This window comes from Miscanthus floridulus, chromosome 6, assembly GCF_019320115.1.
Source record: "Miscanthus floridulus cultivar M001 chromosome 6, ASM1932011v1, whole genome shotgun sequence".
NCBI lineage: Eukaryota > Viridiplantae > Streptophyta > Magnoliopsida > Poales > Poaceae > Miscanthus > Miscanthus floridulus.
In genome coordinates, this window is record NC_089585.1 from 1,293,615 (window position 1) to 1,362,316 (window position 68,702).

At 48.2% G+C, this 68,702-nt stretch overlaps 3 protein-coding genes across 3 annotated transcripts; 1 reads left to right on the forward strand and 2 right to left on the reverse strand.

Moving 5' to 3' along the window:
• The first annotated feature begins 23,492 nt into the window (after positions 1-23,492).
• Positions 23,493-33,690, forward strand: LOC136457395 (putative E3 ubiquitin-protein ligase LIN). The gene is given in 12 exon segments (XM_066457426.1): positions 23,493-24,780; positions 24,875-25,144; positions 29,390-29,475; positions 29,566-29,614; positions 29,616-30,171; positions 30,458-31,142; positions 31,240-31,633; positions 31,707-32,013; positions 32,168-32,292; positions 32,405-32,653; positions 32,770-33,414; positions 33,529-33,690. Coding segments are annotated over 12 exon segments (4,215 nt in total). The 5' UTR covers positions 23,493-23,949; the 3' UTR covers positions 33,547-33,690.
• Positions 33,691-51,553: 17,863 nt separating this feature from the next.
• LOC136461490 (uncharacterized) lies at positions 51,554-53,075 on the reverse strand. Its single transcript, XM_066460754.1, has 3 exons — positions 52,731-53,075; positions 52,498-52,638; positions 51,554-52,393 (listed from the first exon to the last, which is right to left on the reverse strand). The coding sequence occupies exons 1-3, from the start codon at positions 53,046-53,048 to the stop codon at positions 52,232-52,234; spliced, it is 621 nt and encodes a 206-aa protein (XP_066316851.1). The 5' UTR covers positions 53,049-53,075; the 3' UTR covers positions 51,554-52,231.
• A 152-nt stretch (positions 53,076-53,227) lies between these two features.
• LOC136461491 (uncharacterized) lies at positions 53,228-55,839 on the reverse strand. Its single transcript, XM_066460755.1, has 3 exons — positions 55,415-55,839; positions 55,185-55,325; positions 53,228-53,546 (listed from the first exon to the last, which is right to left on the reverse strand). The coding sequence occupies exons 1-3, from the start codon at positions 55,607-55,609 to the stop codon at positions 53,391-53,393; spliced, it is 492 nt and encodes a 163-aa protein (XP_066316852.1). The 5' UTR covers positions 55,610-55,839; the 3' UTR covers positions 53,228-53,390.
• Positions 55,840-68,702: the final 12,863 nt, after the last annotated feature.

The window sequence follows — 68,702 nt, forward strand, 5'->3', positions numbered from 1 at the left end:
GCTGTAGCACGCAGGGGCATGGCTGCGCGCGGTGACGGCCGTAGGCGAGGCCACACGGTGGCGGCGCGGTCCACGACAGCTCCCGGCTGGGGGAAACCCAAAGAGGGCGTGCAGGGAATAGAGGTTAGCGAGGCGGAGTCGGTGGCTCATGTGGTCGAGCGTGGGGAGGGATGGAGCGGTGGGAACGGCAGTGGCCGAACTTGAGCTCACGGCGGCCATGGCGGGCGACTGCACGGCGACAGCAACGCTGTAGTGGCAACAGAATGGCAGCTCCGGCCTCATCGGGCTCAGAGAGCATGTGCACGGAGATGCGGAGGCTACGGCAGACGTGCCGGTGGTGCTGGCTAAGCGTGAGGCGGTGGGAATGGCGGGGGTGACAGCTCGGGTCCTGCCATGGCGTCCGTGTGCGCAAAAAAAGAGAAAGAGGGCGGGAGAGAGAGAGAGCTCGGGCTCCTTTTAAGCGCAAAGGCAGGAGGCAGCACAGCGTGAGCATGGCATGGCGCGGGTAGAGGTGACCTCGGCGCGACATGGTGGCCTGGCGTCACCATGCACGTGACGTGGGTGCATAGAGTAGGGCGTGGCCACGAACATGGCAGGGTGTAGGCAGGGCAGCACGACTTGACCACATTGGGGCCCACAAAACATCACATTCCGTGCACATGTAGACCCGATGACTGTAACAAAAGTTCTTCACCTCAGTTCAGACTTCAACTTTGGTTAAGAGTCTAAGGTCGTTAGGGCATCGGATTAGCATGTAATTAGGGACAAAGTTAGCAGTGTCAGTGAAGACACTAAGCACTTAGAAACTTTCTGTCTCCATGAAACATCTTTTTATTCAAACTTTGGAGCATGGTGACGGCAGTTAACAATCATTATAAACCATCAATATAACATGTATAAGGGTATAAATATAATCTCCAACGAAGGTCTAGGCGTTTAAACTAACACTTTCCACGAGTTTTGGGGAATCTATATTTTCTGCAGAGTTTATCCAGAAAACCATCAAGGTGGACCAAGATGTCAGATTTAATCATGCTTATCCACAGCGAAAACAATCCTAGACTCCACACCAAAGCGGAGGGCGAGACGCCGCTAGGTGGGGACAGCCAGCCCCTAGGGCCCACCTGTCAGCCTCCCGTTGTTATATCGGTTCTCCACCGCCTCCTAGATTGCATCTATATCGTTTATTCAAATCGGTTTGACCCGAGGGCTCAGGATTGATGCTCTGGCCTTTTTATACCAGCCCCTACCCCCCTCAGGCATTGCATAAGTCATTTTGAGAAGACAGAAACCCTAATCATCCTCAGAGCTCCACCATATTCTAGGGCATAGCTAGTTAGGCTAGGTCTAGAGGGAGGCAAGCAGACTTCACTTGGATTCCTGATCTTATCAAGAGCATGCTTTGGTATAATCTTTGTACCCCTCTCTCTTTTGTATCTCTATTACTTTTATATGTTTGCTACAATTGTTATGACAACATTGGTATTCACAATACTCATGTTCTTAGTTATGATGTTCATCATCTACTTTGATTATATACTTAGTATAGCTAGTTTATCAATATGTTTATGCATAAGTTCGTATAGCGCTCGCTCTGGTGTACATGGGGTGAGTGGTCGATATTGTGTAAGCGTGGTGCTTATACGTTGTTTACCTACAGATACACCCTATATTCTGGGTCATGTGGTAGATCACGGATGTGACACTCTCGTTGAGTCCTTTGTAGTTCACTCTCCGAATATAGGTGCAAGTAGGGTCCGGTTACGAAGGAAGAACAAGCTCTGTTCTTAATCTTCCTTAGTAATATCCCTTATGTGTAGATATAAAGATGACCTTAGCCATGACTACTAGGTGTAATTGTACTAATCAATATATGCTTTGACTTATAATTAAGAATGGCTTAGGAATTATTCATCTAATATTCTACTTAACCATGTTAATGCTATAAAAAATAGTACTCTGAGTGATTTATCATTGATCCATACTTATTATATACTTAATTTATCCTGTGACTTACCCCTATTGTGAGTAGAATATTAGTTATGGTTTACTTCTCCATTAATAGTATAAGTTATCAATACATGTCCTTGCCAGACCTTTCCTGTGGTAAAAATATAAATAACGATACATGGAATACTCTCGAGTAAAGTGCTACAATGGTATATTATCTATGCGCTTGCAGATTCCTTTCATTTATATATATTCTTTCTAGTCACATAAAATATTAAAGTACTTTTTAGTGTCATTCTAGAAGTGGCACTAGGTAGTACCAACAAGCATTTCTAGCACCAACACTAGAGATAACAACTTACTAAAAGATGCTAAGGAATGTAAACAACATAAGGTGACTGCTTAAAACAAGTGACATATTAATAATTACCAACAGAGCACTAGCTAACATACCAAACATCTAAACCAGGCACAAACAAGCACTCCACTACAAATGACATAACTTATACTACGGTTTTCATAGAGGCAAATTTTTAAGTATATTAATAAATCAATTATTTATCCAGTTCTCAAAAAGCTATCAAGCTATTAAGCAAATTTAGGGTTTTGGGCATTTTTAAACATTTTCTTCATATTTTTCCAAAACAAACCTTAAACAACTTTTGTTCAAAAGTGTATTTAGAGATGTTTAATCACAACAGCAAGGTTGATTGACATCACACATATTTATTTTATTCACGAAAGTGATTCAAACAAATATGTACTTATCATTTCATGCAAGACTTCATCACCGAGCCTTGGAAAATTTATTCATTAGGTTTTATTGAGCCTTAAACTATTGTTAAATAGGTACGTAACACCGGGGGTGTTACAATTGTTTCATCTATTTTTCCAGATGTTTATTGTAAGTGTGTTTTTGGATGTTGCATATGTTTCGCACATATGTTGCAAGTGTTTTATCTTGATGTTGCGTATCTTTTATAATGGTTTTCAAGTATTTTTCATGTATTTTTGGAAGTGTTTCATATGCATGTTTCAAGTGTTTAAATTGCCTTCAGACGTATGTTGTAAGTGTTGCATCTGAATGTTTCAAAAGTAGATCAGGTATTCCATCTCCCTCCCCGCTTTTTCTACTGCCTTGCCCCGGTGTCTCCTCCTCCTCCCGGCGCCGGCTGACATCCACCGCCCCCTTCCCCTCTTATCGATGCTGGTGACGTTTGGGGCGGCGCGGGCCCCACGTGGGCGCGCGAAATGGGAAAATGGCTGCAGCCGCGGGCGTCCGGACGCCCCATCCGTCCGGACATCCAGGCGCTAGCAAGCCCGTTTTTATATTAAAAATATACTTACCCTATGCATGCCTATATGGTTAGACCGACAAATATCGAGATGGACAAAGTCACCGTATTTATCACGCGGTGAAAGGTTGTTGGATTTGAGGAAACTGCGAGACCATACATGGTCTGTGTGAATTCAACATTTTATTTGACAGTTGCAATCTTTTAGATAGATGTAAAAATAAGTGTTAATTAGATATATACCATTATAAAAACACTGTTTTTGAAGCACACCATCACAACTCACAAAACCAAGCTAGCTAGTGTCATTACAATTATGCCCGACTTTGATATACGCCATTATATATACGCATTGGCCCACTGCTTTCAGGCGTACAGACAGCTTTGTATAGCATGTTTGTGTAGACAAAAATGGCCCTCAAACTTCATCACCATCTCACTTACAAGTAGGCCCATGTGTCATCTTCTTCAACCCCTCCACCCAATCCATCTCTCGCCGCCCTCCTATTCACCGTACGCCGTGCTGTCCAACGCTCGCCGTCGCGCACCTGCGCCTGCCACCGATGCAGGAGCAGGACGACGCGTACCAGTTTGGCAACGAGGTCGTCAAAGCGCGCTCTATCGGCTCGCCGGTCGCCACCGGCGTGTATCCAAGAAGACGCCGGCAAGGTCCCCTTTATGCACTTATATTCCTTTTATTTATTCTTATTAAATATAAGTATGCATGCATACTTATTTCATTTAATTTGCAATGAATATAACGCAGTGTTTTTTTAATAAAAAGCACCAGACGCAAAGTGCTGGCGTGCTGCAGCATGCAAGCAAACATGCATATGCGTGATTGCTGGCCGCTCCAACTGAATGAGGCACGGCATGGTACGCGTGGCAGTGGCAGATCACGTCAATAGCGGAACGAACGCCTCATTAGCGAGCGGGTCTAGCTGCGCAGCGTCAACAGTATCCTAAATTTTTCTTCAAAAATTCTATGTTTTCCCACTCCTAAAAAGGTATTGGGAGAGAAAAACAAGTCCATCTCCAATAGTACCCAATATTTCACTCTAAAAAAAATTAAAATTTGGTCCTACTTGGATTTTTATAGGCCATGGGTGAATTTGACTTTGGTTTGAGTTGAATTTTTATAGGCCTATTCACTCCCCTCTAGGCATATCAGAGATCCTACAAGTGGTATCGAAGCAGGTTACCTCATGTGTGCTTCACCGTGTGAAGTATGGAGCCCGGGAGAGGATCCGGTGTTGTGAAGCCCATCAACGTCGATCTAGAGGACGTTGGGCTGCATGACACCGACAGCAATGAGCTTAGCGCCTCTACAACGAGCAACTCCACACTCCCGCAGCTAGAGGCAACCAATGCCGAAAAAGCTCAAAATGAAGAAGAAAGAAGAAGAAGAAGGGCAGCTAGAAAAGAGAAAAGAGAAGCAAGAGAGAAGAAGGAGTAGCAGCAGTTAGTAGAGAAGAAAGCAAGAAAAGAAGAAAGAAGACTCAAGAGAGAAGCTAGAAAAAAAATAAAAAAAGCAAGAAAGAAGAAGGAACAAGAAGCAAAAGCCACCATTGCATCTTCAAGTGAGCTATCTAGTAGCTCCGAAGATGGTGATGATGATGAGTCCTACCAAGTGCATAGTAAGAAGGACAAGAAAGGAAAGGGCAAGAAGAATGACGACAACAAATATGCCGCCGTATCCTTTAACTATTCTTCTATATCTATGACTAACCATGATCGCAAGTCTTTCATCAATGTGCCCGCGGGCAAGTTACCTCATTTCGATGGGACTAACTTTGCCAAGTGGAAGCACTTGATGAGGGTCTATCTTGTGTCTCTGTTACCATCTAGTTTCTGATCATGCGCACCACTACCAAACAATCAACCATCGTGAGCATACCCCTCTGTGGACTGCCGAGCATATTTAGTCAACATTTACCCTACACCACTGATGAACCAGAGATCCCTGCCAAACCTCGAGCATAGGAACTATCGGGGACCTAATACCGGGGTACCCCAGAAGGTGGAATCAATAACCATCAAACGTTAAAAACTTCTGGACGGATAAGGGCGCCGTTACGTCCCTTGTTCGAATGATAGGAGTTTGGTTCCGCCTCGCTCAACGCCTTTGAAGATAGCTCTGCCTCGCCTGAGGGCTCAAGGCTAGTCTCCGTCTCGCCCGACACCTTTGGGATGGGCTCGGTCTCGCCCGAGGGCTGCTCTGCCTCGCCCGACGCCTTTGAAGATAGCTCTGCCTTGCCCGAGGGCTCAGGGCTAGTCTCCGTCTCGCCCGACGCCTTTGGGATGGGCTCGGTCTCGCCCGAGGGCTGAGGGATAGACTCCGCCTTGCCCGACCCTGGAGGGGTAGGCTCGGTCTCGCCCAGAAGATAAGGCCTGGGCAAGACAAGATGTTCGGGTCAACCATGGCTCCGAGGACCATACCCTGCGCCCTGGCAGGAAAAGTACTGCCAGAAAACGATGGGACAGGTGCTTTAGACCCTTCCGGGCGCCACAGAGCCCGAAAGGTATTATAGGTGCGTGCTCCTCGCCCTGTAGAGTTGTGGGCACCGCCTTCAGCTCTGGGACACGGAACCCGACAGAGATATACGACAACCGCTACGCTCCAGAAAAGAATTTGTTATCCCCACGAACGATGGATTTTCCATCGCCACACTATGGACCCAAGGGAGCGGAGCCCGCTTCCCGACCCCTTAGGTCCACCAAGTCAGGACAGCTTGCCCACGGTGCTACTCTAGACCCTGACCCCGTGTCCCTCCGACAAAGACTCATAGGAACCAGAAGGCGTGCTGAGCAAGGCTGGGGAGGCTCATAAGTCAAACCATCATGCTGCAACCCATACCTTGCATAGGGCAGCATTCTGTAACCAACCTGACATTCTATAGAGGCATCGACAGTATTGTAGGCGCTTATCTTCCTTCACACTGATCAGAATGAAGAACTAGGCCGTGTAGACGTGAGCCACAAGATTAGGTAAAGCCCTCATCCTTGTAAAGCTAGCCCCTTCATCTATAAAAGGGGATGAGCTTCTCCCATCAAAGGGATGGACTTTTGACCGAACAACACAAGACACACACACACACAGTCAAGTTGCTACAAAGCTCTTGGCCTCCTTTCAACCCTTCCATTAGAGACTTAGGACCAGTCCCTCTCTCGATTATTTGTACCCCCTACTACAACCCGTTCATGGTGCTAATAACACGAGCAGCAACAAACTGGACGTAGGGACATTCGGCCCGAACCAGTATAAATCTTGTGTCCTTTAGCGCACCATCCGAGCCTAACGCGCATTACTATAAATTTACTTGCCGGTGCTTGTACGAAACACCGACAGTTGGTGCGCCAGGTAGGGGTGCTTACGCGTTCCAAATCAGGCCTCGAATGGCCACCCATGCAATCAGCTAGGCCCCGGGCACACACGTGCGTTTTGGCGACCTAGATTTCATCATCACACTAGGAGGAGAGCTGGCGCTGACTCACATAGCCGCCCCATCTCTCCCTTCCATCAACCTCAGCCGTCTTAGGCTTGAGGGCCTGCCGGGCAACTCCCTTGGACCCCAGTCATCAAGGGAGGCCTCTCACAACGTCACCCTGTGTCCGAAAGGTCCCATACGGAGCGCCCCGATAGCGTTTCCGTTCGGTCTCCGCAATGCTGCGGCGACCGCTGGCCACCTTCTGGCACTACGTATGGTTCAGTCCCCCACGGACATCGAGTTCGTGGGGCGATTGAGCATGATACGGAGACCCTCTACGGGCTCCTCAACGAGGAGCCAGGATCGTTCTCCAGCTTGGATTCCAGTAGTGGGAGCCACCACCCTTCCCGGGAATGCTTCATGATGCAGACCCCTGAGGGTCACGTCGAAAGTGTCTCCGGGGAAGAGGTCACCCCTACAAACAACCCTGATGGCAGATCTGGGGAAGTGACGACAGCCCCATCTCGCCTAAGGATAGAGCAGCTGAGGGCCCGTCATCAAGAGATCGATGAGGCTAGGCAAGGGCTCGTCCGGGAGTACGTGGACATTAATCGTGAGATTGAACGCCGCAAAGATGGGGGGCGCGTGCGCCATAGCCTGCACCGTACAGCAAAGGATCCTCACCGACGATGGGACCCTTCCTCACTTTGCCTGAGCCAGCCAGAACATCGCTGCAGCAACCGCCTTGCTGCATGGCCTTCCAGAGGCCGCGACGTCTGAGGATCGCCGCGCCCGCCAAGAAATTCGCACGTTGCTTGAGCGTGCGGCGGCGCAGCAGGAGGAAAGTTCGTTGTCCCAATGAAGCGAACCCGACACTAGCCAGCGCACGCCCTCAGTGCGTCCCACCAAGGACGCGTCCGTTCACCAAACACCGCCAGGCAGCAGGCCACCCTCCGCTGTCCTAGTGCATCAATGCCTCGGCCATGGCCGCGACGTACGCAGCATCATCGACGCTCGCAAACACGCCCACGGTGACCCAGGAGAGGCAGCACACCACGGCTACCATCCCCGACGTGGCGGACGCTACGACAGCAATGAGGACCAAAGCTCGAGCCCCGGCCTGCCAGGCCCTCAGGCCTTCGGCCGACACATCCTCAACACTACGTTCCCCCTAAGGTATCGACCGCCTACCAACATCCCTAAATATTCTGGCAAAACAAATCCTGGGCTTTGGCTCAAAGACTATCGGCTTGCATGTCAGGCCGGTGGCGCGAGTGATGATGATTTCATTATTCGCAATCTCCTGCTGTTCTTGGCCGATTTGACACGAGCATGGCTGGAGCACCTACCGTCCAATGCCATTTAGAGTTGGGCGGATCTCACGGAGATCTTCGTGGGCAACTTCCAGGGCACATACAAACGCCCTGGAAACCCATGGGACCTTAAGAACTACCGCCAGAAGGCCGATGAAACCCTTCACGGGTACATCCAACGCTTCTCTCGACAGTACAACGAGCTCCCTAACGTCACCGACGCTAACGTGATAGGAGCCTTTCTATCCGGGACAACCTGCGAATCCCTAGTCCACAAGCTAGGATGTAGGGGCCCGTGGACTACCAAGAAACTCCTGGACATTGCCACCAGTCACGCCTCTGGAGAGGAGGCGGTCGGAGCCATCTTTGATCGCTCCGACGGAAAGACAAGGTGGGACGAGGACGTCGGCGAAGGCGCCTCCAACCGTCCCGCCAAAAGGAAAAATAAGAAGCAATGGCGCGACAACTCGCTCGTGGCCGCTACCGACCGCAAAGGTGGTCAGAAGCCCACGGAGGGCACTCCGAACCACTTCGAGAAAATGCTCAAGGGGCCATGCCCAAACCACGCCTTCCCGACCAAGCATCTATACAAGGATTGCGGCCTCATGCGCAAATACTTGGCTGGGGGCCTTAACAAAGGGGAGCAGGGGAAGGAACCTATTCCCACCACAGACGACGCAGAGGAGAAGGACGATGCCTTCCCAATGCCGACCGGCGCCCTCATGATCTTCGGAGGATCAACGGCCTACGACTCTAGGCGCCACCAGAAGGTCGCGCATCGCGAGGTCTATACCGTCGGACCAGCCACGCCAGGCTTCCTCCGGTGGTCGGAATCCACCATAACCTTCGACCGGACCAACCATCCGGATGCCATCCCACACCTAGGAAGCTACCCGCTTGTCGTCGATCCGATCGTCGGTCCAAAGCGGCTCACCAAAGTACTGATAGATGGAGGCAGCGGCCTCAACATCATGTACGCCAAGACGCTCGATGAGATGGGCGTCGACCGAACGAACCTCTGTCCCATCTGAGCACCTTTCCATGGCGTCGTGCCTGGAAGGCAATCCGTGCCACTAGGGCAGATCGACCTACCCGTCACTTTTGGGGATCGGTCCAATTACCGGACGGAGACCCTCACCTTCGATGTACTAGGGTTCCCGGGGACTTTCCACGCCATCCTGGGACGACCATGCTACGTGAAGTTCATGGCTGTTCCCAATTATACATACCTTAAGCTGAAGATGCCGGGCCCCCGCGGGGTCATCACCATCGGCACCTCCTTCCAGCGCGCTTACGAGTGCGAAGTCAAATGCTGCGGACACGCATCCACAGTCATCGCCTCTGAAGAACTCGCCACCCTCAGGGAGGAGGTCATTGAAGGGGCACCCAACGTGAAGGGGTCGTCCGGATCGTTCGAATCGGCGGAAGGACCCAAGGAGGTCCTCCTGGACCCTAGCAACTCCGAGGGCAAAAAAGTCCGTATCAGGACCGCGCTCTCCTCTGAATAGGAAAGCGCGCTCATCGACTTTCTCCACGATAACAAAGACATCTTTGCGTGGAAACCCTCGGATATGCCGGGCATCCCGAGGGAGGTCACCGAGCATACCTTAAAAATTCACCCGGGCTCCAAACTGGTGAAGCAACGCCTGCGCCGCTTCGACGAGGAGAAACGTAGGGCCATCGGCGAAGAGATAGCCAAACTGCTGGCCGCAGGATTCATTAAGGAAGTATACCACCTAGAGTGGTTAGCAAATCCCATTCTTGTATGAAAAAAGAGCGGCAAATGGAGAATGTGTGTCGATTACACTGGCCTCAACAAAGTGTGTCCAAAGGACCCGTTTCCTTTGCCAAGAATAGACCAAATAGTCAACTCCACCTTAGGGTGCGAGACCCTCTACTTCCTTGACGCTTACTCTGGCTACCACCAAATCACGATGAAAGAGTCCGACCAGCTCGCGACATCTTTTATCACCCCCTTTGGATCATTTTGCTACATTTCAATGAAGTTTAGTCTGAAGAATGCTGGGGCAACATACCAGCGCTGTATGCTCAATTGCTTCGGAGACCTCATTAGGTGAACCGTTGAGGCCTATGTTGATGACATCATAGTCAAATCCAAACAAGCTAACCCCCTTGTCGCCAACCTTGAACAAACCGTTGCGAAACTCTAGGCAAACGACATCAAACTCAATCCCAAAAAATGTGTTTTCAGGGTCCCGAGGGGCATGCTGCTTGGCTTCATCGTCTCCGAGCATGGCATCAAAGCCAACCCAGAGAAAATATCAGCCATCATAAGGATGGGCCTGATCCAAAACATAAAGGGGGTTCAGCGGATCACAAGGTGCCTCGCCGCCCTCAGCCGATTCATTTCGCGCCTCGGCGAACAAGGACTTCCCCTTTATTGACTCCTAAAGAAATCTGGCTACTTCGAGTGGACAGCCGAGGATCAGGAGGCGCTTGACATGGTTAAGCAATTTTTAACTAAACCACCGGTCCTAGTTCCTCCATGCAATGAAGAATCCCTCCTACTATATATATCGGCCACCACCCAAGTGGTTAGCTCCGCCTTAGTAGTAGAGCGAGAGGAAGAGGGGCATGCCTTCAAAGTGTAGCGCCCTGTATATTTCATCAGCGAGGTGTTATCCGACTCTAAAACCCGCTACTCCCAAATCCAGAAACTCCTCTACACCGTCCTCATCACCAAAAGGAAGCTACACCACTACTTCGAGTCACACCCCATGACAGTAGTGATGTCGTTCCCCCTCGGCGAGGTCGTCCGTAGCCATGACGCTATGGGAAGAACCGCAAAGTGGGCACTCAAGCTGATGGATCAGGGCATTTCTTATGCCCCCCGAACAGCGATCAAATCTCAGGTACTGGCTGACTTCATCGCGGAGTGGACCGAGGTCTAGATGCCACCAGCAGCCGTCGATCAAGAGTATTGGACAATGTACTTCGACGGATCGCTGATGAAGGAGGGCGTCGGAGCAGGACTAGTTTATGTATCTCCCCTCGGGGTCCACATGAGGTACATGGTTTGGCTCCATTTCCCCTCATCAAACAATATTGCAGAATACGAAGCACTTGTCAACAGCCTACGAATCGCCATCGAGCTGGGCATCTGACGCCTCGACATCAGGGGCGACTCTCAGCTGGTCGTCAACCAGGTCATGAAAGAGTCATGCTGCCACGACGCCAAGATGGAGGCATACTATCAAGAAGTCCGACGGTTGGAGGACAAATTCGATGGCCTCGAACTCAATCACATCCCAAGGCGCCTCAATGAAGCAGCCGACATGCTCGCAAAAGCAGCATCCGACCGAGAGCCAGTCCCGATAGGCGTCTTTGCTAGTGATCAACACAAACCTTCGGTATGCTACGCGGGGTCAGAACAAGCCGACGATGGCCCTTCTAGTCCGACCCCAAGGGCCGATCCGCTAACTGCTCCGCCTGACCCTGAGGTCATGGAGCTTGAAGAGGACCCAGCAGTGGAGTCTGACCCCCTTGATGACTAGAGAACGCTTTACCTCGACTACCTCCTCCATGACATACTACCGACAGATAAGATGGAAGCCCGACGGCTCGCACGACGCGCCAAGTCCTTCATTCTTGTAGAGGGCGAACTCTACAAACGGAGTCACATCGGGATTCTGCAACTCTGCATCCCTAGCGAACAGGGAAAACTCCTGCTGGGCGACATCCATGGTGGAGTCTGCGGTCATCATGCCACACCAAGAACCTTGGTTGGGAATGCATTCCGACAAGGCTTCTACTGGCCCACCACAGTAGCCGATGCAGAGCAAATTGTACGCACCTACGAAGGGTGCTAGTACTACGCTTGGCAAACACACCTCCCAGCCCAGGCTCTCTAGATGATCCCCATCACGTGGCCCTTCGCGGTCTGGGGGCTTGACTTGGTTGGGCCACTCAAAAAGGTGCCCGAGGGCTTCACCCACCTGCTTGTCACCATAGACAAGTTTACAAAATGGATTGAAGCTCGACCAATACCCACGATCAAATTCGAGCAAGCTGTGCTATTCTTCCTCAACATCATCCATCGCTTTGGAGTACCGAACTCCATCATCACAGACAATGGCACGTAGTTCACCGATAGGAAATTCATTTGATTCTATGATGAACAACACATCCGGATCGATTAGACAGCCGTCGCACACCCCCAGACGAACGGGCAGGTCGAGCATGCAAACGGCATGCTCCTTCAAGGCCTCAAACCCAGAATTTTCAACCGATTGAACAAGTTTAGCGCGCGCTAGCTTGCTGAGCTCCCGACCGTGCTCTGGAGTCTAAGGACAACTCCTAGCTGGGCCACAGGCTACACACCTTTCTTCATGGTCTACGGTTCCGAGGCCGTTCTCCCAATGGACCTCGACTATGGAGCACTAAGAATCAGAGCATACAACGAACAGGGGGCCAAGGCATCTCATCAAGATGCCATGGACCAGCTAGATGAAGCCCGCGACATCACCCTCCTCCGTTCAACTAAGTACCAGCAAGCGTTACGATGGTACCACAACCGATGGGTATGGGGTCGAGCCTTCAACGTCGTGGACCTCGTCCTCCGCCTTGTGCAGAGCAACAAGGACCGCCACAAACTCTCCCTGCCCTAGGAAGGGCCCTACGTCATCGCAGAAGTACTTCGCCCAGGCGCCTACAGGTTGAAAACCATCAACAGCGAGGTCTTCACCAACGCCTGGAATATTGAGCAGCTACGTCATTTTTACCCTTAAAATAAGCGTATACTCTTCCTTATTAGCTTTTGTCATTACAAAACCTCGATCCTTAGTGACTTCCAACCCCTACAAATCGTGAGGGGTCAGACCTCACTTGAGGGCTGGCATGTGACATAACATGTGACATATGTAATACAAGTATTACGCTTGCAAAAATCTCCTGTGTTATATTTATAAACATTCTCTAAGTTTTCCATTCTTCTCATAAATAAGTCCTAAGGGCTAAGATTTTGGGAACCAATTCTGAATACAACTGGTAGGACTACGAGACACCCACGCCCCAATGGCTGCAACCTCTTTGCTCACCAGCTCAATCAGAATTAGTTCGCCCACGTTCCTAGTTTCTTATGACTTAGACCGTGAGAAGGGTCGGAAGGCACTAAAATCGTTTCTATAAAAAAGAGAAAGATAAAAAATTGCTTGCCATAAGCAAAAGATGTAAATTTGTTCATTTTTTGCACAAATTCGCCACTTACAAAGTGATTTCATTACAAAAAGGACTAATATACTTGTAAATTCAGAGGACTGTTTACTTGGGGGCTTCCCCACAAAGTTATTCAATTACAGTCTCTGCTTAACTTTACTACAAGTACTGCTGCGGTCGCCGCGCCACGCTCTCCATCGGTGATGCCCGGGGCATGTACATGGGCCAGCTTGTCTACTATGGTCGCTGTGCCACGCTCTCCATTGGTGACGCCCGGGGCGTGTACACAGGCCAGCTCGTCTTCTGCGGTCGCCGCGCCATGCTCTCCATCGACGATGCCCAGGGCGTGTACATGGGCCAGCTCATCTACTGTGGCCACCACGCCACACTCTCCATCGGCGATATCCCGCCACTTCACGGGATCCTCGAAGGCATCATCATCTGCAACGCCTCCACCGGGGCGTCCGGGGACTATGCCATCGTCGTCAACCGCAACCTCGACAGCGACGCCTCCGCCAGGGCGTCCAAGGACTACGCCATCGTCGCCAGCCACAACCCTAACAACGGTGTTAGGGCAGGAAATGCCTCCCGCCAAAGGAGGAGCATAGCGAACGACGGTGAAGTCGACGACGTACGGCGCCCACCAGCACCCCTTCTTCTTCGGCAACAGCGACTCCTCAGCAAGGGCGGCACGCACCATCTCATCTATGCTAGATAACCTCCGGCTCAACATCATGCTCCAGATTCACGAGCGAATTTGTGAGTTTTCTCTCTCTGGCATTACTCTTCCTCACTCAGGAACCGCCGCAACGAACGGACGCATTCGGCGGAAAGGAAGAAGAAGGAGAGATAGCGGCTCAGAGGCTAAAGAAGAGGTGGGTTGAGAACTCCCCTCCCCTCCCTATTTAAAGAGGAGGCGCTACAGCTAAGGAAAGGTGAAAGGTTGGACGAAAAACCCTCTCCTTTCCCCTCCTTAAATACGGAATTAATGCTGATAGGTACCTGAGGGGACGCGTCGGAACTGACAGGACGTGCCCCGGTCGACGAGGCATCCTCCCTGGTCAAACTGGACACTGCCTAGGTATGGCCCGCCACTGACCCACTCTGGACATGGCAATTAAGGCGCCCACATGGGCAGACGACCCTTCGCCTCCTCTTGCAGGGCCACGGAGCGATCCGACGATAGGACCTCTGTAAAGGGGAGCCCAATGCATCTCTGGGGTCGACCATGCAGCCCAAGAGAGATGACAAACGAACGTCCAAAGAAAGATAAGCATCTCTGCCTCCTTGCTTTACGCATTAAAATTTATTACCGAGCTTCCGACCACGTCAAGCGGCGGGGACATGAACATTACTCGGGGGCTGCCGAGGATATCTACCAGTCTAGACATCCTTCTCACCCAACCCCTCCATACGCTTGAAACCAGGGGCGCAAAATATGGGCATAAAACATTGAGTAAAACTGGACGAACTAGTAGACCCTACGCCTCGATAGCTACGGTGTTTCTATTCATCAGAAAATCATGCTCAACGCCCCTCGCATCTCCAGCTTCGACGTCTGCCTTCTCAAGAAGGGTTCGGGGGGGGGGGGGTCCGCCTATAGAATCTCCCCTAAAGGAGAAGCTGTCAGGTTGCCCAAGTTAATTAAGCGGCTCGGACCGCCACCGAGATACGAAAAACAAAGAATAGCGATTCTTATGCAGGTTACTCCAACCTCATCACAAACATCAGGGCCCGAACCCCGCACGGACACATCTGGTAGGAGCTTTCTATCACTCATACCGTCAAGGTAACGTTACCGACCCTGCCTTCATTTCGATTATATTATACATATGCAAAACATCCCAACGCTTCATGTCGCATCACGAAACGGCCGTCGCCTCATTCGATATAGGCGGCGGCAGACCGAGGTTCAAAGGCCGGCCCACGAAGGGCTCGAGGCCGCCTCGTGCCGAACAGAGCCAGGGAGAAATAACTGAGACAAGCCCCAGCGGCCCTACCCGACCCCGCTTAGAAGCGGATAGGGACGTCTCAACCTTTTCTCGTTCGATTCTAACCCCGAGCCAAACCCACAGAATCTCCATCAAGGAGAGGCCATCGGGCCGCCTGAGCCTATCGAATGGCTCGGGCATCTACCGGGAGGCGGGTTAAGAAGTTGTGGAGTACCACTAGAGGGCTCTGCCGACCCCATCAGCAAATGATGGACCTGGATTCCACATGAACATACCCGTTAGTGAGCTCGTTGAGCGTGATACTCGAGCCATCGAGGCAAGTGTTATTTACTCAGCCCCTTCGATTGCGAAAATCGAGGACGGGGTAACACACAAATTACGACCGACCCCTATCAGACCCTGACAAGGCCCGGGGGCTTGAGCCAATCAATACAGGGACACAGGTTTGAAGGCCCTACCTCGCTGAGCCCATAGAGTCCCTAGTTGGGGATTTCTGTTGGAAGACAAGGCAGGGAATATTACAATGCCATCCAAGGACTTCGTCGACCCTGTCACCAAAACCACGGTTCTGGTCTCTAGTAACCCCTGACCCCAGCAAATGCAGGGGGTCGGACCTTACTCGGGGCTGGTTCAGGTACGGCTACCTCCCTTCCTTCTTTTGAAACAATCTCCTCGCATCAAGACCAGCAGCAAGATTTGGGGGAACAGATTGGTAAGATCACAAAAATCAAACAAAACGAAATTACGAAGCAAAATCATGAAACTACGTCCAGACTCGAAAATACCGACACTTGTTCACATATTACATATAAGTTGTTCTCAAAATTATTCGACTAACTACTCCCGCGAAGGGAGAACCATCTCTTTCAGATTATCCGCCAGGATTTTCGCAAGGGGAGCAACCATCTTCTCCATTGCCTCCAGCTCATCATCCTCATAGGTGGATAGGAAACCTTCGCTCATCACCTTTAGGTTGATTTCCTTCTTGTAATGGGCATGGGCGACGGTGAAGGCCTGGGTGATCCCGGCGTGAAAAGCACTCTCCTCAAGCTAGCCCACCCGAGCCGTGATACCTGCGGCATGAGCCGCAAGCGGGCTGGTCTCCACCGGCTCCACCACCTTTAGGGCATCAAGGACCACCCTAACCATAGCTTGCAAAAGATTGTGCTCATCGCTCTCAGCCTGAAGGGCCCTTCGTGCATGAGCAAGCTCTTTTTCCAGCTTGACGGGGACGTTTTCGGTGCTCAACCTTCGGCTCACCGCATCACTGAGATCCGCCCGGAGAGAGCGGACCACCTCAACGTCCTCGTCCACCTTCTGCTGAAGGGCCGTGGCCCTACTCTCGGTCTTCCGCCCGAGGTCCCGCTCCATCTCCAGCTCCTTCAGGACCTCGCCGGCCTTCTCATTAGCTGTGGCATTCCTCCGCAGTAGCTCGTCTCGCTCCTTTCGGAGCCTGGCGATCTCCTCCCCATCTAGCTTTGACCTCGCTAACAAATCCTCAAACATCCCATGGGCCTCCTCCATGTCCTGGCACGCCTGGGCCTCTCGCTCCTAGGCGGCAGTAAGCTGTGCGGCCATATCTGCTCGTAGCTAGGCCTCCTCGGAAAGGTGACCCCACTCTGCCTTCTGCTTGCGGAGGAATCGGGATTTATTCCGACTATGAGCAACAAGAATCTAAAGAGGAAGAAGACTGGTATCAGAAATGCGAAAACACAAAAACATGCGAAGAAAGAAGAAAACCAAGCAAATACCTGAGTAGTAGGGATAACGATCTCACGGAGGGCTCCTCTGGCCTAGTCCAGGGCGTCCAGCATGGTTGAGATCCTGACGTCAAGACCCTCCCGCTCCATGCTCTCGGAATGATCGTTGAGCGAGAAAAGGGCCACCGTCGGATCCTAGGCGGCCGTCCACTGGAGTGGCGGCACCCCCCGCATGGGGGAGCAGCTGCCTCCCGACAAGGGGGCCGGGGGCGGCTCCATCCTGATCCTATGCGGCACCACCACCATGACGCCCGAGGGCCCTCCGACTGGATCCTCCTCCTAGGCCGCCTCGAGCGCCACGGGCGGATCCACCTAGGCCTCCAGTGGCGCAGATTGCACTACGCCCTTGAGCGCCATCATGGCTATGCCCGGCTGATCCTAGCTTGGCGCGGTCACGACTACCTCCACCGGCGGTATGCGGCCCTCGGCCGACTGTACCACGTCCGCCATGGAGGAAGCCGCCTGCTCGATAACCACCGCGGGCGTGGGCACCACCACAGATGCCATCGGGTCAGCCAACGCGGCTCCAACGTCGGCACCACTCCTGCCAGAAACAGGGGTGATGCCAGGCGACGCCATCCATCCCACTTAAATGGAGAGGCTCTTCTTGGGCGCCAGCCCTAGGGGGTGACCTGCCCGCAAGAACCTATACAAAGGTAATAGCCATTAGGTCAAAATAGAAATGGAAAAAGGATGAAAACATGGGAGTCAGCAGCTTACATTGACGTCCTTGGCTGATGGAAGCGTTTTGGGGACGGATCCCCAGATCCCTGTCCTGACTCATTTGGGCAGGACTGTTTTGAGCCCGCCCCCTGCTCCGGGGCAGGGGGGCTCACCTCGTGGGGCGTGGCACCAGAGCTGCTCCCCTCCATCATCTCGTGGGGCGCACGCACCAGAGCCGCTCCCCTCCATCGTCTCATGGGGTGCGACACTAAAGCCACTCCCCTCCACCATCACCTCGGGGTCGGCAGTGGTAGGCCCACTTTCATCCATCCACCGGTCCTCGGCCGGCACGCCGTGCAAAGCGGCGGACTCGCCGTCCTCCACCGACCTCACCGATTCACTTCCCTCCGCGTGGAACAGGAAGGGTCCCTACACGGACGGGTGGCCACTTGTCAGCATGTCCTCATCCTCTAGAATGCCCCAATCCACGCCGACGGCTACCTCATTATCGTCGTCATCATCGTCGTTGTCATCCTCACTGCTCACGTCCTCTCCCCGATCCCGTGCCTCCTGCTTCAGTCGTTTCACCTTCTTCATCTACTCCCTAGCTTTCTTGTCCCGCTCAGCCACGAGTCGATTCACTGCCACCATGGCCTTGTCCTTCGGCAGTGGAACCGGACTATCTTTGAAGACTAGCCCCCTCGGCTGGTCCCAACATCACAAAAGCAAGTATAAAAAAATAGAGATTCAGGAAAAAGAAAAGAGCATGGGAGAAGAGGGCTTATAAATTCAAAGAACCTAGGTTCCAGCCGCATTGGGGGATGTCCGAGCACCGGATACACAATGTTGAGGATGCTGCCTTTGGAATCCTTCGTCGGCTCCGTCGCCTCCTTAACGCGCTGCGCCACTTCCAAAAAAGGGAGCGCCTCGTCAACAAGCACCGTCCCCTCAAACGACATTCCAGGCATCATCTGATGTAGGGGAAGCACGCGCGCCATCAGCGGCGCCACCCTCCTCGCATGATAGGCTCCGATAATCCCCGTCCCCTTTACGCCCTGATCCTTCAGGGCTTGGAGGGCGAAAAGAAGGTCGGAGAGGTGTTTCTTGTCTTTGGACTGGACGCCCCAGCTCCATGACTCCGGAGCATCTTCAATAAGGCATCCAGTGTACCTCGGTAGGGTGGCACTCACATCATCCCTAACATAAAACCACTACGAGTGTCATCCCTTATTGGATGTCGCCAGACGCATGTATGGGTAACCCCTCGACCGGGTATGGCGTAGATGAATGCTGGCACATCCCATCGGCGCGTTCACATCCTTCCCCACAACCTTCCTCTTCGACAAACTAATGGTAAAGAAATACCGCCGCAGATCGAAATGGGGATCGATCCCTAGGAAACCCTCGCACAAGGCAACAAACGCTGCCATGTGTCGAACCCCATTGGGAGTTAGATGCTGTAGCTCCACCTCATAATAATCCAGCAGCCCCCAAAGGAATCTATGCGCGGGTACCGCAAATCCCTGCTCATGGAAGATGGCGAAAGAGATGACATAGCCTTCGGGCGGCACCGGCTCACCCTCGTCGCTAGGTAGCAGCCACTCCTAGACGACGGACAATGGGCGGAGAAGGCCACGGTGGACGAGGCCCTCCAAACGCCATGAGGTGATGCTAGATCTGCCCCATAACTCCATTAAAGCAATTGGGGAGAAAGGTGGGCACGAGCTCGACGGCGGCTATAGGGTAGGTGCGAGCTTGACGGCGGCCGCAACACGAACACAAGCCGGTCGACGGTGGCAATGCGGGTGCAGGAGGCTAGGGCGATTGGCGGCGGATGTTTCAGAACGCAAAGGCAGGGGAGTGAAACACGAAACCTTGGGGGTGAACCCCGTGGTTTTATAGGGGCAACAGATGCGAGAAGGGCAACCGTCCACCTCGATCTCTAGGCTTGCCACACGCACCACCGCGTCACGTCCCGAGACACGCGCCCGTAGTCCCTATCCTCTCACCCCAAAAATCACGGTGGACGGTTCACCTTCCCTAGGTGAATCCAGACTCTACCCACCAGGGAAACGCAAGCCACGAAGACCTTTTTTCTCTTTGGCCCACCTAGGGCCCAGAAGCTCAGCGGTCGGCCCAACTAAGGAAGGGTCCACGAACGATCCAAAATCAAGGGTGCAAGCACCAGTTAGGTCAGCCCTGAATGAGTTCCCCGCGAACGGGATGCCACGACCCCCTCGGAAAAACATCTAGTTGACAAAAAACTAAGTACTTCAGCCATACCCGCGAAGGGACCGATACAACCCCCCGGGCGACTCTACTCGAATCACCCGGGGGCTCGGGGGCTACACCCATCGGGTGCGCTCGCGCGCACCCTCTGGCAAAGTAACTTCGATGAAATAAAAAAAACACCCTCTAGGCGGTTCTACTCGAATCACCTAGAGACTCGGGGTTTACTATCGGGGACCTAATACCGGGGTACCCCAGAAGGTGGAACCAATAATCACCGAACGTTAAAAACTTCTGGACGGATAAGGGCACCGTTACGTCCCTTGTTCGAATGATAGGAGTTTGGTTCCGCCTCGCCCGACGCCTTTAAAGATAGCTCTGCCTCACCCGAGGGCTCAGGGCTAGTCTCCATCTCGCCCGACGCCTTTGGGACAGGCTTGGTCTCGCCCGAGGGCTGAGGGATAGACTCTGCCTCACCCGACGCCTTTGAAGATAGCTCTGCCTCGCCCGAGGGCTCAGGGCTAGTCTCCGTCTCGCCCGACGCCTTTGGGATGGGCTCGGTCTCGCTCGAGGGCTGAGGGATAGACTCTGCCTCGCCCGACCCCAGAGGGGTGGGCTCGGTCTCACCCAAAAGATAAGGCCTAGGCAAGACAAGATGTTCGGGTCAACCATGGCTCCGAGGACCATACCCTGCGCCCTGGCAGGAAAAGTACTGCTAGGAAATGATGGGACAGGTGCTTTAGACCCTTCCGGGCGCCATAAAGCCCGAAAGGTATTACAGGTACGTGCTCCTCGCCCTGTAGAGTTGTGGGCACTGCCTTCAGCTCTGGGACATGGAACCCGATAGAGATATACGACAACCGCTACGCTCTAGAAAAGAATTTGTTATCCCCACGAACGACGGATTTTCCGTCGTCATGCTATGGACCCAAGGGAGCGGAGCCCGCTTCCTGACCCCTCAGGTCCACCAAGTCAGGACAGCTTGCCCACGACGCTACTCCGGACCCCGACCCCGCGTCCCTCCGACAAAGACTCATAGGAACCAGAAGGCATGTGGAGCAAGGCTAGGGAGGCTCATAAGTCAAACCACCATGCTGCAACCCATACCCTATGCAGGTCAGCATTCTGTAACCAACCTGACATTCTACAGAGGCATCGACAGTATTGTAGGCGCTTATCTTCCTTCGCACTCATCAGAATGAAGAACCAGGCCATGTAGACGTGAGCCACAAGATTAGGTAAAGCCCTCATCCTTGTAAAGCCAGCCCCTTCATCTATAAAAGGGGATGCGCTTCTCCCATCAAAGGGACGGACTTTTGACCGAACAACACAAGACACACACACACAGTCAAGTTGCTATAAAGCTCTTGGCCTCCTTTCAACCCTTCCATCAGAGACTTGGGACCAGTCCCTCTCTCGATCGTTTGTACTCCCTACTACAAACCGTTCACGGTGCTAATAACACGAGCAGCAACAAACTGGACGTAGGGACATTCGGCCCGAACTAGTATAAATCTTGTGTCCTTTAGTGCACCATCCGAGCCTAACGCGCATTACTATAAATTTACTTACCGATGCTTGTACGAAACACCGACAAGAACCCACCGAACCTATTGATCTCATGCTACACAACCAAGTGCATAGTTGCGCCAAGTTTGATAACCATGTCGTAGAGCGCAACAGGTTCATGGAGGAACTGAAATTGGAAAGGAAAACGTAGAGAAAGGTGGATGAGGAGATTGAGATCAAGCAGCCAAGGAAGGAGCAGGTTCCTAGATCACATCTAATGCAAGACTTTTCCAAGCCATTTGTGACAACAAGGTTAGTGAAGCCTCATATAGTTCCTAGCGAGCCAAGATTTCACATTAGGTTAAATGAGGGCATCCGCTCATGCATGCACATCCCAAAGTCTGGCATCGATGATGCGCATTAGGCCATTGGGAACATGCATGCATGCATATTCTGAAGTACACCATTAGGATGTGCATCAGGCCTTTGGGATGCGTATGCATGCACGGGCGCACTCATTTAACCTTGTGTGAAATTTTGCCTCCCTCGGAACTATATGAGGCTTCATTGATGTTGTTTGCACAAATGGCCTGGAAAAGTCTGGCACAGGATGTGCTCTCGGGACCTACTCCTTCCTCATCTGCTCAATCTTAACCAAGGAACCCACCAAACCTATCAACCTTGTGCTGCATAGCCAAGTGCATGCTGCCAGTTGCTCCAAGTTCATTAGCCATGTCGCAGAGCGCATCCTACACCTACTGCTGTGGTTGGAGGCGTCGAGGATGCAGCCGACACCGGTGAAAGAAACTTGTTTCTTGCTCATCGTCGTGGCTCTGTTCTGCAACTTGGGGCCACCTACATAGCCGAAAAGCAAGAGGATTCGAAACTGTTCGAACCTATCCACCAGGTACTTGATGCGGCCCTCATAAGGCTCTGGGAGGACTAGCATTGTCTCCTCCATCTTGATCTGCACCAGCATGGTCACCATCCGCACCCGCGAGGCAAAGGCCTCGCTGCCCCATCGTTCTCCGAACGCCTTGTTGCAGGCCTTGTCGTCAAGCGCCTTGCTGTAGTCAGGCACATGTTCTTGGTGCTGGTGCAAGAATCCAACCTCCTACTGGACGGTGACCTCTTCACCGCCGTCAGTGTCTTCTTGGAAGAGACATAGGCAGGTGGCGATCTAGAGCTGCACTTGTTGGCCGCCTTGCCACCGGTGCCAACAACTGCCACCTAGGCGATCCTACGATGCTGCAACGACATCTCCACGAGCGCCAATAGCCGCCGTGGTCGTCGTCCTCTAGCTCTCGCCGCCTCAGTAGCCATCATCCCTGACCCCCGACCAGATACGGATCAACCAGGACTCCAGTAGGAAAACAAAAACTCTTGAAACGGTGAAACCGTGAGCGGAGTAGGGGTTGGGTGCATCCACGTCCGCCGCCTGCCTACGCCTCGTCCGGTTCTCGCGTGATTGATTGATCATAACACATCTTTCGCCTAGTTGCGTCCATCTATGCCCACTTATCGCTCGCCGCTCAAGACTTGGGGAGTTTTTAGTTAGAGGGGCACGTAAAGAATGTTTAATTGGCTCTCATTTACCCCCTTGGTCGTTGTTTCGGTCCTACATCATATTTATCGGCATCCCTATAGTTTTGTCTTAAAAAATTCTATTTTTTGTATTGAAATGAACCAAATATATAACTCCCACAAAGATTTATTCCAAGGCATCCCATTCTACTTTATATTAAAATGAACCAAATATAACTCCCACAAAGATTTATTCAAAGGCAGAGATATTTGATTTACTAGTAGTTGCTTGTACTTTCTAAAAAAAAGGCTCCAATTGCTATAATCTCTTTGTTTATCATAGTGTTGCACAGATGCAACTTTGTCCATTAGCTCGTTCCTTGAATTTTGTTTACATCGATGGTGGGAGAAAGAAGATTGGGCACGAATCCTCCTTTGCTACATACATCAAACTGTAAAAATGGTAATATACGTTCTAGTATCTACTTACATGTTCAATCCTACGCAAGTTAAACGTGGTGAATCCAATCTTTCTCTTATATATATATACAAATATGAATATGCTTTATTTCGGCGTCTGCAATTTACATGTCTTGAGTGTAAAAGCCTACAGTATGTCACAAATTTCTCTCTGTTAATAATGGGTCTTGGAATGGGGTGGATCGCTCTCCTTTCGCTTGGCCTTTAGCTTTTGTTTGGGAAGCTACGATCCACTCGCCATTGGCCATGCTATTTTCTCCTACATACAATATCCATTGTTGTTCTTGCACAAGGATTGAAGGATCTGTTGGACACACTCAGCGCTAGAAGATTCTCCAACCCTTTCTCAGGATCTGACTTTCCCAACACGGCCAACCAGCGCCCGTCTCTCTCCACGCGTCACTCCGCCGCGCGGCCGGCCGTCGCCGGCCGGGAACCCAGTCAGCTCCTCTCCCGCCGCCGCCATAATTTAAACGCCCACGAAGCACCAAATGCCCGCCCTGCCCCTGCTTCTCTCCACACCGACTCCGGGGCCGCGCGTGCCTGTTCCGGTCATTTCCCGCCTCACGTAACCCGCTTGCCGAGTCCACCTTCACCTCAGAACAAACCCGTCCCCGTCGCACGTCGACGTGCGCTCGCAGCCGCTGCGCACCCCCACTGCCGCTCCACCGATGGCCGGGCCGACGCCGACCTACTCCGCGATCGTGTCCCACACCGCCGCCTTCCTCGCCGAGCTCATCGCCGACCCGCTCCTGCGTCGGCACCTCCTCTCGGCGGCCGCGGCCGCGGACGGCGGCGGCGGGCAGCAGCACCCGGCGGCCACGCTCCAGGCGCTGTCCCTCGTGTCGGACGCGCTCGACACCGCCGCCTCAGGCTCGGCGTCCCCGTCGTCGCTCCGCGCCCCGGAGCGCCTGCTGCGGTCGCTGCCGGCCGCAACCCCGCTCTCCTGCCTCCTCCTCGCGCTGGCCCGCGCCGCGCGCCGCGGCGGCGGCGGTGCGGCCGCGGCCGCCGTGCTCAACCTCTTCGCGCTGGACCCCGCGCTGGCACGCCATGAGCTCGCGCCCGCCCCCTTCGAGGCGCTCTTCGCGCCGCGGCTCCTCCCCGTCATGCGCCACTTCGCCGCGCGCCGAGCCGCGGCCGCCGCCAAGGCCATGGACGAGGAGGGCGGGTCGGACGAGACCACGGCGGTGTCGGACGAGGTCATGGACGAGGAGGGCGGGTCGGACGAGGAGAGCGGGGCGCAGGCGCAGGAGATGCGAGTGCTGGAGCGTGAGTACGAGAGGGTGCTCGACGCCAACTGCAAGGCGTACGCGCTCTACCTCAAGAGGATCCTCGAGGCCGGCGAGCCATTGGCGGCGGTGTCGCCGTCGCCGTCGCCGCAGCCTCCTCCGCCGGAGCTCGTGTTCGGCGTCGGCGCCGACGAAGACAGTCGCGGCGACGAGGACGCCGCGCCGGAGAACGACGAGTCCGCTGCCAGCTCGCAGAGCGACCTACGGGACAATGTAATACCGCTACACGCTCCGTTCTCCTCACTCGCCCCCATACCCATTCTCAAGCACACGGCGTCATGACGAGATCCCGGTGACCTTTTTGCAGCCGATGTGGGCGGAGACGGAGGAGCAGCCGGGCGATCTTTACCCACGGCGGCAGAGCAGCGTCAGGGGCAGGAGGGACCTCATGAGGCCGCCGAGCCTGTACCCGCAGCGCGTGCCGCCGCACCTCATAGTGCAGCAGCAAACGCCGCCGGTGGGCAGAGCGAGCCCGGCGTCAAGGATCCGAGCGGAGCACCCGCGGTCGCGTTCGCCGGCGGCACCATCAGACGACAGCATGGAGGAGTCTTCCTCCGAGCTCTTTGCCGGCAAAGAGGTGCGTGCTCTGCAACTTGCATTGGCGTCCATCGAGACGCAAGAGCTTACTATACTACTACTAGTTAATGTGTTTAGTAGCATCTCGTTGCATGATTAGAGTTCAGAGATTCAGGGCAGTTTTTTCTTTTTTCAGTTAAGAAAAGGAAAACGAGAAGCGTGGGTGATTTCAAAAAAAAAAGTGTTGTCGGTCGTTTTGTGCTGATTTTCAATTTTTCTAAGGTAACATGGCAGCAATTTAAAGAATTGGACAAATTAATCTTAAATGTAGGTTCAGGACCCTTTGCATAACAAATGTTCAGACTTCAGAGAACATGATTAGAGGAGAGCATTGAATAATTGCAAAATATAGGGATTCGTCCAATTAGACCATTTGAGTACAGCGAGAGTACTACCCTGCATATAAACCACTCAATGCATCTATTTGAGTTGTTCCATCCAAGTGATCTAGCTTAACCAATGGATTTTTTTTATGCTTTAATAACCAATGTTTTTTTTAGTGTTACTTAAATGGGGTCGTATGTGTAGTGCTCGCAAAATATGCCTGTGAAAACGCCTTTAGCTTTTCAGAAAGTTGGAACCACCTACCGATGTAGGAAACAAAAATCGCTCCACCATGCCTTATATAAGTTCAAAAACATAACCACCGTAACGGGAAAAAAAACTTGACTTAAATAAAATTCATCAACAGTGCAGTCAGCATAAAACTACTTTTTTATTTGTTTATATGTTATCTTAGCATTTTGCCATTGAAAGAAATCTCAACGCTAATTATCAAGGTTAACAAATTACCACGTGCCATTAAGCAGAGAGGATAAAATAGAACAAGTACCTCTCTATGTGTTGATAAATTACCCACCAGTTTCATTGCACAAAAATCTACCCAGAAATAGCATTATCTCTCTCATTATTTAGTTTGTAGACATGTAAGATATATGTAAAGTTTTTTGTTCATTATTTGTAAAATCTCTTGAATTTGAGGGATTTTAAGAATATATTACATATAAAAAATTAATGGTTAAAGATACTTATCAAAGACCATGCAAAGTTAAACTCGATTAAGTATTTTTTTTTACTGGAGGTAGTATGTGGTTCTCCCTTTTCACAATATTTATTATCATTCTGGCTAACCTCACACAAAATAAGAATAAGAAACATTAAAGAGGAAAACTATAGGTACTCCCTCCATCCCCAAATAAATCAACATGAGCTATCCTAGAAGCATCTCCAAGAGTTCCCAATAAAGCATCCCAATCGATTTTTGGCGAGGATAGAAAAAAAAAACCCATCTCCAAGAGTTCCCAATCTCACCTCCCAATCTTTTGACACTTGGAAAAAAAATACCGAAAACGTGGATATATCCGTGCGTGGAAACCGCATGTATCGGTCTCCCAATCTAAGGTGCAAGGACGTGGGAAAGAATAAAGAGTAGAAAAGAGTTCCTGATGCAAATGTACAAGAGAGAATATATAAAAGTGGTTAGGATAATTTAGAAATAGTTTAGGATTCATGATGTAAAATTGTCTTCTATATTTTAGGAATGAATTATTAGAAACTGTTGGAGATAGTCTTATTTATTCATCCCAATACTTTTTTGGCGAGTTGGAAAACTCTATAGATTTGGAAAGAAATTCTTGAGAACTCTTGGAGGTGCTCTAAGTCAAACTTTTGTAACTTTGACCAACTTTATAGAAAAAAATATGAACACCTATACCACCAAGCAATGCATTATGAAACTAAGGTCCATGGTGTATCTGATGGTGCTAATTTGCATTATAAATATTGGTGTTAGTTTCTATAAATTTGATCAAAATTAAAAAAGTTTAAGACAACTCTATAAGTTGATATATTTGGGGGATGGGGACAATTCATCAGTCCTAGATGTCTTGCATCCCCATTGGCAGATACATTAGGCTAGGGAGATGTGACTGAGTGTTGCAAATACACTGAAAAAATTTAGAGACTTAAGGAAGTTTTCGAACGTGAGAATTAAAAGTAATTTAGGGGAAAAATCCCCCTAGTGCGCCTCATGTAAAAAACCTTTCTCTCTTAATACAAATACGCGTAAATCTTTTGCGTGATTGAGAAAAAAAATTAGGAGAAAAATAGATCCTAGAATGAAAAATACTATGAAGCATAAGGAGTTTAGCTTCAGTGTATGTTGAGTAAGTACAGTCCAAAAATGATACTATTTCGTGATTGGACAGAGTATATTGAGTTATTGACAGATTAGATGGTAATAAGTAAGAGATGTAAACCATCTTTAGTACCGAAGGCATATACACCGTGTCAACATTCGAGATTTTTTTATAATTTTAAATTTTAAATTTTAAAATATGTAAACTTACAACAGTATTTTAGAACCCTAAACAATTTTAATCCAAAAACTTTTCAACTACAAAGTTATAGATCCTGTCGATGGCTACAACTTTGATATAAAGTTTGTCTTAATCGAGGCTCATATGAAAAAGTTATGAATTATTTTTTTTTAAAAGTCAGTGTGCCACATCACCAAAAAAATAAAAAATAAACAGAAATATAACAAACTGACATGCGGGCCCCACATGTAGGAGCCACGCCAGCGCGCCACGTCAGCCTCTAGAGTGGGTTTGGACCTAGATGATACCCGAAGCCAAGTTCATGGGCCTGGAATTGACATTTTTAAAGTAGAGGGACCTAGATGACACCTCTTGCCAAGTTAAAGGACTGCTCGCGAATTTTCTTTTTTATTTTATATTTTACATCGAAGACCATATACACAACCATTTTTTTGAACTACATAGACAGTTGCTAAATAAGGGAGTTGTTATGTTTCAGATACCTGAATTTTTAGAAATTTCAGGCAGCAATCTTACACGATCAATCACAAGTGACATTTTCAAAGAAAAATATAACCAAACAATAAAGAAATTATATGTTATCTGAAAAATATTTTAAACAATCAAGTACCTAAGATATAGAAGTGGTTAAATAAAGTTAGAAAAAAAGTCTACTTAACCCCTCACCTTTCATACTTGGTCTACTTCACCCCCCAACTATAAAACCGTCTGTTTTACCCCCTGAACTTTCTAAAACCGTCTATTTTAACCCCTGGACGGTTTTCAGCGGCGGTTTTGCTACAGTAACAACGGGTCTACTACAGTAGCGCCGGTTTACTACAGTAAAGGCGCGTTTGAATTTCCTTTTTATTTATTTTCGGTGAATTTTTGAAAAATCATAGTGAATCATAAAAAAATCATAAAATAAAAAATCTAATTTTATTGAACTCCACATGAGTAGATCTACACAGTGAATATATAATACGGTATGCTTTAGTACAATTTTTTTTGTAGCTTTAGATTAATTGGAAAATCCAATTTTGTCTGTAATTAATTAGAATTTATCTATAACTAAGTTATACATAGTCCAATGAGTACGAAATTTTTGCTATAGTTCAAGCATACAATAATTAGCGTACCATAAAAATTTTACCACAATTGGACCATAAAAGCTGCAGCTATGAATTATTCCAATTAATTACAGACAAAATTATATTTTTCAATTAATCTAAGGCTACAGTAAAAATTTTGTACTAAAGCATACCGTATTATATATTCACTATGTAGATCTACTCATGTGGAGTCCAACAAAATTAGATTTTTTATTTTATGATTTTTCTATGATTTACTGTGATTTTTCAAAGATTCACTGAAAATAAAAAAAAAGGAAATTCGAACCACCATCACTGTAGCAAACCCGTCGTTACTGTAGTAAAACCGCTGTAAAAAAACCGCCCAGGGGTAAAATAGACGGTTTTAGAAAGTTCAGTGGGTAAAATAGACGGTTTCATAGTTGGGGGTGAAGTAGACCAAGTATGAAAGGTGAGGGGTTAAGTAGACTTTTTCCAATAAAGTTACGTGTGCACAATAGGTAAGTGGTGTACAAAGTAAAAGTAGTGGTCCTAGTACGTCTCAAACGAGCCATTTGTCTATGATTCATCGGCATCATCGCAGGGGAGTTGGCACTTGAATATTCGAGTGTGATTCGTCTTTATTTTTTCCCTCTGCTGGAAGCTGAAAGCTTTGGCATGCCAAATCTTGGAACACGCGCGCATGCCATGTGTGCCCTGAATTGGTCAATCCTAGGAACGTGCGTTGACAAGGAAATCTACTCGATCAAACCAATGCCAAAGCTTGACAGCATGCTAGCTTCCAGCGCGCGGTTTAATTTGATTTGAGTTGCCAATGCCGCCTGCCTTGTCTCGTAGGAAAAGATCGCGGCGCCGCCATTGTCCTCCTCCAAGCAGCCACGCCCACGCGCCGACGCCGGCCGGCTGTCTCCGGAGCCAGCGAGGTAAGCAAGCCGCCACCGCCGCCACCACCACAGCTGCTGAGGATGATCCCAAGGCGATTTCACTAACAAACACCTACGTTCATATACCAGCAGCAGCTCCCCAGCGCGCGGCAACGACGCCGCCGCCGTCGACACGCCGGGGGCCGCTGCCGACGCCCAAGGACTTCGTGTGCCCGATCACCAGCCAGGTGTTCGACGACCCGGTGACGCTCGAGACCGGGCAGACCTACGAGCGGCGCGCCATCCAGGAGTGGCTGGACCGGGGCAACGCCACCTGCCCCATCACCCGCCAGCGCCTCCACGGCGCGCAGCTGCCCAAGACCAACTACGTCCTCAAGCGCCTCATCGGCGCCTGGCGCGACCAGCAGCAGCCGCAGCGGCGGCCGTCCCCTTCCCCTTCCGGTTCCCCGCCGCCGGCCACGCCTCCTCCGGCGACAACCGGCATGGAGGGCGACAGCCCCGCGCCGCCGCCGTTCATTGTCCCCGTCAAGGCTGCCGCCACCTCGTCGCCGTCCCCGGAAGCCAACACCAGCGCCAGCGCGCCGTCGCCCACCAGCGTCATCGCGCAGGCCTCTCTCGAGAGCGCCGTGGCCGAGCTCCGCGCCGCCGTGTCCTGCCTCTGCACGTCCGAGGACCTGGCGCAGTCCGAGCGGTCGGTGCTCAAGATCGAGCGCCTCTGGCGGGACGCAACCGCCGGCGGTGTTGGGGTTTAGTCCCACATCGTGTAGCGATGGTGGGGGAGCACAACATATGAGGCGGGAGAAGCCCCCACCTATCAGGCTAGTCTTTTGGGTTGAGTAAGCCCAAGGCCTTATATGTTGTAGCTCCGATGGACCTGGGACCTGTGGGAGCGCAGGCTCGTGGTAACGAGCCGGGCCGGCTGTAAGCCAGCTCCAAGATCGTGAACTCGGTGGTCACCGCCGGTTCCAACAATTGGTATCGGAGCCGAGACGTCCATGGTGGTCACCGCCGGTTCCAACAGGCGGTAGCTCCGATGCCGAGCCGGCCATTCTCGCCGCGCTCGCCAGGCCCGCCGTCGTGAACGACTTAGTGGAGATCCTCTTCAACTCCGTCAGCGCGCAGGTGCTCCGGGTCGCCGTGTTCCTCCTCGCCGAGCTCGCCTCCCGGGACGACGCCGTCGTGCAGACGCTCACCAGGGTCGACTCCGACGTCGACTGCCTCGCCGCGCTCTTCAAGAAAGGACTGGCGGAGGCCGCCGTGCTCATCTGCCTGCTCGCGCCCGAGCCCGAGCAGCTCGTCGAGATGGACCTGGCGGAGGCGCTCGTCACCACCATCCGCCGCGGCGGCGACGAGGACCCGCTCAAGATGTGCGTCCGCCCCAAGGCCGCGTCGGTCATCCTCCTCGGCCAGATCCTCGTCGAGGCCGCCGGCGCGGCGGACAGCTCCACGTCTCCGGTGCCAAGGTCCGCGCTGCTGTCCGAGAGGTTCATTCGGAGCCTCGCCGCCAGCCTGGAGGCCGAGCCGGTGGAGGAGAGGCTGGCCGCCATGCGGATCCTTCTCAGGTGCATCTGGGAGGACGGACACTGCCGGAGCAGCATCGCCGAGAAGGCGTCCCTCGGCGCCGTCCTCGACGCCTTCCACGCCGTCGGCGACGCCGACAAGATCGACATCGTGCGCTTCCTCTACGAGCTGCTCAAGCTGAAAAAGTACCAATGCAACTCGATGCCGCAAAGAATGCCATTCGTTCTTGATGTACCTACCCACTACTTGATCTATCTCATCGAATGATATTTCTTCTTCCAGGCGATCGGCGCCGGAGCGTCTTCTTCGCACGATCAAGGAGGGTGGCTCCTTCAGCATGATGCACACGCTGCTCGTGTACCTGCAGTCCGCGCCGCCGGAGCACAGCCCTGTCGTGGCGGGGCTGCTCCTCCAGCTTGATCTCCTGGTGGAGCCGAGGAAGATCAGCATGTACCGCGAGGAGGCCGTGGACTGCCTCATCCAGTGCCTGAAGAACGCCGACTTCCCGCGGTGCCAGCTCCTCGCCGCCGAGACCATCATGTGCCTCCCGGGGAAGTTCTCGTCGTCAGGGAGGCCGCTCGCCCGGTCCACGCTGCTGAAGTTCGCCAGGGTCAAGGAAAGGTACCGGCAGTCGCAGGACCTGAACGCCGCTCGCGCCGATGGCGAGGACGAAATGGTAGGCCGACGCCGCTGAATTCTCGAGCGCACGACGAACCTTCGCCATGTGTGAAGAACTCTGAATCTCGCAGGAGGAAGGGAAGGCTGCGTCGGAGTGGGAGCGGAAGGCGGCGTACGCGGTAGTGAGCCACGAGTTCGGGCTGGTGTTTGAGGCCCTCTCCGAGTGCCTCAGGACCAAGAACGCGGAGCTGTTCACGACGAGCCTCGTGTGCGCCACCTGGCTCGTGTACATGCTCTCCCTCCTCCCCGACACCGGCGTCCTCGGGGCCGCCCGGGTCTGCCTGCTCCGCCAGTTCGTCGTTGTGCTCCGCTCCGCCAAGCACGGCAGCGACAGGGTCCTCGCCATGGTGGCGCTCAGGAGCTTCATGAACGACCGCGGTCGGTTTCTGTTGATCACCTACCATTTTTTCTTCTTCTTCTTCTTCAATTCCTTCTCTTGTGTGTGATGCACACAACATACATTTGCTGAACATTATCAGTGAACCTTATCTCTGAACTAAACCTCGATCGGAATGTGCAAATTTCTTTGTAGAGGGGATGCACGACATCACGACGTACATCAAGGACGTGCTCAAGACGCTGAGGGAGCTGAAGAAATCCTCCGGCCTCGCGTTCGAGATGCTCAAGCTGCTATCAGACGGCCAGGAATCGAGCGTCGTAATGCCTCTCGATCAGCTACCTGCACTACATCCCCATTTGTTCAGGCTCTATACACTACAGCCATCAGATTTACTGATGCCAAAAGATGTCTCTGAATTTCGCATTGCAGGACATGTGGAGCCACAAGGAGATCAACCAGGTCGACTGCAGCGCAAATGGCGAGGTGACGTCGGTCGTTTACCTGAAGAACTACATCTTCTCCGGCCACTCTGACGGCACCCTCAAGGTATGGGAAGGGAGCGAAAACATCCTTCGTCTTGTCCACGAGGTTCAGGAGCACACGAAAGCCATCACCAGCTTGTCAGTCCTGCATTCGGAGGAGAAGCTTTTCAGTGGGTCACTGGACAGAAGTATAAGGGTACGTACGTAGTCATGCTTCTTTTCTTGGCAAAATTCAGGAGCTGAGCTGACACTGCATGGATGGATGGGTTCACTTCAGAGTACATCTGACCTGTTCTTGTTGTGAGCAAGCAGGTGTGGCAGTTCCGGGACGGCATGCTCCGGTGCGTCGAGGTCCATGACACGAGAGACCCCGTGCAGAGCCTTGCCGTCGCCAGCGCCGTGGCCTACTTCGTGCCGCAAGGCGCAGGCGTGAAGGTGCTGAACTGGAACAGTGGCAACTCCAAGCTACTGAACCCCAACAAGTACGTGAGGTCCATGGCGCTGGTGCACGGCAAGCTCTTCTGCGGCTGCAACGACGGCAGCATCCAGGAGATCGACCTGGCGAGCGGCACGCTGGGCGTGATCCAGTCCGGCAGCAAGAGGATCCTGGGGAAAGCGAGCCCCGTCTACGTGCTGCGGGTCCACGACGGGCTGCTCTACACCGGCAGCACGCCGTCGTCGTCCGTGGACGGCTGCGCGTCCGTTAAGGTGTGGAGCTGCGCCAACTACGGCCTCGTCGGCTCAATGGCGACGGCGGCGGAGGCGCGGTCGCTGGTAGTGAGCGCCGACCTCGTCTACGTCGCCTCCGGGACCGCCGCCGTGGAGATCTGGTCCAGGGAGAAGCTCGCCAGGATCGGCACGCTGCTGGCGGGCGGCCCCGGGTGCCGCGTCCAGTGTATGGCTGTCGACGCCGATGGCGACGTCCTCGTCGTCGGGACGTCGGACGGCAGGATCCAGGTCCGGTGCACGCGGATTAATTCTTGCATTGGCACGTCTCGTGCTTAACTGAATGAAATAACCAATGCAACGTCGGTTCTCACATTGGCATTGTTTTTCTGGTTTGTGCTGCAGGCGTGGGGATTGACCTGACAAGACGAAGAATGAAGAGGCTTTTATGCGTGCGCTATTATAAAAGTCGATAATTATCTATAAATTATTAAAAAAATTGAGTTCTTATAGGCGCCACTGTCATGAACTCTTTTCATTTGAGATCATTAAGATGCTAAAAAATTAATTGCATATTTAGACCTGAGGGTATTTTTGACTTTTCACACCCGCAGTTTAACACCGTTAGAGCTAAATCTGACAGAAGTGGCATGAAGGACAAAAGAGTTCAGAGCAGTGGCACCTGTGAGAACTCAACTTTTTTAATGACTTATGGGTAATTACTAACTTTTATAATGGGACACAAGTAAAAGCCTAAAAATGATTGGGTGTTCATGAGGCGCGGAGTATAGTTGGCCAAATGGGCCGCCCGACACGGCACTGGCACGGCATGGCCAGGCACGGCACCACGTGGCATGGCATGTTAGCTGTGCCGTGCCTAATAGTGTCGCCATGCCGACTTAGCGACCCATGCACGGCACTATCACGACTTAGGCGTGCTGGCACTGGCACTATAAATGCCTAACACCTCAAAATGACCAGAATGTTAAGATCACATGATGTTATCAAAGATTCAACCTTACAAGTTTACATAAACTTGTCACAGGACGTTAAGATCACAGAAACTCACAAGATCACACAAACACATGAAGAGATAACAAAATAACAATTTATCTGGAGCTTTAGTGCAATGGTTGTCTCATTAAAAATATGTCTAGATAAAACTCACCCTTGTGAGAAACCCTAGACAGGGAAAAAGAGTACAGCCTAGCTCCATAGAAGTTCATTGTCCTTACATCAAAGTTCACAAGTCCAGAATATTACAGCCTGTTTACACCAAAATTTGAGAGAAGAACGCAGGAATTCGAAGGCTTCCAAGATCGTATCAAACAAGGAATCGATTGCATGAAGATTGATATCAGTTGATTCGAATGCAGCACTGGAATCGACTATCTTTGAATGACGTCAGCAAGTAATGATAATGGGCTATAGTTGGCATTCGAAGATGCATATCGAACTCTACAAAAAAGAAAAGACTAGGGTCTAAATTATCTTAAGATTAGGAATGCCCTCTTTTATACCAAAGATTATAATGAGTCATACTCGAATAGAATTCATGTTTAGGATCTGGTTATAAATATTGGACCCTGGCAGTTGTAAAGGATATACAATCAATCAAATACAAGTTATTTATTTTTTCGGCTTCAGCCACCTCTTAGAAGTAGGAGTAGAGTAGATCTCGGCGAGTTCATCAGCGAGCAGGGCTGCATTGGTCTGACCGACCTCCGGCTTGTATGTAAGTACCGTCATGGCTTATACTTCTATTCGTACGGCTCCATCGATCTGGTCGACCTCTACTGTGACTCTGGTATAAGCTAGTTATTGACTTTTATCTAGTTCAAGTACGACTGTATCGATCCAATCGACCTCCACTGCTCGAACTAGATTAAGGTCAAGTTATCGGCTCTATATAAGGGTGACGTTCTTCGAATAGATTTATTAAGTTACCGATATTGCTTATTGCTTTCATTATTTATTCAATTACAGCAATATCACTTCGCCCAATTAAGATTGATCTAGATCGGCTTTATATCCTGTTTAACCCATCGTTTATTAATCTAAACTGATCTAATCCGCACCCTAAACGATGAGTTATGTTTTATCGACTGTTTTATGTCAATCTTGATCGTGCATAGTGTGTGGTTAAGGCATGTCTGGTCTTGAATAGATCTATCGGCTAACAAAAACCGTTTCATGGTCCGTTATCATGACCTGTGTGATTCTACCTCACACCCCACTGTTAGCACCATGGAGTGGGGATCATTATTTGATAGATCTGTTCCTGATAGGGCATGACCTTAATTGTGCGCTATGCCTGAATCGGCTGTTTTAGCCAATATCGAGTGTTTTCATATATATAGTTCACGTCACGAGACTGTTGAAGTAAGGAAAGGTTGAAAGATATGTTAGCCCCATGATCTTATTATTGTATTACAACCTGCATGATTCTGCCTCATGCCCCACTAATATTAGTAATAAGTTAGGGTCGTTGAATTTATTGTTGTTTCTATGACCTGCATAATTCTGCCTGATGCCCCACTGGTCATAGCGATAGATGAGATCTAATATGTTTATTTGATTTATCTCTATTAAATGTTTAAATGATGATGGGCTGAACTTTCATACAAAAAAGGGATTCGGTTACTTGCAGTCATTGGCTTGGCATAAACTGATTAGTGTTGACATCCTACTGCCATTGACTAATATTTGTCTAAATAACGATATTCATCCTGAATGATAACTGATTTTTCTTCCATAACTCTATGAGCTTTAACTAATTTATTCTTATGAGTACGCTGGAATCAGCTATTTAGTCGATCTCCTTCTATATCGGCTCTCAGAGCCTCACATTCGGGACTGTCTAGCAACACCGGCATGTTCCGTCTTAAATTACTGATTAGCTTTCTTTTCTTGTCAATTGCAGGGTCAAATTGACTGGCACATCTCGGAAGGAGTGCGCAGGATCGTTAATCCCTACGTTGAAGTCAGGCGAATCTCCAGCTCCATTGAGCAGACCCTTCCGGCTTACTCGTGTGCCTCGGTACGGGATGAATTTTTGTGCCGACACATATTCTGGCACGCTTGGTGGGACCCCACAATCATTATGGCGGCTCACAACAACAACGACATCCTTATGGTGCCTTATGAAGACATACCTGATGGAGATAAAGATATCATCAGCAAAATTATAGAAGAGTTTTAGGACAAGTGTTTGTTGTTCTATACCAAAACACGTGACAATACAATTGTTCAGAAATATACACTACCAAGAGTTCTGTTGCATGGACGGATAGATGCAGATGAAGCAGAAGATAGGCGTTTCTTCATAGAAGCTGTAAACAAATCTGTTTATGATGCCATATCAAACCATAATAAAATATTCTTGAACACATTCCATAACACCATTAAAGAGGTGTTTCATGGGTTTCCAGTTGATCAGGTTAGACCGGCTTATTACAACATTCCACATCCGTCGACTCAATGGACTAATCAAACTGGTACCAGCCATCAAGAAGCAGCACCAGCTGGTAATAATGATGTCCAGACAGTTTAGGGTTCATTTGAGCAAGCCCAAGGCGCTACTACAAATCAGATACAATATAATCTTGGATCGTCAGTGCAAGGTGTGCAACAGCCGGTAGGGCAAAGTCAAAACCAGATGATTAATTTTGGCACATCAGGCCATATACCATCGTTGGCTCAAATAATAGCACTATAAATTCAAGGATCCATAGAGATATAGATCCTAATGTATATAACCAGAGACTTCAAGCAGCAACCCAGCAAAGAACCTAGTAGATAGTGATTCCACAAGGGTATCATTATGGCACAGATTATAACACCCTTCATATGATTCCGAATCCAAGGTATCAAGACACACGGGGTTTCAATCCACAGATGGGTCAGCAGGTGTAGAGAAATCCAAATTCAAATGCTGATGAGTTGTTGCTGAGAGTGACTGAGATGATGAAGAATCAGTTCGGTCTAAAGCCAAAAGGATTGACCATCTTGTATAAAAGCCCATATCCAGAATGTTACGATTTGATCGCTCTTTCTACGAATTACAGGCTCCCATTGTTTGATAAGTTTACTGGCCAAGACAGCATAGGCACAATAGAACATGTCAGTCGGTATCTTACACAATTGGGCGAGGCATCCGTTGAAGTGGCCTATCGAGTTCGTTTCTTCTCCCTGTCACTGTCAGGGCCAGCCTTCACTTGGTTTTCATCACTACCAGTCAACTCCATTGCTAATTGGGCTGATCTGGAGAAGAAATTTTATACGTATTTCTATACTGGGACTGTAGAAAAGAAGATTATCGATTTGACAACTATAAGGCAGAAAACTAATGAATCGGGCACTGAGTTTCTTCAGAGGTTCCAAGAGACTAAAAATTTGTGCTTCTCATTAAACTTGGCTGATGATTAGCTAGCTGCTTTGGCCGTTCAAGGGATGCTGCCAACATGGAAAGAAAAGCTGCTAGAACAAGAATTTGACAACTTGGATCAATTGGCTCAACGAGTGGCAGTGCTCAATAGCCAGTTCTAGAATATGGGTAGAGATACCTGATTCTAGAAAAGTACCACAATGGTCGAAGCTTATAATCCATATTCAGTCGATGACAGCTGTCGGCATTAAATTTTCATCCCGTGCCGGGGCACACGAGCAAGCCAGAAGGATCCGCTCGATGGAGCTGGAGATCCGCCTAGCTTCAACGCAGGGATTATCGATCCTGCGTACTCCTCCCAAGACGTGCTAATCAATTTGACCCTGCAATTGATAAAGAGAGAAAACAAATTAGTAATTTAGAGCGAAACATGTCGGTGTTGCTAGACAGTCCTGAATCTGCGGCTCTGAGAGCCGATGTGGAAGGAGATCGACTAAATAGCTGATTCCATCATACTCATAAGAATAAATCGGTTAAACCTTATAGAGTTATGGAAGGAAAATCGGTTATTATTCAGGATGAATATCGTTATTTAGACAAATGTTAGTCAATGGCAATAGGATGTCAACACTAATCAGTTTATGCTAAGCCAATGACTATAATTAACTGAATCCCTTTTTTATATGAAAATTCAGCCCATCATCATTTAACCATTTAATACAGATAAATCTATGAACATATTAGATCTCATTTATCGCTGTGACCAGAGGGGCATGAGGCAGAATCATGCAGGCCATAAAAACAATAGTAAATTCAACGATCCTAACTTATGACTAATATCGGTGGGGCATGAGGTAGAATCATGAGGTCGTAATACAATAATAATATAATGGGGCTAACAGGTCGAGTAGCTGCTATGCTCAGGATTTTGGTAGCGTGAGTAACCTACCGTTACTCACAAATAGGTGATAAATATGATCACTCATGATAAAATGGTGGAAAGAAAAATGGTGACCGAGTAGAGATATGGTTGGGTACTGGTGGATGTAAGAGGTTGTGTCCTGTGGCCAACAGGGCATAGCTTGGTTACACTTTTTCCCTGCCTATGTCGATTAAGGACCGGTCGTTGCATAAGTCTCGAGGCAAGTCACAGATATATTATCCTAAGCACATACTTGGGTATGGGCATAGGGAAGACTCGTTGCTCTCTTGTCGTGGATCCGGCTCTTTCTGGACCGACTGATTAGAGGCGGGGATGATGGAGGTCCTTGCACCGCACTAAGTCCGAGACTCAGGAGTGGGGGCTCAGAGTCCAAGTTTGGACGGGGACCTAGACACCTAGGACAGAAGGGTGATGGGTTAGTCCTGCTTGTGCCTAGGGTACAAGTGGGGCATGTGTTTTTGGGGTACCTAGCTAGGGGCATTGATTCATGAATCACCAGGCAATCCGGTACGGCTTGTTTTTTGGTCTAGCACCATAGTAAGAACTGAAAGATGGAAGGTGATGAAATAGAATTGATTGCTCAACTCTTGCTTGAAAGTAGAACAGGTGCTTACTTAGAATGGATAGATAATAAATTAAGATGGCTATTAATAATATCATAAGTAAGGACTCACTAATAGTATTGCTTTTGGCCAAAAAGGAAACTAGCAAACTATAAAGCTTATCATATTCCTTGGAGTCAAAAAATTATTCCCACTAGTCGGATAAGTCTTGCGAGTACATTATGTACTCAGGGTTTATTTACCCCTGTTGCATGTTACACTTGAGGAGTACCTTTGTGTGGAGGATTCTACTGGTGGGCACAGACAGAAGATTTAATAAAAGTGCTGTCATTTCTCTAATCCCTTGTTCCTAATCGGGAAGGTTATTCTAAATAGATGGTTCCTATCTCTTATAGATGAATCTAAGATCCGGACGTGGGAGCACCAGTGCTGGGGCGGCTCACGGTCTTGGCGAGGGCCAAGGCGAGAGTGGTTGGGCAAATGAGCACGACAACGGGGAGAGCTAGGAGGCTCCACTTCTGGCTCCTCATCTGTTTCCACCACCGCCACCACCACCGCTAATGACTCAGCTGAGATGATGGCGTAACTGATGGCTACTCGCCACGAGTCAGCCCATGCCATGGAGCTAATGGCACAAGCTATCGCTGGCTTTGCCTACGGAGGCCACAGGGGAAATGGTGGGAACGGGGGTGGTGCCCGCCGTCCTGAGGAACCCTCCTCTTACTAGGATTTCCTCAAGACCCACCCACCCACTTTTGCACCGATAGATGAGCCCATAGATATGGAGCACTGGCTTCGTATTCTAGAGCAGAAGTTTCTGTTGCTCCACGTGGCTAACGAGTAGAAAAGTACGCTTTGCAGCGCAACAGCTATTGGGGTCCATGATTGCATGGTGGGATACTTTCCATGCCATGCAGCAGCCAAATCATCGGACGACCTGGCAGGAGTTCACCGTGGCATTCAGAGAGTTCTATATTCCTACCGGTGTCCTCAACCAGAAGCTGACTGAGTTCCTGGAACTGTGACAAGGGAGTATGACAGTGATGGACTACGTCAATAAGTTCAATCAGTTGTCCCAGTATGCTGGCATTCATGTGGAGATGCCTGACTTCCAGTTGAGATAACTCTAGGTCGATGCTGAGGGAGGAATTCTTCAAATAATCAATCAGCTGTGCCAGCTCTGTGGCCTCTTGCCTGTTGGAGTTCCCTTTGGCCAATAAAGTTTCACGATCGGATAGATTCCTCTAAGCCTGTTTCACCTTCAGGACCTGATCTTCAAAGATAGATAAAGGAGACAAGACTCAAGAGAGAGCTGGGGATGGATTACCCTTAATGGCCAAGAAGACTCTATGCATTGACTTAGTGTCTTGAACCAAATCGGTTGTATTCTTCTTAAACATTGACAATATGTCTCTTAGCTGATTTCTAGTCTCTTCTGACAAAGCTTCCTTAGAGGAGGTGGCTGACGAGCTAATTTCAACTTCATCAAGATACTCCTCAAGATTGAAAGAGTAGCTCAGGGCTAGGAGATCGAGTGCCTGTGTAGAAAGAAATCTTGGTTAGGAGGTTTGAATCAGTTTATAACAAAATGAATGATGAAAAAGATACAATACCTTTTCTGTAGTAGCTTCTGGCTGAAGAGAAGGAATAGCTGATGATGCACCAGTAATATCTGGTTGAATCAGCTCTGGACTCTCAACATTGACATCTGCAAACATCAGAAAAAATAGTTTGTATTTATTGCAAAGAAATAAATTAAGCACGTGACTTTTCTATCATCAGTTGTGTGCGGGATTAGGGAGTCGATAGTTTGAACATCAGCGACGATAGGATCATTTTCAATGAGGGGACTGTCAGATTCCTGCTCTTGCATTGGTGTTTCCTCAGGAAGTGCCTAACATGGTAAGAAATCAGATGAGGAATAAAAGTTGAATAAAGAATTTTTGAGGAAATACTTCGGCAGCATCAAGGATGAGATGGGAGGACTCACGTCTTCTACCATTTTTAAAGCATATGTTAGTTCAACCAAAATCAGCTCTTCTTGGGGATCGATTGATGAAGGTCTAGTTGATGCCAAACCAAACGCCTGGGACAACAGCTCCGCACCCAGAACCGATTAGGATGCAATAGTTGATAACTATGAAGGAAGGGGGGTCGGCAATTGAGTGTCATTTTGGGAAGGAAATGAATTGTTTACCTGAGTAGCTGACGGTCACATTCTGTGGAGCCTCTTCCCAGTAGTGGTTTTCTAGGTTGTCCCTTGAGCCACCTTGCGCTTTGAAGATTGATATGTTACAATAGTGGAGGCAGCATGAGTTTTCATCAATTTCTTCAGTGAACGCGCAACCAATCCCATTCTTGAAACTAGGCATGGTGGCTAGTAATCTATAGGACACCCTTCCTATCCAAGCTCAGAGGATCAAATTTAGCATCCTGAAAAGGTCGATTAGAACAGTTGGTAGAAGAATTTGTCGAGCAGTTTTCTTGAAAAGAAATGGCAAGTTACCTCTCTATCAGAAGCAAATTCTCCGTCCAGACCTATACACAAATAGTGAACCAACCCACAGAAAAGATGAGAGTGCCATTCTTGCCGCTAGGAGTCAAAGAGAGTGGAAGAGAAGCTGACTCTGATCCAGTCATGCAAGCAAAGGGAAGGAACATCTGATCCTAGTTGGAAAACTCTAGAGACTTCCAGTACTTCACTAATATCCTCTCCTGGCCTCAGTATATCCTTGAAGAAAAGTTAAAGAGGCAATTGACCAAAACCAAACTGACGAGCTACAAAAGATGGGTTGTAAAATTCATAGATTGGAAGGTTGCCTGGGAGGAAGGAACCTATAGCCATTTTGCCATGACCATGATGAAATTCGGCTGGAAGGACGCAGGGCTTGATAAAGGAATTGAAGATTGCAGTCGCCGTCTCATCCGAACAGCCTGATTCAAATCAAAATTTTAATGGGAAGATCAGCTCATTGTTTTCATCCTTATCATATGGCAGCCAAGTCAGGATGTCTACGTCAAACCCTCTATAAAACTTTTGAAGAGATGACCAATGTTAATATCGATGTTATGGCTGATGCAGCCTCACCATAGCTTGTACACTGACAGGTTCTTCCTTCTTCGCCTCTATATTCCTCATCAAAGTTGGAGGAAGGAAAACTCAGGTTTCTGAGATAAAGCCTTACAATCTTGTGCATGTACAGGCTAAGCCACTATTGTATCAACCACCAGGGGCCACTAATAGTATGCAATGGTTCATTCTTCAGTAATTGGGCAGCTACCTGGTACATTAGATGATAAGCGGCTCCTAATAGATACTTTCCGAGAGGGATGTACTTACCTACTGCTAGATGCTCGACCATGAGTTTATGATTGTAAGTTGGGCCACAAGATGACCCACAGAAGATGAATCTCTCAAGCCACATGTTTAGAAAGGCTACATACCCCCTTTCACTAACATTTGATTCGTCTCCAATGTGGTTCAGAATGTAACTGGCCCATCCTATGCAGTCTGATATCTTGGCTAATTTCTTGGATCCGGCACTCAAGTACTCATAAGGCTATATTGACCTAGTAATTCTAAGGCTGGTCAACATGTAAACATTGGCCAAAGTGATGGTCATTGGACCATGACCAAATACAAAGGCATTAAGGGCATTGGACCAGAAATAAGATGTGAAAATCAAAAGTGAATCATTCCTCTCCATCACGGACAATGAGAGTGTCAAGTATTGATTCAAATCATAAAGCTCTCAATCTCTACCCTTCTTAGACACCCTACAAAACTAATTTCTCCATCCCTTAGGCATTTTAGGCCAATTTATGAAGGGAGTTTTTGTATTCCAAGAGGACAAATCCACTGCAGACTGTTTGAAGGGGATTTGATTGGTTTCTTGATGGATGAAATCAGATGGATCAAGATCACCTATAGGCCTAAGAAAATAAACATTAGAAGCAACAGCTGATGGAATCAAGATTTTGTTCCTCATTTCCTAGAAATCGGATAAAATAAATTTGAGGACAAAGGAAATACAGTGTAGCGACCGACAATTTGAGAACGGGAAATTGAAAGCATACCTCAGGGACGTGATCGTTGGTTGCCATTGAAGCCAAAGTAGATTTGAGTCTGACGAAGAGCACTTGACCAACGGCTTGATAGAACAGAGGATTTCCTAGGGTTTGAGGCCTTGGCAATGACGACGTTGGATGTTAAGATTTGCTCAAGGAAGAGGGGAAAAGAAAACAGGTCAAGTAAGTTAGAAGAGATATTGTTGGGATATTATATAAAACTCGATACGAGAAGTCAGGAGCCATGCGTATATCTCGAAATAGAACAGTTGCGGTGTGCTAAACAGATAAATAGGAATTTTAGAATAAAATCACTTTTGTCCCAAAATTAGGGGGCATGTGTTTACACCAAAATTTAGGAGAAGAACGCGGGAATTCAAAGGCTTCCAAGATCATGCCAAACAAGGAATTGATAGCATGAAGATTGATATCAGCTGATTCAGAGGAGACATTGGAATCAGCTCTCTTTGAATGATGTCAGCAAGTAACGATAATGGGCTATGGTTGGCGTCAGGAGATGCATATCGGACTCTACAAAAAGGGAAAGATTAGGGTCTAGGTTATCTTAATATTAGGAATGTTCTCTTTTATACCAAAGATTGTAATGAGTCATACTTGAATATGATTCATATTTAGGCTCTAGGTATAAATATTGGACCCCGGCAATTGTAAAGGACACACAATCAATCAAATATAAGTTACTTATTTTTTCAGGTCCGGCCACCCCTGAGGAGTAGGAGTAGAGTAGATCTCAGTGAGTTCTTCAGTAAGCACGGCTACATCTATCCGACCGACCTCCGGCTTATCTATAAATACCATCATGGCTTATACTTCTATTCGTACGGCTACATCGATCTGGTCGACCTCCACTGCGACTCTGGTATAAGCTAGTTATCGACACTTGTCTAGTTCAAGTACGGTTGCATCGATTCGGTCGACCTCCACTGCTCGAACAAGATTAAGATCAAGTTATCGGCTCTATCTAAGGGTGACGACATTCGGATAGATTCATTAAGTTACTGATATTGCTTATTGCTTTCATTATTTATTTAATTACAACAATATCACTTCGCCTGATTGGGATTGATCTAGATCTATCTTATATCCTGTTTAACCCATCGTTTATTAATCTAAACTGATCTAATCCACACCCTAAATGATGAGTTATGTTTTATCGGCTGTTTTATGTCAATCTTGAGCGTGCATAGTGTGCGGTTAAGGCATGTCTGGTCTTGAATAGATATATCGGCTAACGAAAACCGTTCCATGACCTGTTATCACGGCCTATGTGATTTTGCCTCACACCCCACTATTAGCACCGTGAAGTGGAGATCGTTATTTGGTAGATCTGTTCCTGATAGGGCATGACCTTAATTGTGCGTTATGCCTGAATTGATTGTTTTAGCCGATATCGAGTGTTTTCACATATGCAATTCATGTCACAACATCGTTGAAGTAAGGATAGGTTGAAAGCTATGTTAGTCCCAAGATCTTATTATTGTATTATGGCATGCATGATTCTGCCTCATGCCCCACTGATATTAGTAATAAGTTAGGGTCGTTGAATTTATTACTGTTTCTACGGCCCGCATGATTCTGCCTCATTCCCCATTGGTCATAGCGATAGATGAGATCTAATATATTCATTTGATTTATTTCTATTAAATGGTTAAATGATGATGGGCTGAACTTTCATATAAAAAAGGGATTCGGTTACTTGCAATCATTGTCTTGGCATAAATTGATTAGTGTTGACATCCTACTGCCATTGACTAATATTTCTCTAAATAACGATATTCATCCTGAATGATAACCGATTTTTCTTCCATAACTCCATGAGCTTTAACTGATTTATTCTTATGAGTATGCTGAAATCGGCTATTTAGTCGATCTCCTTCCACATCGGCTCTCAAAGCCACATATTCAGGACTGTCTGGCAACACCGGCATGTTTCGCCTTAAATTACTGATTAGCTTTCTCTCCTTGTTAATTGCAGGGTCAAATTGACTGGCATGTCTTGGGAGGAGTGCGTAGGATCGTTAATCCCTGCATTAAAGTCAGGTGAATCTCCAGCTCCATCGAGCAGACCCTCCCATCTTACTCGTGTGCCTCAGCACAGGACGAATTTTCATGCTGACACAGTCCCATTACATAAATGATCACTAAGACACTAATCAAGAAAAAGTTCTTCAAATGCTTCTTTAAGTTCCTTGTCCTCCACCATGTGTTATAGCCTTGCTTCAGTAGCCTCCCAATCTTTGATGTAGGTCAGCATCTCCACCATCTCAGGCTTCAACCTCCTCCTCTGCTCCTCGATGATCCTGCCAGTCATACAAAAAGTAGATTCTAAAGATATGGTAGACATAGGAACAATTAAAATGTCTTTAGCTATGATTGACAGCACTGGATATGTGAGTTTGTGTTGATGCCACTAGTTCAAGATGTTAAAATCATCATTTAACTAGTTCACAGTGTCACAGTCCAAGTAAGAAACAAGTTCTAAAGCAATAGAAGCTAAAGTGGTTGCAGCCTGCAACAGGGCAGTTGTAGAGGTATCTCTAGGCATGCTTAGAGTAGCAGCTAGAGGATACATACCACCAGCAAAACCACCAACATCATCATATCATCATAAATTTCATCCCAAGCAGACCTTTTCTTACCAGATAGGTTAGGAGGGACAGTCCTCCTCAACCTAATAGCTCCATATTTCTCCTCATACCTATTGTAAACATCAGTAAGTCGAGCTCTAGTGCCAAGCTGGTAAGTAGTATAATCTATACCAGTAAGGTTACCCAACCTCCTAAGCACTCTATTGAAACCTTTCATTTTAGCTCTATGGTCCAGGATGAATGCAAAAGAATAAAGCAAGGGTATGTCCCTCCAGTATTTATTATATTTGTTTATCATAGGTTGAACCACAGGTCTGATATGACTATAATTAGCATAATTCTTTAGGTGTATAGCAATCTTAACGAGACAATGAATCATAAGTGGAGATGTAGGATAGTACACACCAGACAATGCAACTGTAGAATCATAAAACAATTCAAGAAATTTAAGCACTTTTTCTGCCATAGCCCAATGTTCATTAGTTAAAAGCAATGGACCACCTTCAATCCTAGGATAATGAGCATGCATAAAAGTAGTGAATGGGACCTTATGAGGAAACAAATGTTTAAGCATCAGATATGTAGAATTCCACCTTACCTCCATGTCTAGCTGAAATTTTCTAGGCCTAACACCAGTGACAATGCAATAATTTTTATATGCATCAAGTCTCTGGTTAGATGAGTTTAAAAATAATATTGTAGTTCTAAATGTTTCAATCAAAGGCTTAAGAGCCTCAAGGGCCTCCTTAACAATCAGATTGATAATATGATATGCACAACGCTGATGCAAGAACATTGAATTAACTGTAGTAAGGGATGATACATTGTCTGATTGTGATTCAACAGGATCATCTACAACCTCAATACCAAGATATTTAGATGGCACATGTATAAGTTTATGCATGGCAGAAACATTAGATAATGTATTGTCTAAAGTAACAGCAAACACCTTTTCAGTCAAATCATAATTAGTAAGCACAGATACAACACGATCAACAATGTTTTGTTCATTGTGGGACACATCAATAAGCACAAGACCAAGCACCCTCTTCTCTAGTTGCCAATCAAAGTTTATGTAATAAGCAACAACACTAATGTAGTCCTCTTTGGCATTACCAGACCAAATATCAGAGGTCAAACACACACAATCAACAGCAGCAGAACTAAGATTCTCAACAAGCTTAGCCTTGCGATCAGTGAAAAATTTAACCATGTCTCTTGTGGTGGTTTGCTTAGAGACAGGAACATATTTAGGATTATGAGCAGTTCTAATGTACTCTTCAAATGCATCAATTTCACCCATACTGATAGGAACATCTAGCCTAGCAAGCAATCAAACAAGTTCAATACGTGCAACCATAGGACAGTACTCCCAATTACGCATACTACCATCAGGATTAAAAGGGATCTGAGACTAAGACATGCGATTTTTCATGCCTCCTGGGGCATTTATCCCTATGCTGAATGAGGTGACCAGTGCCACCACTAGAGAGAGCATAATATTTCTTAGAGCAATGGATGCACTTAGCGGCATACCTGACCTTCTTACCATTGACTTTTTTGAAAATCTTCTTAAAATCCAGCCACACTACCGAGGTAGAGGGACAAGAGCGCTTGGCGCTGTTCTTGTCCTCTTCACCTTCCTTGTCGTTTGCTGCCCTGCCTTCTTGACCATCACCGACATCAATGGGAGCATGAGCGCTACAGCCGAACAACTCCTCAATGTCCTCGTGCAGGTCGTCCTCATCGTCATCTCCGGCCAACCTGCACAACCACCTCTCTTTGTTGGCACCGACCTCAACCGTTTCATCGTCAGAGCCAGGCATCGTCACTCGTCGGCGCCCTAGTTCCTCAACAGCTACAGAAAAGAAGTGTCAGTACAGATCTAGGGTTAGGGGCAAGGATTAGCAAGTTAGGGTTAGTGTTAGTGTTAGGATTAGGGTGACCTTCACAGCCAAAGCACCAGAATCACTGATGATGTCGACGAAACACAGATCAAACCCCCTGGTTTCTCAACGGATTTGAATCCGGAGCACCAGAGTAGTCGGCATCCGGTGAGGTCGACAGATACGAAGAGGAAGATGACAAGGAGAGGACGAGTCTACATCGACGACGCGAGATCAAGAAGAGGGGGGTACTATGCCGTGCCATGTGCCAGTGCTGGCCATCAGTGCCTCAAGAGGCCACCGAAGGGGGAGAAGAAGAGAGGAGTGGAGAGTCGTCGTCGCAGCAGAGAGACGAGAGAGCAAGACAGGAGAGAGAGAGAGAGCGGGGATGAAAATGAATTAGGGTTAGGTTCCAAGGGCAAGGCGGTATATATATACCTCTCCCTCCAATAGGCAAATCCGACGGTCGGATGGAGCGGGGGAGGAGGATCTGATGGCTCTAAGGGGAGGAGCCATGCCATAGCCATGCCGGCCACCGGTGGCTCAAGAGGCCATCAAAGGGGAGAAGAAGAGAGGAGTGGAGCATCGTCGTCGCAGCGGAGAGACAAGAGAGCGAGATAGGAGAGAGAGAGCGGGGATGATAATGAATTAGGGTTAGGGTCCAGGGGCGAGGTGGTATATATATACCTCTCCCTCCAATGGACAAATCCGATGGTCAGATGGAGCGGGAGAGGAGCCGTGCCGCAGTCGTGCCGACCTATTTAGGCGTGCCGTGCCTGGGCCGGCACTGTGGGCCGACTTAGTGGCCCAGGCACGACACTATGGTGGGGCCATGCCAGGCATGGGCACGATGCTAGCTGGGCCAAGTCGTGCCTGGGCCGTGCTTTTCCATGTCGTGCCTGGGCCAGCCCATCATGTTAGTGCCAAATGGCCAACTATAGCGTGAAGGAGCTCATCAGAGTCAGATGATGGTGAATAAAATATGGAAAATACGAGTTGCATATGCTGATCTTTCTTTGTTCTTTTGTCACCTGGCACGATTTTGCACGATCTGCTAAGTGTAAATATCGACCTTTTCATGACTCTATGATTACCATAATCAGATAAAATAATTTAATTGCCATCTAAATAGATTAAAAGTATGAGATGGATTATCATAAATCAAACCATCATATTACAATAGTTCTATCATCCATTTCAGACCTGTTTTTAGTGATTACGAATTTAGGAGTAAAAAATACGCCATAATTACCCAAAAATCCAAACACTCATTATCACGATGAGAGGGAGGGATAGGGGACCTATTCAGTGAGAAATGTCCTTACGGGAAATTGTGGACATCTACTTTGAATTCATGACACGTAAGGATGGCAGCAGATAAGGTTCGTGGTGGATATCCACGAGTTTTGGGTCCGCAGGTTTTGGTTTTCGGGCTTGATTTTTGCCTGTGGTTTTTGCGGGTTCGGATACCCGAAATGCTGCGGGTTTAGTGCGGATCTTTATTTCCATACACGGATCTCCATTTCGGCCCCGAAAGATTCAGCCCACTAACAGCCCAACTAACAACCCTAGATATATAAGCTAAAATCCTTAGTCCCTCACCCCTCAGCTCACTCCCTCCTCACCCAGGTGCCGCACGCCCACTGCCCGCTGCCCCCTGCACCCAAACCCGCATGCGACGCTCACTCGCACGGAGACGGAGGCACCCCGCTCCCACCCACTTGACGGGCGACGCCACGATGACGTCTCGGGCGCTCCACGCTCGAGGCGGGAGGCCTCCTCGGCCTCGGCCCTGTGTCCACACGGGCGGGCGGCGCATGCAGCCTAGGGAGGCGAGCATCCAGCCAGCGCACGCATCCCTTCTGGCCTTCCTAGATCTCAAGCTGCTGCTGCTGCATCTCAATCTGAATGTGTTTGCTTTTTTGCATCTGGAAGTGAGCAATGTCGGCTCCTGGTGCTTCAAGTCTCAAGCTCCTGCTGCATCTCAATCTCGGGTCTCGGTTAGTCCGTCGGGTTTTGGGGATCCGTGGGTTTCGATTTCGGGTTGGATTTTCACCCTAATCGGTGTTAGGGGCGGGTTCGGGTTTCGGTTTTGGGTGCCCATGACTCCACCCGATCCGAATCCACCCTATTGCCATCCTTAATGACACGTGTCCATGTGCAAAGATTCAAGGTATGGGTTGCTCGAAGAATTCAGTAGTAATTAGAGAAAAATAATTATTAGATATTGGAGACTCGCACATGAATACATATCATGAATTCGCGGCAGGTGTCCAGGACTCCCTAATGAGGATAGAAAAATAATTATTAGATATTGGAGACTCGCACATGAATACATATCATGAATTCGCGGCAGGTGTCCAGGACTCCCTAATGAGGATAGTCTCCACTCAAATTTTTTGTCCACCACAACACATGCCACGATCCTCCATGAGCCATGCCATCCTCCAACTCCTAGGTCCTGAGTTTCTGATCATGCCGCATGGCTCGGACTAAAAATGGCATGCCGACTAAAAATGGCAATGGGATTGCGACCTGAGACCTGACGAGTATTTACTCCATTAGGATCCGAATCTGGACTAAATACATCACTCATGAATGTAATTGGGGAAACCTTCACCCAATGGGTACGCGGGTACTGGAACGTTCTATAGTCCCCATACCCGTTAAACCATGGGTAAAAAATACGTGGAGGTCCAAATATAAATATATGTTATGGCCCAATATCAAATCAGCCCAGCCCAAATAAGGCAAACCCTAGGTATTTAAGCCAATCCCTCATTCCATTCATCCATTTTCCACCTCGTCCCTTGATCCCCCTGCTCCTGGCAGCTGCGTGCACACCGCACGAACTCACCACTCATGGAGGATGTAAGGCACGACGACCGCGCCTCCGCACCAGCAAAGTAGGCCACACCCGCAGCTATTTGTTGTGTCCACCCACCCTAGCCGCCTGGCGGCCACACGGCACGTCGTCCCACCCCTAAGCCGTAACTGCTCCTTCTTCCTTCGCCCTACTCCCCAACCATTTCTCACTGCCAGAGCCAGCCGCCATGCCAGGGACAGCGCAAGCGCAAGCCAGTGTTGTCGCACGGTGACCATTTTCTTTGTCTTAACCTTTTCTATTACAGTTTGCAGCGTCTAATTCACACCACTAACTACAGCAAACTGTGTCTATCCTATTTTAAAGGAACATCGGAGTCGAAGATGCTGACCACCTACAGAAGTCGCTGGATCCGAAGGACATCGACGCTGCGCTCATAAGATTAGTTTGTCCATTGTTTTGTCTTGTACTTTGGTTTTCTTTACTATGATTCTATCCTAATTGTTGGTTTCCTTTTTTAGTTGATGAGAAGGAAAAACAAGCTGCCACCTTCTGGTCTTGCCTCCAAGATATTTAAGAAGGTCTTTAGGTTAGTGCACATATCCAAATTAAACCGGTGTTGGGCCATCCTCGAACTCCTAAGTTTTGAGTTTTCGACTCATAGTCTCGGACACCGTTCATTCCGTCGATTATGGATATGCTTTAACCCCGAACGATTACATGGCGTGACACTGTACGAGACTGTATATTAGACAATACCAATATACTTGCCTGCTAAAAATGGTAAAGAGGCTAAAGATCAAGAGTGGAAACAAAGTCTTGGATCAGGTGGGGACTTTTTGACGCACCCAATCTCCCCCTTAAAAATGTTGATATATGTCAATGATCAATCATGATTACCCAATGCGGCGCATATATAGGCCATGCTTGCACTCGCTCCAATTCTTATGCGCTAGCTTGCATAACATTGCACGAGTTGAGATACTCTTACCATGTGCGCTAGCTCAGGGACAAAGAAGAAGACAACCACACAAAATAGGTTTATCCAATCCTCATGCGCGAGCTAGCATAATTTTTTTTGACAAGGACACACATGTCATTGTATAAGTTGAGAGAGATAATCTTACCTAATGTTCTTAGCTCAGAGCCTCAGAGACACGAAGGAAGACAACCAGACATACGATGGGTTAATAAATGCTTGACACCGGCACGACCAACCACATGACAGCCACAGGTTCAGCCCTTCTCCGAACATGCGTTGGTCATGTAAGTGGTGGCGCCATGTCAAGGATCCATCGTGTGTGTGGTCCCCCTCCTCCTTGTTCTTCCAAGTCGGACGAAGAGCTTGTCTTCCTCCGGGTACCAAACTGGTTCAGCCACCGCCATAGCTGCGGTGCTCGCCGGAGCCGAGCACGATCACTTGTACACGCACGCCAACCAAAGATGACGATAGAGTTTTTTTTGGCATGGCCAACCTACTGCCTTTCCATGACCCTATCTTTTTGCAACATAAATAGGCAAACGGCAAGCGGTGGCCAACAGTCCACGGTGCGCCGCGCGCCATGTTCCTCCGCAAGCTGCGCCGTGCCATCCCCAATGCAGTGCGAGATTCAGAGTCCAGACAATGCCGCGGCCACTCGTTCCCGCGTGAACACGCACGCATCCAGCACAGACACTCTGATTGTGATCCCGGTGCCAACGACCGAGTCCGACCTCATGCAAACCAGGAATAGCTACCAAAACAATTTCTTCCTCTTCTTCTGAAAGATCGAATTTCCAAGATAAGGAGTGTGCCAGCGAATTATTACACAATCATTTTCCTTCTTCTTCAGAGCTTGCTGGTTTTGTTGGCCTTGGTTGGCCAGGCAGGGGTCACCCACTGCCTCCCTACGGCAACCAGCTCGCCGGAGTCCTTTTTGCGCACCTCCACCGCTGCAGCCGTCAGCTTCCCCTTCCGGCTCACCACTCGTCCCTCCACCTCCACCTCCGTCTGCGATGGAGGCCGGCCGGAGCTAGAGGTGAGCGCTCCAGCTCCAGAGGAGACCAGAGTTGCGGGTATACACACACAAAAATGGAAGGTTAATCTGGACGTACGTCGCGATCGGCCGGCGAGAAGTAGGACAAGCTGTAGTGGACGGTGGCCGTGGGCGCGCCCACCACCGTGTGGACCACCGCTGAGCACACGCAGTCCACCGCCGCCGCGATCGCTCCGGCGTGCCACCTCCCCCCCGCGTCCTGCACCCATGGCAAGCCAGGCTCAGGTGCTCCGGGACAAAGTCTAACCATCAACCATGGTGGAGTTCAGGATTTGGACGGCCGGCACGCACGGCGACGGGGGCGCGCACGCGGAGCGAGCAGATGACGCGGCCGGGCTCGGCGAGGGAGACGCGCGCGCCGGCCAGCACCACGCAGCTGAGCGCCTGGCTGCCGCCAGCCGCGCGGGGGCCGACGCCGCCGTCGTACCCCACGCGCGGGTCCTCTAGCCACTTCCTGGCCACGGCCACCTGCCGCAGCGCCCGCGTCTCGCCGTCGCCGGCGTCGCCCATGTCCACGCCGCCGGCTGCGGCAGGCCGCGCGTTTGGAGGCTGGGATCGCTGTTCGCTAAGACGACCTTCTTCCATCTCGCAAGATTTTCTAATGGCCATGTGAACATTAGGTGAAGTTGCTTTGGAATTGGAGTGGCCATGGATTTCTTGTTAGGAAAAAAAAACAGAACAGTGCACGCGTCGTTTTCAGTCAGCTGTATAAAACGCCATGGCATATCGAACAAAATCCATTAAAAAACGCTGCTAGCAGTGCAACTGAAAGCGACGCAGAACAGAGCTGGGATTAACGCAGGACAGAGATGAAATTTTTCATCTTGCTTGCCAACGCATGATTAAATTAAAGGGGACATCAACACCAGTAACATCTGGAACTGATTTTTCAACGAAGCTTCAGATCTTGCTGATTAATTCTCAAGGAACTGATTAAATTTAAAGGAAGCTTCAGATCTTGCTCTGAGAGCCTTTGGGCCTGGAGGCCGTCATCCACTGCCTCCCGATGGCCACCAGCTCGCCGGATTCCTTCTTCCGGATCTCCACCGTCACGGCCGTCATCCGCCCTTTCTGCTCCACCACCCGCCCGTCCATCTCCACTTCCTCCTGGACGGACAACATTTCAGTTCAGTTCAGTTCCTTTGAAACAAAAAGCCTTGATGGCTTCTGTAATTGGCACCATGGCGATACCACGGCGCCCCCCTGTTATCTTTTACCATCACCCCTGTTATCTGTTACCATCACCGGTCAGCCCGGAATCCATGGTAATATATCAGGTGAGGAGTGAGGACTCTTTTCGTCCCCCGTCGTTCCCATGAAAAAAAACATAAATACATGCTGAAAGCATCTCTGCACAAGTGTGCAGTGCTGTTTTCTGAATACATGCAGAGAGTCTGAACTGAATACTACCTGTATGTTCATCAGAGAAAAAGAAGTAGCACTACTCAAACCTGTCAAGAATCTGAAAACGGTGAGAGCGCCCTATCGAACATAATTTGTAAAGGTACAGGCAACTGCTTTGCTGAGTCATGTAACAGAAAACGACTGTGGATTTCTGAAAGGCTTTGGATTCCCTAACAAACTTCGGTTGTTTGGAAATTTCCTTGGAGGGAAACCTAACCACTGCCCTGTTATCCTATACCTAGGTAGTAGTAACAGGGTTGCTTCTGGGAAACAAACTTCAAAAAGAAGCATGTCTACACGTGATAGAATAGAATGGCCAATCCTATTCCTGCTACCTTACAGGTTCGCTTTCTTGTGCTGAACAATAGCCAAAAGTTGCATCCACAGAATGGTTATAAATAAATAATTACTAGGGAATATTAGCGAAGAACCGTCAACACAGACCTCCTGCCCAACTGTTCAAAGAACAAATGCTGAAGACAAGAGAAGGTGCCCAAAGAATGAAGCATATTCCGGTTCTCTACCCATTTTATTAGCACGAAAAAAATGTGCAGCTAGTGCTAACCAAGTGCTGGGTGCCCAAGAAATTAAAGTGGCTTTACTTGAAAGACCAGGCTCCACCAAATTGGACAATGTAATATGGGTAATGTAGTCCACATATATATAGACCGAGTTTCTGTGAAAGGTGCGTCATGAAAAAGAAAGATATCCCTCTTAACAATGACAACAAGTTTAATCTTCCATCAGAACATTTCGGAGGAGTAATTTCATCAGAACAGGAAAACAAAAGACTTGGATCTGCATAAACCCCCAATAATCTGCTATGGTTTTAGAAGTACCTGACAGAAAATTTCTAGCCAACCATACAGTTACCTAGATCATACTTCAGAAATCAAAACCAATCTGGTTGCTAAAAAAGAATGCATGAAACTAGTACGAAATGGGAGTGGCTTATCCTTGGAGCTTGCTGCAATCACATTACAGCATAGGCTGGACTGGCATCCATGATGTACTCTACTTATTGCTGGGCAGTGACGTGCTATTCATCGCCCGCTTGATTGAAGAAGGCGACACGCCTGGTAGCCAAATGTTAACCAATGATGTGTGAAGGAGTGTGTGGAGTGGCTACACCACACGTAGCAAACCTCTTGTTTCTTTTCTCATTGACTCGAGTGTTAAAGACACTTGGACACAGACACTATACTAACGTAGTGGGGAAGCGAAAAGAACAGAAAAGATTATTTCTTTTGGCGTCCCGATGAGGAGGGAATGAAGGCGAAACTGAAAGAAACTGGGGAGAAGACAGTAGCAGGTAGGAGGTAGGCAGTGGTGTGTACGCACATGGAGCTTGGCCGGTGTGAAGTAGGAGATGTCGTAGTGGACGGAGACCTTGATGATGCCCTCGGCGGACATGATGGCCGCGGCGCACACGTCGTCCGCCGCCGCCGCGATGGCGCCCGTGTGCCAGTTCCCCTCCGCGTCCTGATCAGAGCCAAGTCAAGAACTTGTCACGCGAGAGCTGGGCTGGGCCTGGGCTACAAGGAAGGAGGGAGACTGGGAGAGGCGCGCACTGTGAGTTGGGGCGGCACGCGGAGCGAGCAGAGCGCGCGGCCGCGCTGGGCGAGGGACACGCGCACGCCGGAGAGCGGCAGCGCGTTGAAGGCCCGCTCCGGGGCGTCCTCCGCCGTGGCGCCGGCGTTCTCCAGCCACCTGCGCGCGGCGGCGGCCATCCACGCCGGGGGCTCTGCCGCCGTGCCCCCGCCCATGCCGTGTCGCAGCGTCACGTCGATCGCGGTGGGCTTCTTGAGCTCTGACCGGATGACGACGCTGCTACCTGACTTGTTTGACCGGGCCGAACGGACGGGGAGGTTTGCAGATTGCAGAGTGCGTAGTGCCGTCTGCCTCGCCCGTCGCCACACGCTCCCTTCCTTACTTATAAAGGCACCCGCCACCGGCCACTCGGCTTGCCTTCGCGTGGGCGGCTAGGCTTCTCACGATTCAGTCTGCAATGACTTCTGAATCCTGCCTGTACTAATTCAGAAGCACACCCCTTAGAGCCAGAGGAACTGAACGCATTGAGGAGTCGCGGCTTCACCGGTTGCTGTGTGTTTAGTTTGCGAAATTCGGTAATTCGCTTACTGTAGTACTTTCGTTTTTATTTGGCAATCAGTATTCAATCGTGGACTAATTAGGCTCAAAACGTTCGTCTCGCGATTTTTCAACCAAACTGTGCAATTAATTTTTTTCATCTATATTTAATGCTTCATACATGTATCGCAAGATTCGATGCGATGGCTACTGTAGCACTTTTTGGAAAACTTTTTGGGAACTAAACGCAGCCTTAGACAGCAATTATTTTTCTAGCTTGTCATCACAAATCATTGGCCAATTCCCTGCATGTAAGGATATTTTGACTAGCAAAAGAGCACATGCTTATCATTGAATCATTCAAATATATTAGGCTTCAATTGACAAGCAAGTCACTGAGTACTGATTATCCAGATATTAGCCTTCGGTTGACAAACAAGTCACTGGAGCAATTCAGTTATGCCATTGCTTGGTGCTTTCTAACAGTAGCAACAAGAGCATAGCTAATCAAGTGCTTAAAAGCAACCACCAACTCCTTACATTTGTATTGATTGGCATTGTGACATACTGCACAAAATAATCCTACCACTATATCGAACAATTTATCCTAAAATTGGTTCCCCGAATCTGAAATTCATAAGCATTTTTTTCTTTTCTTTTTCTTTTTTTACATACTCTGAAATTTTGGATTTTCATGCATGTCACATTGCTGCAGTGAAGAATCAGTCTCAACAGCACACTGTCCACCGAACCTACAGAGCAAAATTCAGCCCAAATAAAAAAAACAGTCCGGGCGCTCGTTGCTACAGTAGAGCATTAAATTGCCGGTACACACTTAGCCCTTGTTTAGTTCGCGAAATTTGGATTTTGGGGCTACTGTAGCACATTCGTTTTTATTTGATAAATAGTGTCCAAACATTGACTAATTAGGTTTAAAATGTTCGTCTCGCAATTTCCCACCAAACTATGTAATTAGTTTTTCTTTTCGTCTACATTTAATGCTCTATACACGGGCCGCAAACATTCGATGTGACAGGTACTGTAGCAACTTTTTAGATTTTGTGATCCAACTAAACGGCTTACCGTCTAAAACGGCCGGCGCATAGCATGCCCCCGGGAGAGGGGCGTGGCGCAGCCGCGGGAGAACGCGTGCATCCGTGCGCTTTGCCGAGCACACTCCCGTGTGCTAAAAAAGTTGTCCCTGGGCCAGATCACCTGTGACCATTCTCAGCTCTAAGATTCATGTTGGACGGTAGATACAAGGAGCTTAGGGGTGTTTGATATGGCTACTAAAATTTAGGAGGTATGTCGGAAGGATGTTGTATGGGGTGTTCGGATACTAATAAAAAAAACAAATTACATAATCCATCAGTACTCCACGAGACGAATTTTTTAAGCCTAATTAATCCGTCATTAGCATATGTTTACTGTAGCAAAATATTATCAAATCATGGACTGCTTAGGCTCAAGAGATTCGTCTCGTAAATTAGTCATAAACTATATAATTAATTTCATAATTAGTCTATATTTAATATTCTATGCATATATTCAAACATCCGATGAAACAACAACTAAAATTTAAGAGCGGCGACCAAACACCCTTAAGTCGTAACTTTGGAGATGCTAAGTCACCGGATCGGGCCCCCTTCCTCTGCCACTCACCAGCCATGCATGATGCATCACAAGCCACTGCTCCATTCAGTCATTCGGTCATATTTGTCTACTCAACGATAGCACAACTCCAGGCCCACTGTGCGAGAACAGCTTACTATGACGACGTGGCTCTTCGGAGAACATAAGACCAATTTTAATGAGAGTTTTATGGATACTAAATATGCTGATATGACACTGTATTAATGAAGAAAGATGATGAAAGTTTTATGGAAGCAGAGAGAGTTTCATAGAGATGATACTCTTCTGCACTTTTTTCAAAATATAAGTATGTTAAAAACTGAGTCATAAAACATCCACTGAGACTGGCCTAACTCATCTAATATTCAGCCATTCTTTCAAGGTTTCGTCAGGGCAACCTGAAGCTCTACAACACCCAGAGACATAACCAGTTGACCTATACCTTACACATTACACAACCACACAGCCCCCGTTTGGTACTTACATATTTCTACGACACAAGTATAACCCCACATGTTCCTCTTTCGTGCTTGTACAAAACAAATAAACTGTACTGGGTTTTTCCAAGGCCACCCGGCATCAGTTCTTCACCTATATACATTTGGAGGCTGCACCTTAGTACGGTAATTGTTGCTCCTCCATCTAAGAAACAGTGCGTCCATCAGTGTCTGACACACAACCTGCATGCACCACATCCAACTAAAGTAAGAAAATCTCCATGTTTCATCAAAGTGGTTTAGTTAAACGGGCAAAAAAGAGAGGCAGGATATTTTACCTTGCACAAGATTCAGCAAAGACGTCCTCCCTCTATCCTCTACAAATGATAATCGCTTCACAAAGTGAAATGTATCAATCTAACTGTCTACAACACTCCTCTCTACCTTAAAGTTTTCTCATATACATGTTCTTGTCACTGATTACAGTAAAATCAGCAACGCAGATATCATTTCTCACATACTTATCCAAAAGGATGCAACGTTTTCCCTTTGCCACTGGACCAAGGTTGACTGTCATTCATTGTTTTGGAACAGAGCTAACAGAACCCAACCGCATGGCGTTTCATCTTGCCGAGAACATTCCTAGGTTCGAGGTCTCAGTTTCCTCTTTTGTCCATATCAACAAGCCATGTTGTCCATTTAGACACACCTAGGCTGTATCCAGACTATGTCCCACAGTTCTCAGACCAGTTTGCAATGTCCTCCTGCAGCAACAAACCAAGCACACCAACTCGAGGATGAGGGCGCAAAGGATGTGCAAGTTTTGCTGCACCTGATGCCGAGACAAGTCTTGCAGCGTCAGTGGAACCTTTTCAATTAGGTGGCTTCCATATGATGTGCTGGGTGACTCATTGTACTGATCATGCTGCGCATACTGTGAACCGAGAGTTTGTGTTGAAGTTCCATCTGACGCATGTTAGCTCTTTGATAGTTTGTGAAGCCTCACGCTGTTGATGGATCCACCAGCCCCAAAAGATGTGTTGTATCCATAGGTTTGTTTGGGTAAAGGCCAGACTGTCCAGTGATTCTTCGATCGTACAACCTACAAGTACTAGCCTCCATAGTTAATGATATGCTTTCAACACTTCTGTCAGCCTCTATAATTGATGATGTGCTTGCAACACTTCTGAAAGTGCAATCAAGCCTTAATTGTGGGTTTTGATGATAATGACCATGTAATTAGAGAACTAATGAGATTTATCGAAATGACAAGCAGGGAATTTATATTCGAGGATGCTACACAAAACGGAGGAGCCTCCAATTACAAATGTTGATGGCTTCAAACTCAAAGGAGGTTTAAATTCTTTTATATTTTGAATTTAAGTATAGAAAAAGTCATACTATAAAGGGGGACACAATGCTTAAGCTAACATGTGCTACCAAGTGCTCAAACATACACATGCATCCTCAGATTCACAGCCAAGACAGCCTAAACTTCACTCTTACCCTTGCTATCTTGACAGGTGCGGCACTGTCGCACTTGAAGAGAGGCAGTGCCGTAGTGCAGCACTGTCGCACTTAAGCCGTGGAACTATCGCAACTTAAGTGACCGTTGGAGCTGAGGGGGTATTTATACCCATCCTTTTCCTCCCCAACGGCTATCTTCTTTCTCCTGCTCATTCTAGCACACCCAAAATAGAAAGGAGCCATCTCTCTCTTACTCCATTAGTGACCTTGAGCCCTCAAGAAAATCCATTGATTTCGCCATCAATCCTTGAGAGAAAAGGGTTCAAAACTCGATTAGAGAGCAGCTCTATTGATTCCTCAACTTAAAAGAATTTGGTTCATGTTTTGGCCAGCGGTTATGTTTGTTACTCTTGGAGCTTGGCTCTTAGCCGGCTAGAGCATCGCCCGTGGAGCTTGCCAACTTGTGTGGCAACCTCGGGAGGTTTGTAACCATCTCTTAAAGCTAGTAAACTCACCCCTCATCGCAAGAGTTAAATCTCTTGACTTGAGAACGAGGAAGGGTTAGAAAGCCCTAAGCCTTAGTGGCTAACCTCAATAACGTGGAGGTAGGCAAGCTTTGGAGGCAAGCCGAACCATGGGATAAATCATTGTGTCAATTGTGCTTGATTTATATTACTTGCATTTTATATTATTGGTTGAGGTGATTTCTAGGGTTTCTAGTCGATCTACTTATGTGTGATGTTCCTATAACTTCTAGCTTTTGATCTGTGACTATCATACTTGTAGTAGGCTGAGAAATTTCTCTGATCTAAGTTTCCATTCACTGATTTTTAACTGTGACTCGAAGTTGTCTGCAGGTGTAGCAGTGCCGCTGTTCTAGTCCGGCAGTGTCGCCCTCCAGAGCAGCAGTGCTGCAGGATGAATTTGATAAGAGTTTGAGTGTTTGTTTTGATAGGCCTATTCACCCTCCTCTAGGCCAACCAGAGATCCTATAAGTGGTATCAGAGTGGGTTACCTCATATACGCTTCACCGCGTGAGGTATGGAGCCCGGAGGAGGAACTAGTGGCGTGAAGCTGGTGGATGTCAACATGGACAGCAGTGAGCTGAGCGTGTCGACATCAAGCAACACCACGCTACCACATGTTGAGGCTATCGATGCCAAAAGAGCTCTCAATGAGAATGAGAGAAGAAGAAGGAAGGAGGCAAGAAAGCTAAAAAGAGAAGCAAGAGAGAAAAAGAAAAAGGAGGAGGACCAGCGGTTAGAGGACAAGAAGCAAAGAAAAGAAGAAAGAAGGCTCAAGCGAGAAGCAAGAAGAAAAAGAAGAGAAGCTAGGAAGAAGAAGAAAAGGCAACAAGTACATCATCAAGCATACCAAGTAGTTCCGAAGATGGAGATGATGATGAGTCATACCAAGTGTCGAAGGGGAACAAGGAGAAAAAGGAAAGGGCAAGGCCAACCACAACAAATATGCTGCCGTATCCTTTAACTATTCTTCTATTCCTATGTAACACCCAAAATTCTACTACAAATTAGCAATTAAATTCTTGCCCTATTTATACATTTTCTAGGTATTTCTAACATAGGCCAAATAATAAATATTGTATAAATAAAATAAACTATAAGTTTAGAAACTTGTTTGTTGCATTCATGCCGAATCATATGGTTTTTTTATTGAGTGTAGGGCTAGATGATTTGAAATTGAATTCAAAACTTATTTGAATTTGGCTTAAAAATGAAAATGGAGAAAATAGAATTGGATAAAAATTTGATTTGGAAAAAAAGAAATTCACCTTCTGGCCCAACTCCAGCCAGACCAGCCTTCTACCTCCCCCTTCCCGGCCTGCCTTGCCTGGCGCAGCCCACTCGGCGGCTGCCCCGCGCAGGCGTGCTGGCCCGCACCCCGCATGCCCTAGCTTGCCGCCCGCGCGCACATTAGCTCGGCCGCCTTCATCGCTGAGCCAGCCCACCAGCGTAGCCCACCTCGGCACCGCGGCCCGCAACGCCCACGCCGCCACTCTCTCCCTTCTCTCTCTCGCTGCCCCGCTGGCCCCACTCGTCAGTGCTGCCTTCTTCCTCCACTTTCCTTCCCCGACGCTCCCTTTCCTTTTCTCTGCCCGTCAATGGCGTGGCTCCGATGGAAGGCCACCGGTGCCGTATGGAAAGCGTCGAACCCGCCTTGCTCCCCTTCCTTTCACGCCGCAGCCGCCCACCTATAAAGGTCGAGCCTCCCCTCTACCCTTCTCCATCCCCTACTCGCTGTCGTGAGCCACCGCCACCGGTGAATCCTCCCCTCCCGAGTGCGAACGCCGTCGCCAAAGCCACCCGAAGCACCGCCGAACTTCCCCGCGCCCGTTGGTACTCCCCAATTCGCGTTTTGGTCTTGTTTTGCCCGGTTACATCCTCACCCACGTGCCTTTTCTCTCTCCGGTTCGCGGCCGCTGTCGACGACCAGCTTCGAAGCCCTCTCGGACGCCACGACCACCACCGTTGACCCCGCAGTGAGCTCCTGACCGTCCTCGTACCCTCAGATCTTGTTTTGGCGCCCTGGGAAGCCGTAGCCCAAGTTCCAGTCGCACCAGCCATGGTGCCACTGGCATCTCCTTCTTCCTCGGCGAGCCACCGCCCGGCCCTCACCCCTGCGCCGTTGGATCTAGCACGGATGGCCCAGATTAGAAACCGGTTGGATTTAAGTGGTCGGTCCACGGTGAACCATGGACCCGGCGCACCGTGCCTACGTCAGCAATAGTCCACGCCATGTGGTGCACCGAGCGAACCATAGTGCGCCACGTGTCAGATGAATCAGCAGCCCCGGTCAACACGCGGTCAGCCATGCCTGTTTTACAAAATAGCCCCTCGGTTTTTAGTGAATCAACCCGTAGTCCTAGTTAGTTCAAAACAATTATTTTTTGGTCCTAATTCTATTCATTTAGAACCCTGTCATTTCTAGAAATAGTATGCCAGGTCCAAATTTCATTTAAATTCAGATTTTTAATTGTTTTAATTCGAAAATAGGTTTGTTTATTTACAGAATTGCCATTACATCATATTTCATGCATAACTTTCACGTTTTAAGTCTGATTTGAGTGATTCTTTCGCTCATGTGTTCATAGCAATGCGTAGAATAGATCTGTAAGCTTTTCAACATATGTTTTCACTGTTTGGTGTACTGTTCTAATGGAGTTCTATCTTGTATTCATGTAATGATTGGAATGATGCTTGATTGATGTTTGGATCACGATTAGAGGGTGAGCCATTCGAGGTGACTGAGGACCCCCAGCAGGATCAGCAGTACTCCTAGGACGACTTTGAGGAAGGCAAGTGTACCAAAGGCCCCTTGTTACCTATGAACTACTACCACTTACATTCATGCATGAGTTTAATTTGAATTGCCTTTAAGGACTTTACCTAGATGATTCCTTGTACCACATATCCTTGATACCTGGGTTTATTGGGTAGGCATTTTGGATAGATGCTGCAATGCTTAACATGAAGTAATTGTTAAACATGTTTAAAGACTATATGCAATGTGATAAAATGGAACTTTTTAGCAACAGATAGGGGGCTAGAGTACGGGGTTGAGTACTCTAGTGCCTCTCCATAAGGACTTAATCCTGAAGCGGCAACCCAGGAGGGACCGTACAACCCCGAGTGTCACATGGCTCTGACTTTAACCTATTATCTAGATTGTACTAGCTCGTCTGTAGCTCCAGTAAGGGGTAAGAGGGTATCTTTCCTTTTTCTATTAGGGTGTGCACCGTGCTGCGATGCCCACGCGTGCCATTCCTTTGTAGCTACAACCTATTAGGGAGCTATTTTTCACACCACTTCCAACTTTGAGAAGCATTTGTAGGGATATCAGAAGCCCCTAGGCAACTAGCAATAGCAATATTATATGAATTCACTTAAAGACAACAAAATCATGGATTCAAACCAAGTACCTATTATAGAAAAGGTAAGGAAGAGAGAAAGGAATGTCTAGGGCAAAGGTAAATGAGTTTCGCTCTTCTTAGCATGTTTTATATCCAACCACTTGAAAAGAATGTATTATACAAAAGTTAAAATAGGATTAGGTCTTGAGTTTTTGATCATGCCGCATGACTCAGACTAAAGATGGCAATGGGGCTGCGACTTGAGACTCGATGGGTACTTACTCCATTGGGGATCAAATCTAGACTAAATACATCACCCATGGGCCTATAATTGGGGAAACCTTCACCCAACGGGTATGTTGGTACTGGAACATTCCTATAGACCCCATACCCATTAACCCATGGATAAAAATACCTAGAGGTCCAAATAAACCCTGTGGAGGTGCCCATGGGGGAACCTCTAGAGGACTTGTTGGAGGATCCAATGGATGAAGAAACAGAAGAGGGACCCATGTTCGAGGGACCCATTGAGATAGAGGAGTCTGAGGAAGATCCCAAGGAAGTGTAGGAACAAGATGGCTAGGAGGGAGCTAGTGACCCCGATGATGGAGATGGTTCTGATGATTCTGATGCCGATGGAGGTGATGATGGTGGAGACGGTGGAGATGGTGGAGACGATGGGGATGATGACAATGATGATGATCACAATGCACCGTTGGCTCAGGGATGGACTGCGGAGATCCACTACGACTTAGAGGGTGATGGATACTACCACCCTAGGCTTCTCGCACTTGTGCATCGCTACCACCCCGGAGGCACTGTACAGTACAGGACAGAGCATTGGACCCACCCCGACTACACCGGCTTCTGGGAGACAGAAGTGTACATCCGAGAGGGGACTTGGGTGTGCTACATCCACTGCGCCACCACTGCATGGCTCACACGTGTGGCCATCATCAGGGATGCAGCTCGATAGGCGTTGATGGTCAACCGCGACCGTCACTTCGACGACATCGCCTGGGAGGATGACCGCTATCTTCCTCACCGTCGGAGCAGACAGTCTACATGCAACATCGCTGCACCACTTGGAGAGGCGAACCTGAGGCTGAGGCCTACCCTGTTGTGCTTGGCTGAGAGCCACATTGACTTGGATCCGACCCTGGATGAGCTCGATGTCATGGGGAGGGCCTACATGCAGTTGGCTCATGAGAACGCTACACTAAAGCAGCAGCTAGGAGGTCCAGATGTGAAAGATTCAGGAGTACCCACTCAGTCGCCCCCGAGGACCAGAGGAGAGTCTAGAGACCCCAGCACCAGCACCAACATCGACCCGTACCCATAGGAGAGTCTTAAAAATATGTAATAAGCACGCGTAGCTACGCGAGAGAGTATTTAGTTTCTTTCTTTTAATGGTTGGACAAGTGTTAGTTGCATGGTTGGATGTTTATCATTATGAATAATGTTTGATTTGGATCTTTGATATGATTGTGATGACTTGTGGGCATGTCCACGGTCATTTAGTTAAGGTTAAGGTTAAGGTTAAGGTTTAAGGATATTAAGAATAAATAGTTGGGTTTCGTTTTATCATGCTGTCCATTCTGTATCATTCAGAATAGTCTGTCTTTATCAGTTCATATCTCGTAATCTAGATACTCAAAGGTCATGAAATTTTTATGGAGATAAGTAGACTTCAACATCTTTCTTTTGGCTCTGGAATCACCTCAATAGCTATTATAAATTATGAGATACAGCTGTTGTAAGTTGAGGTTTCTGCGCTGTCAGGATTCCGAAACAGTACTGCTTATCGTCTGTATTTGACTAAGTAAACGTCAGAATCTGAAAAAGTGTTCTAAACAAAAGTTGTAGAGAATTTTATAAGCTTTCCAGAAAGGTATGCTACGCAATCATATGATAATCAGAGAGTGAGATATGCTCATTTTACAGCACAGCTGTTATCCAACTTGCTGGAAAAGTTTAGAACAAATATCTTCTTGTATACCCTACATATATCTCTTATCTACACCTACTCTTGTTACACCAGTATCTTGTAAGAGTTATATGCTTGGACATGTGAGACTTATATGATGCCTCTACAGATGGTGAACACCAGGAGGAACAACCAGGGAGGCGAGGAACCGCCACCACCACCCCTAGTCACCATGGAGCAGCTAATGATGATGCAGACCTAGTTGCTTCAACAGATGGCCCAAAACATGCAGAACATGGGGCAAGGGAATGGGAATGCACCCCCTCATGTCAGAGATAAGAGGGGAGAGTTTCTGAAAGGACACCCACCTGTATTCAAGCACTCTATCGACCCACTCCAAGCTGATGATTGGCTACGTGCCATTGAGAGGCAACTGGAGATTGCCCAATGTGATGATAGGGAGAAGGTTTTATATGCTTCTGGACAGTTGCAGGGAGCTGCATAGGATTGGTGGGACTCATTCCGCTTCGGCCGCACTGAAGCTAATCCCATCACTTGGGCTGAGTTCCACAGTGCCTTCCGCACTCACCATGTACCTGCAGGACTGATGAAGCTGAAGAAGGAGTTCTTGGCTCTCAAGCAGGGGAGCATGACTATTGCTGAATATCATGACAAGTTTATACAATTGTCATGGTATGCACCTACTGAGGTAGACGAGGATAGAAAGAGGCAGGAGCTGTTTATGGAGGGCTTAAATGATGGTCTCTAGTACCAGCTATTGTCCCATACCTTTGCTAACTTCCAGCAGCTGGTGGACAAAGCTTTAGTGATTGAGAACAAGCACCGCCAGATGGAGGACAAGAAGAGGAAATTTCAAGGACAGCAATCTGGGAGCAACTCTCGCTTCCGTACCAACCCTCAACAAACTTAACCTCAGCAGTGCTATCAAGGTCAGACAGGTCCCAACCGCAACCACCACCAGCAGCGTGCACAGCAGTAGCAACAGCAGTACAAGGCACTAGCTCAGCGCCAGTAGCAACCCAACAATGTACCAGTGAGAAATAATACCTCCAATGCTCCGCAGAGGAATGGCGCACCAAAAGCGCCAAATACAGTTAATGACAACAAGTGCTTCAATTGTGGAGAGCCGGGACATTACTCCAATAGATGTCCCAAGAAGACGGCTAACTCACAGCAGAACTACGTTCGGGGAAAGGTGAACCATGTTACTGCTGAAACAGCTCAGGAGGCATCGGATATGGTGATCGGTATGTTTCCGGTCAACTCAAACTCAGCTATAGTACTTTTTGATTCTGGTGCTTCGCATTCCTTCATAACATATACATTCATAAAGAAGTATGGTATTCCAGTAAGTGTTATGAAGAAACACATGTTAGTAAGCTCACTTGGTGGGGTAATGAAAGCAGAGTGGATATGCTTAGCTGCTAGTCTCAGCATAAGGGGGTAGAATTTCAAGCAAATCTTGTAGTCATAAATTCCACTGGTATCGATGTCATCTTGGGTATAGATTGGCTAAGGTTGCAGAAAGCAGTTATTAACTATGGTAATAGTTCTATGAATCTTATCACTTCAACAAGTGGTGTATGTGGCAACTCAGTCAGCTGTAGAAATCTACCGGGTTAATTAGTTGGAAGGCACAACCATAGAAGATATAAGGATAGTAAATGAGTACCTGGATGTCTTCCTTGAGGAATTGCCAGGTATGCCACCTGACCAAGACATCGAGTTTATAATTGAACTTTTACCTAGAACTGCACCCATAGCTAAGAGACCCTATAGAATGGGAGTGAATGAATTAGCAGAACTTAAGAAACAATTAAGGGAATTATTAGACAAGGGTTATGTTCAACCTAGTTCATCACCTTGGGGTGCACCAGTACTCTTTGTAGAAAAGAAGGATGGTACACAAAGGATGTGCATAGACTACAGGTCACTTAATGAGGTCACAATTAAGAACAAGTACTCGTTACCTAGAATTAATGACCTATTTGACCAATTGAAAGGGGCTTGTGTGTTTTCCAAGATTGACCTTCGATCTGGATACCATCAGTTGAGGATAAGGCGTACTGACATCCCCAAGACCGCCTTTGTGACCCGTTATGGACTGTATGAGTTCACAGTCATGTCTTTTGGTCTAATAAATGCACCTGCCTACTTCATGTATCTGATGAACAAAGTATTCATGGAGTACCTTGACAAGTTTGTCGTCATGTTCATTGATGACATACTAGTGTATTCTAAGAATGAAGAAGAGCATGAAGAACATTTGAGATTGGTGTTATAGAAGCTTAGAGAACATCAACTTTATGCCAAGTTCAGTAAATGTGAGTTCTAGCTAAAAGAAGTATCTTTTCTTGGTCACATAATCTCTAATGGAGGAGTAGCAGTAGATCCCAAGAAGGTTAGAGATGTGTTGAGTTGGAAGCCACCTAAAGATGTTAGTGAGATTCGGAGTTTTTTAGGTATGGCTGGGTATTATAGGAGATTCATCAAGGGATTCTCTAAGTTAGCCAAGCCCATGACTGCGTTGTTAGAGAAGAATGCCAAATTTATATGGACTAAACAATGCCAGGACAATTTTGAGGAGTTGAAGAAGAGACTGACTTCTGCTCCAGTGCTCATCTTACCTGATCTCACCAAAAGTTTCTCTATCTATTGTGATGCCTCACGGCAAGGTCTAGGAGGTGTTCTTATGCAAGAAGGCAGAGTTGTTGCCTACGCATCCAGACAGCTGAGAAAACATAAGTTAAATTATCTGACTCATGATCTAGAATTGGCAGCTGTGGTGCATGCTCTTAAGATATGGAGACACTACTTGATTGGTCATAAGTGTGAGATTTATACGAACCATAAGAGTCTGAAGTATATATTCACGCAGTCAGATCTGAATTTGAGGCAGTGTAGTTGGCTCAAGTTAATCAAGGATTATGATTTAGATATCCACTATCACCCGGGAAAGGCTAATGTTATAGCAGATGCCTTGAGTAGAAGGAGTTATGTGAACATGGCCTATACAACTCAACTACCCGAAGAGTTGTGTGAGGAGTTCAAATATTTGAATTTGGGTATTGTGGCCAACACCATGGAGTTAGAGGTAGAATCCACTCTGGAATAAGAGATTCGTAAGGGACAGCTGGGTGATGAGAGGATCAAGGATATTTTAGAGTGTATAGTGATTGGTAAAGCCCTAGGATTCCATATGGATGATCAAGGGATAGTATGGTTCGGTAAAAGGATTTGTGTGCCAGAAGTAAAATCTATTAGGGAGTCTATCTTGAGGGAAGCTCATGACTCAGCCTATTCCATACACCTAGGAAGTACTAAGATGTATCTTGATCTTAAAGAGAGATACTGGTGGTATGGACTAAAAAGAGATGTAGTTGAACATGTGGCTATATGTGATACGTGCCAAAGAG

Coding starts and splice junctions, on each gene's coding strand:
- LOC136461490 (XM_066460754.1), bottom strand. CDS start 53,048: ATGGCCATTAGAAAATCTTGCGAGATGGAAGAAGGTCGTCTTAGCGAA. Junction 52,639..52,730: donor GCGTGCGCGCCCCCGTCGCC/GTGCGTGCCGGC, acceptor CCATGGGTGCAG/GACGCGGGGGGGAGGTGGCA. Junction 52,394..52,497: donor TCTCGCCGGCCGATCGCGAC/GTACGTCCAGAT, acceptor CCTCCATCGCAG/ACGGAGGTGGAGGTGGAGGG.
- LOC136461491 (XM_066460755.1), bottom strand. CDS start 55,609: ATGGGCGGGGGCACGGCGGCAGAGCCCCCGGCGTGGATGGCCGCCGCC. Junction 55,326..55,414: donor GCGTGCCGCCCCAACTCACA/GTGCGCGCCTCT, acceptor GGCTCTGATCAG/GACGCGGAGGGGAACTGGCA. Junction 53,547..55,184: donor TCACACCGGCCAAGCTCCAT/GTGCGTACACAC, acceptor TTGTCCGTCCAG/GAGGAAGTGGAGATGGACGG.